The sequence below is a fragment of the Adiantum capillus-veneris genome, chromosome 28 (genome assembly GCF_014529385.1).
Source record: "Adiantum capillus-veneris isolate H3 chromosome 28, ASM1452938v2, whole genome shotgun sequence".
Lineage (NCBI taxonomy): Eukaryota > Viridiplantae > Streptophyta > Polypodiopsida > Polypodiales > Pteridaceae > Adiantum > Adiantum capillus-veneris.
Genome location: NC_140958.1, coordinates 98,635,400 through 98,707,488, shown reverse-complemented (window position 1 = coordinate 98,707,488; position 72,089 = coordinate 98,635,400). Strand labels below are relative to the sequence as shown.

Here is a 72,089-nt window from a genome sequence, read left to right as displayed (position 1 = left end):
CGTGAAACATCACCTTGTTTTAAATAGTAAAATGCTAGACTAAGGCTCTCCCACCCATTATACCTTCCATATGAAGAACTTCATTGTTACTAGTGGCCATTTGGAAATCCACATGTAATTCTCAAGCGCCACTCATCTTGCCTCCGGACATTGTTTCCCCCATTGCTTGTTAAGAGGGTCGCACCAATTTGACAAGACCATAATAGTGAAGTAGACATCCTTGATTTTCAGTTTACAAAAGTATTTGCTCTAGGATTGTTTGCATTTAGAACTGGTCTAGAACAATACATAATATCTTGCAATAAGTAAAGCCGAGGAGTAAGAGTGGTTTCTCTGTCAAGCAGATAACTTATAATATTTTGACCCTCAAAGCTCGATCTAAGCTCGAGGATTGGTGTATATTTTTGTTCTTGATACTATCCACTCACAATTGTGAGTTTTGCAAAAAAAAGAAGGGATTGTTTACATTTACAAGTAATTCTATTCTCTTTAACACTAGTCCTTTAAAAAGATAGCCACTTTTGTAAAAAAATAATTCAACAACTATTTAGATGTATGAACTGAAAACCCTCTTAGGGAAATACATCCAACAAATAGTATGAGTTTTGGCTTTAAGAGGCTTTTAAAAAAAAATAAAATCGACAACTATTTTGATGTCTAAACAAAAAGAGCCTCTTAGGGGAATATAGCCAACACATAGTATAAGTTGATTAAAAAATGTAGAGAAAATAAATCAAGGGATAAATTTGTCTTTGCATGGCCAGCTCTAAAGTCGTTGAGAGAATAGGCAGCCATTAATTTTGTATTGTGCTTTCCCTCGCTGGCTTCTTTGAAGTGCAGTAGGTGAAGGATAGCCTAGTGGCAACCAGTGGATCCTTGTTGAGATGCTTTCTATCCTAATGTTCTGTCGACATTGGTGTGATCGTGTTTCTATCTATCCTTGATTTGGTCTATGTCTTGCTTTAAGCAAGATTGCTCCACGACTATATGCATATTTGCGATAGTGTTATCTTATCATTATTACTACATACTGGGTCTATTCCAAAATTTTACATTAATTAGACGAGAAGATTCTCTAAAGGGAATTTAGTAAAGTGAAAGCCTGCCCGTTTGCTCTTGGTCCTGTGTATCTGTGTTTCCTCATGCCTGTGCTCTGATCTGCACTGCAATCGGCCTCGTCCCCCCCTCCCCTCTCTCCCCCCTTCTTCTCGCTTTTTGTCCTTTCAATACTGGGATCTACCTATCCTCAGATCGCCGCCTTTCGTTCTCTCTCGACTCTCCATTAATTTTCTCTCTGGAAACCACTCCCCGCCTACTACCCAAACCCCTCTTATTCGCAATGAGACCATCCCTAGGCGGCATCGACAACTCGTAGCCCTTCTACGCATCCAGCTTCAGGGATTCCCTTGATGTCATGTGCAAAGACGGCGGGGGTTACCTGCAGAGTCGCACCAACTTGGACGTCCAGCTTGAGATAGTTATAGCAGTGCATTGAATGGAGTTGGCAAGGGACACACAAGTAGAAACTGGCCGTTGCCAGCCTTGCAAGGGCACCACACTGGTCCAAGAAGATGGTCCATGGCCTGGAGAGCATCGACATGTAGAACCCTACACAACAGTGACAGAGAATGAGCAAGAGACCCTCGCTTGCATACCTTGCCACCTGCCCCCCATCCGATGTACGGCCAGGTCGCGACACGCAAAGAAAACTCATGTTTCTATTGCGACAACACAAAATCTCTCTCTCTCTCTCTCTCTCTCTCTCTCTCTCTCTCTCTCTCTCTCTCTCTCTCTCACACACACACACACACACACACACACACACACACACACACACACACACACACACACACACAATCACAATGAGAATGGCCTATCACAACCCCTAGGCCTTGCCATCACTATCTTGCTCTCCCTTGCCCTAGTCTGGCTCTATTGTTGGGCAGGACGATATCTCCCCACATTGTAACACTTTTCTGAGTTGCGCCATGGCACCATGTTATTCTCATGTCCCACTAGCATTGCAAAACCATCGAATGAGTCCCCACATTCTAATCCCCATCCAGATTTCCATTCTCTGAGCTGTGCCATGGCACTAGGTCCTAATCCCCATCCCCCATGCTGGGCACAACACCTTCGTCTATCTAACACATCTAGATGCCCTCTGGCACCACCTACTAAACACCCCCAAAAAGGACATATGACAAGAGAAACAGAAAAATCTCCGTTTCTCTCTCTCTCTCTCTCTCTCTCTCTCTCTCTCTCTCTCTCTCTCTCTCTCTCTCTCTCTCTCTCTCTCTCTCTCTCTCTCTCTCTCGTGTCAGCTCCTCCATTGAACCTTTGAGAGGATCTTTCCAGATTCTCGTTCGTTCACCTGCTTCTCAAAATTTGAGGGACATACCTGGATCTTGTTATTTTTTAGTATTGATTGTTTTGTATAAGGATTATTAAACTAGTATTGTTTATCTTTAGCAAGCTTTAGAGAATTTTACATTAATGAATTGATATTTTTATACAGCTCTTAATTATCTAGCTACTCTTAATTACCCCCTACTTGGTCTACTTTCACGTAAACCCATTAATCAACAACAAAGATTCCAAAGGAATCTCCAATTCGAAGTGAAAAAAGCAATCACGCGGGCCCTTCGCAGCAGCTCCCATGCCCCAGCCATGTTCAGAATCCCTCTGGAACTTCCCCGAGTTGCACCCAATGCCACCCTTCCTCCTCGGCCACCACAGGCGGGGCTGCTCCTGCGATGGGCACACAACTGCGTAAGAGGGTCAGGTTGCGCTGCACAAGGAAAAGAGGACAAACCTCTGCATCAGCTTCACCATGACCAAGAAGGCAACATATCCACTTTGAACTCTCTCCTCGCCTCTTCTTCCCCGGGCACACACTCCCAGTACTTACACCTACTGCATCGTTCGCCTGCACAACCACTCATCCCTCTCTCCCTCACCCTCATCTCTCCGCGTATGCTCCATTTCTTTGCCTCTCTGTCTGTCTCCATTGGACGCAACGGTCCTGGTTGACCTCATATCCGGCTCGGTTGCCCACATGGCCTTGCCTCCACGGACACCTGCACGCAGCTCCAACTCAGGGTCAGCTCTTCACTGCCAATCCATCTCCCCTACGCGCGTCCGTGGAAGTGCGTAGCTCCGCTATATTCCTACTCGAACAACGCCATCCAGACCTGCAGCACTACCGACAAGGAAAAAATATAAGGCTCTCTCTCTCTCTCTCTCCACGTGCCCCTTCTCCATCGCAAAATGGATCTTTGAAGATACCCATTAAACACCCTTTCCCAAAATTGGCTGGACCTACTCATCTCTTTGAGTGCACTCTTATTAAAATTTATAGGTGTTTTTGTAGCTTTTTAAACTTCATCGCAAAATGGATCTTTGAAGATACCCATTAAATACCCTTTCCCAAAATTGGCTCGACCTACTCTTCTCTTTGAGTGCACTCTTATTAAAATTTATAGGTGTTTTTGTAGCTTTTGGCTACTTTGATGCATAGTTTGTCTATGCATACGTTGATTAATATTTTGGATAGACTAAAAGGAGGTGTACAATTGTACTTTTCTTTAAACTCTAGTCTTTTATTTTGTGGTTTATCGTATGGAGATGTGGACCTTTTTCAATGGCCTCTCGTAAAACCATGTCTAATGCCTAGCTATTTAGATGCCTTCGTCCCTAGTGATTTTTTGTGTCCAAAAACCTTTGTAGCTAATGTTAGAGAGCACTTGGGGAGAAAAAAAGTTTCCATTATTAATAAGCACAAGGGGAGAGAGATATCTACTTACAATAAATTACTTAGGCATAAAAAAGGTGCATGTGTTGCTATCATTGATGAATGTATACCTTTAATAAATCCACTTCTAGAAGCTTTCAATGATTTTCCACAATTTTGTGATGACAAGTATTTAGAATTATTCAAGATTTTAAAGAGACGAGAGAGATTCTCAAAAATTGGCATACATTACACAGATCAAGGTTTTTTCACTACATCACATATAGATCCCTTGTGCACTTAGAGATGGATGGCTCTAGTTGAAGGGAAAAAGACAAGGTTCTTTTGGGATCCAAATGATGAAGCTACAATGCATTCTTAGAAAGAGTGCATGGCAAAGTCCAATTGTCCTTTACCACAACCACATGTAAGGTTTGTTGCCGAAGAAGGTTCTCTAGTATTCATACCTCCTGGATGGGCTCATGCTATCCACACAAGTGAATGCTCAGCTGGACTTTGTGGATCTTTGTTTACTATGGATTGGTCTTTGTCAATATATTCAGAAGATAATCTTCCTCTCTTCAAAGATGTTAAAGAACACATTACAAGAATTTTTAATTTTTCTATAGTTGATTTAATTTCATTATTAGAAATGGTTAGTCTCAAGCTTGACGAGTGCTCCAAATCTAATAACAGTCCTCAAAATGTGGGTAAAAAAAGAGGACGCAAGCCAGGCAGTCAAAAGATTCAACGTCCAAAGTCGAAAGTGACTTTTGGAAAATAGCATCGAGGTGATACACCGTGTGAAGGCCCATAGCATGATCCATTTAAAAGATCAAGTTGTGGGAATCTCCATAGATCTTATGTGTATGGATTTCTCATATATTCTGTTTGTGCAACGTGCTACCAGAGAAATCACACTCACAAATACTTTCGTGTACCCCAAGGCTACTTGTGAGATATTGTTTTCATGCTTCTCAAGATTATTGGTGTATCCCAAGAATTGTTATTTTTATTGTCAAACATGCTCTAGATCATTTTATTCTCAGTCATTTGAGACAAGGTTGTTATTTTGATTGTTAATTTCACTCACGTTCAAAAGTTCTGATTCTTTTTTTAAAGCACTTCCCTAAGTACAATTTCTTTATATGATGTGTATTTTGATTGTTAATTCAACTCACCTTCAAAAGTTGTGATTCTGCTTTTCTTAAGCACTTTCCTGTGTTTAATTTTTGTATATGATGTGTCACAAGGACAATTGCTTGCATGCACAATAATTTTACATATTGAGTACTCTAGTGTGCACATACATGGATGTGTTGGAATTGAATTAGTGTAAGACAAATTTTAAAGCATGATATAGCAAACATTTTTATAAACTAGATTGAGATACTAGAGGAATGATATGTAAACTGTAGTTTAAGAAGATCAATTTCTTGCCATAATTTTCTCATCTAGTATTATGGTCTCTACATATATGCGAGGTGAAGGTGGATTAGTGAGAAATCATTTAGAAGTGATGTTTTATATATAAATATTTAGTGTGTCACCGGCATGACATACTTGAGAGGGTCTTACAAAAAAAAATATGCATAGGTAGGAGGCCACTTATAGTCTTGGCGATTCACACATAAATATTGTCCTTCTCTGTGATTAGAAAGACACAAGTTCAATCATTATATGAGCGCATTAACAAAACAAATGAGGAAAATTTGTAAGGTATCATATATCAAATATTTTATTGAAAAGCAACAAAAAGTTAGTCCATGGACACACAAAATGTGGTTCAAGAAGGCCAATTACTTGTGTAATCAATTTTCATATAGCTAAAACAAGGTATCTAAAAGAGGCAGCCTATCTATAAATCTTTAGTGTGCCACGTGAGTGACCTACATCAAGAAAAAGATGTATGGATAGAGGCACACTCGTATATTGTCGTTGTAATTCATACCCATCTACGTGCCCTTTGTAAGCCATAACAAAGACACCAATTTTTAACTATCACATGTAGACATTAAAGAAACTAATGAAGACATTGTTTACATCAAGACGCAGCAAAAATTTAACGATTAAGGATAATCCCATTTACCCACAAAACATTGTATCAGTAGGTCCCGAAAACGATTTTTTCATTTGATCATTATCAAGAATCTATGGAGATTCTGTTGCTTGAGTAGGGAGAAAATGGGAAGGCGGAGCCAGGTGGCAGGCTTATGTGGAGAGGGGTGGGAGTGATGCCAAGTGTGAGCCAAGTAGGCCCGCTCAATTGGTCTGGATCGTAGTGCAGAAAGAGCGTACGTCGATGCAAATCGCGCAGCTGGGAGCCTGCTGCAAAAGGCGCAGTGAGGAAGGTGTTGACGCTTGTCTGCGGGCAAGAGGCGTAGACATTGTGTGGAGATGTGAGGTAGGTCCGCTGGTAAATTGCATGTGCAGCAGTGGCTTCTCTTGGGATCGAGAGAAGGCGCAAGAGCTTGCGGACGCCGCCTCCGTTGGTAAATTGCCTGTGCTGGGCAGCTGGGGAAAGGCAACAGTGGCTTCTCTTGGGATCCAGAGAAGGCGCAGGAGCTTGCGGCAGCAGTGGCTTCTCTTGGGATCCAGAGAAGGCACAAGAGCATGCCATAGCGATGGTGGGGGAGGAGGGCACCAGAGTCCCGATGGGAGTGATGGGGCGAAGTGTTGAGAGAAGGAGAGAACACAGAAGTAGAACCCCAAAGTGTGTAGAATACACACATGAGATGATGTATATATAGAGGGGACCTGGGTGCCATATATAGAGAAGCCATATATTGAGTAGCTTCACATATAAGCTCAACACCCCCACTCAAATAAGGGTCCCTAACTGTGGATGAAAAAACCCTTGGGGGATCAAGGGAAAAACCCACAGCTCTATATACACCCACCGTTATATTATAAAAATCATTGAATATACAAATGTTTACGAGGAGCTACATCACTCCTTTTACAATGAATGTTTTATGAAGAGTTACATTACTCCTATCCTATCAATACAATAATGAATACAAAGGTTCAATAAAGAGGTGTAAAAGCTATCGATTAGCTTGTAATCAAAAGTGTCTCCGTGAATCTGCTGTGTAGCTTGTCATCAATATCGCATCACCAAACATGTCTTCATGTTGTCATCAATATGGCATCACCAAACATATCTTCATAAATCTTTTATTGTCACCAAGTTTGTCTTCATAAAATCAATTCTTTGATCAATCCTACATAGATCATAGACTCCAAAAAAAACATGTCATGAAAATTATTAGCATCGTTAATGAAATAATTACGTTCACAATGCCATAAGAGATGGTTCGCGACGCCACTCTTTTGACGACATATATACGCACGACAACATATGGTACATAAAGTATAAACGTAAAAGTACAAAATGTGTGATTACGTGATACAAATGATATGTATATATACTACATAAAACAACATTTATCAATGTAGTGATCAATGAATACCATCAAAGTATTAACAAAATATCATCATTATATCAATAAAAATGAATAAATGATCATGGTATCAACGAAAAGCATCATGATATCACCGAGAATAATCATTGTATCAACGAAACAACATCATGGCATCACCGAGAATAACCATGGTATCAACGAAACATCATCATGGCATCACCGAGAATAACCATGGTATCAACGAAACAATATCATGGTATCACCGAGAATAACCATGGTATCAACAAAACATCATCATGGTATCAACAAAAATCACCATGGAATCAACGAAATATCATCATGGAATCACCGAGAATAACCATGGTATCAATGAAATATCATCATGGCACCACCGAGAATAACCATGGTATCAATGACATATCATCATGGTATCAACGAAAATCACCATGACCAAAGTATTAACAAAACATCATCATGGTACCATCAAAATCACTATGGTATCAATGAGAAATTATCAATAAAACGACGTAAACTATATCTCTAAAAGAATAATTATACGAGAATCAATGAACGAGTATATCATATAACAAAAGATCATGTACCAACAGTAGCTCGATAGAATTTGGACGATCATCAACGGCTCGACTGAATCGGAACGATGTGTAACTGGCTTCTGCAGCAAAGTTACGTCAGTAACAAATATATGATTGATGAAGAAAAATATAATTGAGAAGTTTTCAATTATGAGAAAAATCAAAAGCAAAAAGTAAAATTTTGATTTTCAAACATATTCGCAGTCCGAGACGATAACCCAAAATCGGTGCAGAATTTAGAGAAACTTTCTTCTGCAAAGTTATAGACCACATCGATTCCAATCCCCATCACGGGTAGTTTCTTCTGCAAAGTTGTAGAACACATCGATTCCGGTCTCTCACGCGGGTAGTTTCTGCAAAATCGTTTTCAATAAGCGGAAAAATAAAAAACAAAAAACGAAAATTGCTTTTTAGGTATGTACGCAGTCCGCGAACGATAACTCAAAATTGGTGCAGAATTTGAAAACACTTTCTTCTGCAAAGTTGTAGACCACATCGATTCCAGTCTCACAAGCGGGTAGTTTCTGCAAAATCGTTTTCAACAAGCAGAAAAATCAAAAACAAAAAACAAAAATTGCTTTTCAGGTATGTGCGCAGTCCGCGAACGATAACTCAAAATCGGTGCAGAATTTGAAAACACTTTCTTCTGCAAAGTTGTAGACCACATCGATTCCGGTCTCTCATGGGTAGTTTCTGCAAAATCGTTTTCAATTAGCAGAAAAATCAAAAAACAAAAAGCAAAAGTTGCTTTTCAGGTATATACACAGTCCGCGAACGATAACTCAAAATCCGTGCTGAATTTGAAAACACTTCCTTCTGCAAAATTGTAGACCACATCGATTCCAGTCTCTTTGGCAGGTAGTTTCTGCAAAATCGTTTCCAATTAGCACAAAAATAAAAAACAAAAAGCGAAAGTTGCTTTTCAGGTATGTACGCAGTCCGCGAACGATAACTCAAAATCGGTGCAGAATTTGAAAAAACTTCCTTCTGCAAAGTTGTAGACCACATCGATTCCGGTCTTTAGAGTGGGTAGTTTCTACAAAATCGTTTCCAATTAGCACAAAAATAAAAAACAAAACGCGAAAGCTGTTTTTAGGGTATGTACGCAGTCCGTGAACGATAACTCAAAATCGGTGCAGAATTTGAAAAAACTTCCTTCTGCAAAGTTGTAGACCACATCGATTCCGGTCTCTCTCGCGAGTAGTTTCTGCAAAATCGTTTTCAATTAGCACAAAAATCAAAAACAAAACGCGAAAGCTGTTTTTCAGGTATGTACGCAGTCCGTGAACGATAACTCAAAATCGGTGCAGAATTTGAAAAAACTTCCTTCTGCAAAGTTGTAGACTACATCGATTTCGATCCCTCGCGGCGGTAGTTTCTGCAAAATCGATTTTTATCAGGAGAAAAATCGAAAACAAAAACGTACTGCTCTGATACCATGTTGAGAGAAGGAGAGAACACAGAAGTAGAACCCCAAAGTGTGTAGAATACACACATGAGATGATGTATATATAGAGGGGACCTGGGTGCCATATATAGAGAAGCCATATATTGAGTAGCTTCACATATAAGCTCAACACGAAGGACAGGACCAAAGCATGCCATGGTGATGGTGGGGGAGGAGGGCACCAGAGTCCCAATGAAAGCGACGGGTCATCAGTCATGGTGTGTACGGGACACCGCGTAGGAAGGGACACCGCGCAGGAACCACGGACAATGGGAAGACTTAAGTTTTTGATATGTAGAAAAGGACATCTTGCCAATTAATTAATGGCTTGTTTCATCTTAGACCCAGTAGTATGTACCCGATCTAAGCATAAGGTCTATGGACATTATAAATACAACTTATACTAAAGACAATTTCTAAGCATAATATATCAACCATTTCATTAAAAGAAAGAGAGATGATTGCCACACAAAAAGTAGTTTCACAAGGCGAATTACTTGTGTCTCATTCATATTTGAGTTTCCTTATAGTGTTTTGTAGTGTGCATATATATATATATATATATATATATATATATATATATATATTGAATTTGTATTAGAGAAAGATAATGATTAAAACTTTATAAATTAAGATTTTATTCAAAGAAATAGAGAGATAGGCCCATTGATACATAGCATGTGATTCTACAAGGCCAGTTGTGTGTCTTGCATGTACATTGACTTTGCATATAGTGGGCTATCTTGTGCACTTATAGATATCTAATAAATTGATAGAGATAAGATGATATTTGCGGAGCTTCTTTGTTCTTTTAAAAGCGAAAGTGAATGGAAGAGCCAGATTGGATAGGGCAAGGGGGGGGGGGGGGGGGAGAGAGAGAGAGAGAGAGAGAGAGAGAGAGAGAGAGAGAGAGAAGGGGTAGCACGATCAGGTCGAGCTCAAGGAGCAAATGTTAGCGGGACAATCCTAGTTCATTTGTAGGGGATGAGATTACAAAGTGCTATACACGGTGTGTGCCTTGACATAGGGTGGTCTAGCTTGCAATTCTCTTTTGAGCTTAAAATACCCAATATGTAGAGAACTTTTAGTTCCTTGAAGGGGAGTGTTGCATATGATTGACATATGATGAGATTCCATTTAATGTAGTAAGGGTAGAGCAAAGTAGGTGTGTCATAGCTATGCTAAAAGTGACATAGATATAAGTACTTAGCATGAATTACATGTTGGTTTAAAAGATATGATAGACTCACAATATAAGTTTTGGCTACATCAATTTATATGTGGACTCAAAATGAAGGCTTAATGTTTAATGTACAAGTAATCCTTGCACGTGATCCTCACATGATAGGCAATCCTATTGTGATAAGAAGTTAGTTTTTACCTACTGTGTATAATTTGTTTATGTAGTTACCAAGTGAAGTTGAAACCGTGGAACGATACTTATACCTTAAACTTTTTTGTTATAAAATTAAAGGTTTCTTGATCAAATTTGAGCCTTTTACACATTTCAAATCTATAAATAGTGCACGATTATATAGAAAATCTATATGTTACTTCATTGGTCGTCAAATTATGATTATAATGCAAAATGTAGTATGGGTATCAAGTAAATATAGCTTGCTTATATTGTGCACATATATTTATCTAATACAATTGAGTGTAAACGTTCAGTCCATATGGATGTGACTAGTGAAAAAAATTGGGATAACGAACTGCTCGATTGCATAGTGAAAATTTAAACAACTTTAGATCACCATTGAGCATCAATAAAGCTACAAGATGATCTTTTTAAAGTTCTGTTTCATGGTGTGGGAAGCAAAAAGCGTGAAAGATCATCGTTAGGTGATGACAAAGAGAAGTGTTTGGCCGAACTTTTGTTAAAAAAGTCAACTAGCTGGGATGGAAAGATCCATGGAAATTTTGTACCATCAAATTTCTCTCAGCTAATGAGAACTTATAAAAGTAAAGGCATGGTGAATCCACAAGAGTGGGAGCTTTGTATGGATGATGAGGCTTCCTCTTATACCCCATACTTGCTTTTTCCAAGTCTTGAAGACGGTGAAGATAGTTTTTTCAAATGTACGTGCGCTCATGGAAATCGTCCAAGGCCCTTACAACGTGATTGAAAAATGTGTTTTGAAAAATGTAAGGAAAGAGATAATGTCTTTTCATTACATCTCTTTGATTGATCAATTGAAGGAGTTATGTCGAAGTGAAGCTTTTTGCCGTGATTTTTTTGGTATGTGGTGCTCAAGAAGTAACTAGTTGCACAAGGAGCATTCGAAGCTCTTGAGCATATCCATGAATTTTGAGACGGTGAGAAGACGAGATTATGTCAACAACATTGGGACCCTTGTGGAAAATGGGAAGCACTAGTTGTTTGTCACAACCAGTCCTTTAAGATGACTTACAAGGAATTTTGAAAAAAGCTTAAATGTCAAGAGATTCAACGAGGTTGGAACCAGGATTTGGACAAATACTTGCTCAATTGCACCTATTGTAAACAAGTAATTGATCAAGAGAAGAAGGAGATTTAGGTATTTTCTCACCAAGTATCTATTGGCCTAGGTTTATACATTTACAGACATTTCACTACCTCTAGATATATAAATATGCATACAAAACAATACACACACATTTACATAGACATATGAATGTTTAAATGTACTTGTGTCTAAATACATGTAATTAGAGCATGTTCAGGTGTGATCATGTACACACACATAGACATATGAATATTTATATGTATGTGTGTTTATATATATGTAATAGAGCATGTCCATGTGTAATCATGTATATGATTGTGAACTTTTAAATATGTTATGAATGCATGTATATATGTTTTTGTGAAATTTAAATTTGAGTATGTGTGTTATATACATGAACACAAACAACTAAACACATATTTTTTTGTCTTATTAAGGATTGATTGTTCTGATAGGGTGATCCTCAAACATTTGCATTAATGTTGCATTGGGATGGCTTCCAAGAAACTACAACCACAATAAAGGACAGTCTCGTGGTCGAAGTTGTTTCTTTGAATGGTGGAAATAAGTCTATTATAGGCTCTATACTTGTCCTTTTTTTGCCTCTGTCACACAAAGACCTAGAGAAAAAGCAAGGGGATATTCTTTCATTTTTCTTATATCCCTTGATTTTAGAGTTAGAAATCTCATTTATTGATGGTTTTGAGGTAGATTATAACTATCCATCCAATGATATTAGTGAGGAGCTCAATTTTGACTCAACTCACCTAAGAACTTTGCTTATGTTATGCACCAGAGATCATCCTACTCAATGCAAGTTAGATGAAGTAAAAGATAATGGGTCAAGCTTTTGTAGGAGAGATAAAGCTAAGGCAACGATCACAAAAGATTCCCATGGGAGGCGTTATGTTTATGATGATAACAGAAAACAAGGTAGATTTTCTCCAATGGAGAGACATGTCAAAGAGATGTGGGATGCAATTAGGCATTCACTTCGATGTACAACAAACGAGAGAAAAGAGGAGATTCTTAGAGAAGCTTGATTATCAGGTGAATCCATCTTATGGAGATGTACCATTTCTATGGCTTTGACATCTCAAAAGACCTTGTCTATGATGTGATGCATATTTTGCCCTTGAATTTGTTTCAAAAGTATGTTCAAAAGTCAATGGAGAATGCTTCTACGACCACAAAGAAGAAAATTGATGAAGCAATAAAAGACGTGTCCAAACCCATATCCAAGGATATATTAAATTCTGGGAGGTGGCCATATAATCCATCAAAGCACTATAAGATGTTCAAGATTGAGGAGTGTCAGAAGTTTGGTCAATGGTGCCTTCCCTATATTTTAAACGTGGTACCTAGTATTAGCACAAAACACACTCAATTGGGACTTTTGATCATTGATATTACACACATGTTCTTTGATCTAACAAGAGATCGTGGCTGGAGTGAAAATTATATACAAGTTTGTCGGTCCTTATTGACATCTTGGTGTATTTTATCTGAAGAATATGATGGTCCAAATTGCTCTCCCCTAGAGCATGTTGTAGGTTAGCATTCTACCTGTAGAATGTATCTTAAAATCTTATGTTAACATTATCCATTTGTTTATAATATGTTTAGATGCTTTATCAGGCAATGAAGAGATATTCAATGACATTTTCCATCATGGCTCACATGATTAATTTTGGTGCTTTTCCTTTGAAAGATGTGTTTCGGGATAGTTGAGGATACCAATAACAAGGTGAATGAAATTTCTTACACTCATTTTCATAGTCACCTTTTATTCATTAGTCTATGGCAACAATTACATCTCGAGTAAGATGGTATTCGTGCATGTGAAAGAAACAAGAATTTCATTCATTCTTGCTTGATGTTGCCAGAAGGAAATGCGGTTCACTGCTTTTCTCCAACATGCTATGAGTGGCATGAGAGATGCATTCTGCAAGTAAAATCTAAACCAAATGCACTTAACGTGTGGAATGCAAGAGCTCAACTTTCCCAATGTGGCTGCAAGATTTTAGCAATGGGAGAAGGAATTCTTGTGGGGATAAAGACTAGGAAAACATTCAAATTAAGTGACCTCGAGGAGTATCTAAGAAACTTTATAACGGATCTACGGTCAATGCCCTAGAGTACAAGGATGTTCAAGGTATTGCAAAATTACAAAGTGTTTGTGCATTAGAAGAAGTACCAGGTGGGTGATTATGTGATTCTTAAGGATTCACACCATAAAGGATGCATTAAGAAAATATTTGCATACGAGAAAAGCGGAGATATTGAGGTTTTTCTTGTGCTTGGATGTATACAGAATAGCTTTTAGAACTTGGACTTTATAACAGGTATGCCTCTTATCCCCAAAAGTGATAGGGAAAATTTGGTAGATACTATGATACCACATGCTAGCCTTAGCCAAAATTTCTTTTGGCTCCAATCAAAAGAAATGCAGATTACTTATGAAGTTTCAGGCCACAATGTTCGGTCGAGATTGTTGCATCCAAGACAACTGGGGTGCATTCCTCCATGGCCAATAGAGGAAGATCATGTGTTGGTTAGTCAAGGATCCCACAGAAAAGAGGCTAAGGTTATGAGGGTTAATATTCATGGCAAGAAGGCGCTTCTTCATTGCTTGCATTCCACAAATGAGCCTTCATGGGTGGATTGGAATGACATCTCAACTATATTTTCAATTACATCTTACAACTAGGTCTGTCTTATTTTCCATGTGCTTACTGCTATTATGCATGTAGAATGTTAAGAAAAAGTATTGCAATCATTTCTATATTGATAACTAGGATAGTGCTGCATTAGAACTTTTTGAGACAAATAGACGCATTTAGAGACAATTTTTTCCTTTCATAATATAATGTGTTTCCATCAAATAATGAAAATTTTTAGAACTTGAGGAACATATCAAGTGTTTGGCAAAGAGCTCATATGTTCATACATCCTAGTTATCATATCTATATTGATAACAAGGATAGTGTTGCATTAGAACTTTTTGACACGAATAGAAGCATTTAGAGACAATTTTTTCTTTGACAATATGATGTATTTCCATTTAAGAAAGATTTTTTAAGAACTTGAGGACCATATTAAGCGTTTGGCAAAGAGCTCAAATGCTCATACATAGGAATACTTAATTTGAATCATACACTACAAGACGTCGCAGGTACTGACGAAATGAAGTTACTTTTTCAACTAAAAAGCGTTGAAATAGGCCTCGAAAGAGACGCCGATATCGTAGCGTCGATATGACCATCGGTATAGCTGACGTCGGAATAAACCTTCAAAAACATGTCGAAATATGCAACATAATACACACCGGTATTTGTATAGTGTATTCCGACGCTCATACCATTGCCCCTACCGACGCTCATACCATTACCTGTATCGACAACCAAACCTGCAAAATATTTTTGGGCAGAAACGGCTGGGAACTAATGCAGCATGTACTGCAGCAAAAGAAAACACCCCTCTCGGCCCAAAGGAAGAGTGCACAAGCAACCGCACTCCACCTACAAGCTGACGCTAAAGAGCGATTGTATGGCAATTAGCAAAATTGTAAGAATAACATAACCTGTTAACATAATTAAAACATGAGTCGAAAATTGTAAAACCATAAACATAACCTGTTTGCCATACCATAACCATTACCATAACTTGCTTGGCATACCATAACCATAATAGCCATACCATCATTGCACAACCATAACCATAACCATCACATGATTGCTATACCATCATAGCAAAACCATAACCATCACCTGATTGCCATACCATCATTGCACAACCATAACCATAACCATCAGATGATTGTCATACCTTCATAACAAAACTATAATCTTAAGTTGATTGTCAAACCTTAACCATAACATATGTGCCATACCATACACATAACCATAAACCATAAACATAAGCACTACAGAACTATACATCTGCAAACAATCACTGAGTGAGAAGACCCTCATGGTAATGCCTTCCAATCGACGTCCTCTCCCTCCTCCTGCAGCAGCTGGGTCAAAAGGGCCACAAGTCCGTGCTTGTACCCATACTTCTCCTCTTGGCATGTCGGAAGGCGCTTTACGACAACTTCCTGCAAAATTATGGTTTAATCATTAGATAAATCTTCAAATAACATATATAATATCAATAATTTAAAGCATACGTATAATACTTACAAACTCATGTCGAAGCGTATCGTAGCCTCCACTCCCAAGATGTGACACTCCAGCAGACTCCAAACGTGCTTTGGCTGCATCTCTCTGCTGCTGAAATCTATCAGGATTGTCTTGTGTCTCTCGTGCAATCCTCGTCCACTCCTCTGCGTCCAACCATGCCAGCTTGGGACTGCCGTCATTGTACCTGTCTCTCGCCTCTGAACGACGGTGTGACATTGTGGACTTCGCCACGCTCAAAATCCAGTTTTTCAAGACTTGATCATACCCCTCTGCCGGCTTGTACTCTCTCTGAATGACGTCGACGATGTAATTCTTTCTCTCAACATCGAGGTTATCCCAAATCTTCATCACAGAGTGACCAAATTGAATCGTACAAAGTTGTCGAATCCTCTATCGCATGGCCTTTCCGACCCTCTCTGCCACAACAGCCCCATCCTTGCTCTTGTACACCTTGCTAGGATCATGCTCGTGTGATCCCCAAGGTGTACGTGGTGTGCCTATCAGTGAACTATCTACTGAAGAGAGTGGCGAACGCTCTCTCACTGGTGTGGACGCATCGGTACAACCGCTACCACAGCAACCACCACCTCTAGAACGATGCCTACGTCGTCTCGAGGATCAACCACCCGTCGGTGTAGGGGGCACATGAGTCCTAGGCGTAGGGGACACACTAGACTGAGGTGTGGGGCCGCTCGGTGTACGAACCACACTAGTCCCGGGCGTAGGGTCGGCCTAGTAGGTCTAGAGGGACTTGCATCCCAAAGGTGTTGTGCCATCGCGATCTGCTCTGGTGTGAACTGAGACAAAAACGAGCCCATCTGCTCGGGTGACATGCCGGCCGGAGTAACAAGAAAACTAAAACTAGGAGAGTATGGCTCATCGTCACCGGCCATGGCTAATCATACACAAACAACACCCACAAAATACATTAGTTTACGTAAGAAATGCTTCATCAATACAGATAACAAATCAACGAAACTGCTACATAAATGACAACATCTAAAGTGTATTGTAAACTAATAAAAAGAGCTTTACAAAAGGTTTTTTAGCAAAATTCATAAGTTAATCTCTCATCCTGTATGAGATTTGATGCATCAAAGATGTCTATCTCAATCTGTACTTCTGCATCTTCGTCATGGAACTCTACTTCTTCATCGCTCTCCGCATCAGCTTCACTATTTGACACCTCATCTCTAGGTTCAGACAATTGCTCAATGCTGACATACACCTCAAAATTTAAACTTAAAATTGGAGTCGGTCCTACGCTTTGTTCATGAATCACCTCTTTGAGATCAACATCCAATCCTTCACACGCTTGTTTGCTACGTGGAGCAACTTGAATGACATAGAGCCAGCAGGGTTTGGACAGATCATTCTCATCATTCTCTACTTCTTGAAATGCCGCTTCAGGTATTAGTTGTGAGGACTCAGTCGATGACTGCTCGTTTGAAAATCATCTTCTCTGGGATGAAGTTGGAGCAATATCTACTTGTAGACTTTGACCTTCAATCTCTAGACCATGAGATCGATAACGCAGGTCTTGTACTTGCTGTATCGGAAAGAGACCATGATTGTGTATGTGTGGTCGCATATTTTTTGTTTTCGAAAGATCTCGTGCTTGCAATGCGCACAAGGACATGCCATCCCGCCCATACTTTATCTACCAATGATGCAACAAATAATTAAAACACTCTAGTTGTTATAACTACACACTACTAAGTAGATGGAAAGCTTTAACAACCTCACATTCTCTAGCCAGGCCTGATCCCCGCACACCTCGATCTAGAGGTGCACGGAGATTAGGACCATAGGGTAATAATCTCGTCTTTATTGGTCAATGACTATATATTAAAGTTCTTGAAGTCTGTGTGCACTTTTGAAGTTCGATTGCGTTTTTTCAACTATTTTCTGCTAGCTCTAACAACCTCACATTCTCTAGCCAGGTCCGATCCCCGCACACCTCGGTCTAGAGGTGCACGGAGATTAGGACCACAGGGTAATAATCTCGTCTTTATTGGTCAATGATTAATAACTATATATTAGGGTTCTTGAAGTCTGTGTACACTTTTGAAGTCCAATTGCATTTTTTCTATTGTTAATTTGACGCTAGCTCTAACCTAACCTACAATCTAACCTAACCTATAATATAAATCTAACCTAACGTAATGTAATCTAACTTATAACTTAAATCTAACCTAACCGAATTCCGTTTGCATTTTTAGAAGTACATGAGTCATCTTTGAAGTCCGATTGCATTTTTTTATACTATTAATTTGACGATATCTCTAACCTAACCTTTAATCGTTATGCCTAACCTATAATATAACTTAACCTAAAACCTATACCTAACCTAACTTAATGTAACCTAACTTATAACCTAAACCTCACCTATAACCTAAACCTAACCGAAGTCCGTTTGCGTTTTTAAAAGTACACGAGTCATCTTCGAAGTCCGTTTGTATTTTTTTGACTATTATGCCGTCGATAGCTCTAACCTAACCTATAATCTCACCTAACCTAGCCTAACCTAACATAAAAACAACACAATGGTGAGGTGTTTAGCAAAACAAGAAGCCATACAACTTGCCCACAATGCATATGCAATGTAGGCAAGCTCTATAGCTTGCCATTTTGGCACCATTGTGTTGTTTTTAGAGTTGCGAAGCGATTTTATGGCCTGAAAACCGCTCGCAGATATATAGACAACACAATGGTGAGCCGTTGGCAATATGGCAAGCTATAGAGCTTACCCACAATGCATATGCCTTGTGGGTAAGCATTATAGCTTGCCGTATTGCCAAACGGATCGCCATTGTGTTGTTTTTAGGGGCACGAGGCAATTTTAGCGCTTCAAAATCACTCACAAACATATAGACAACACAATGGCCAGCCGTTGGCAATACAGCAATCCATAGAGCTTGCCCACAATGCATATCTCTATGGATTTCTGTTTTGCCAAACAGATCTCCATATTTGTGTTGTTTTTAGGGCTGCTTAGCTATTTTAGGGATTGAAAATCGCTTGCGGTCCTAAAAACAACACAATGGCAAGCCTTTTGGCAATACGAAAAGCCATAGAGCTTGCTCTCAATGCATATGCCTTGTGGGTAAGCTTTATGGCTTGCCGTATTGCCAAACGGATCGCCATTGTGTTGTTTTTAGGGACATGAAGCAATTTTAGCGCTTGAAAATCGCTCGCAAACATATAGACAACACCATGGCGAGCCGTTTGGCAATACGGCAAGCCATAAAGCTTGCCCACAGTGCATATGCATTGTAAGCAAGATCTATGGCTTGCGTATTGCCGAATGGCTCGCCATGGTGTTATTTTCAGGGCCACTTAGCTATTCTAGGACTTGAAAACCGCTGCGGACATATAAACAACACAACGGCAAGCCGTTGGCAATACGGAAAGCCATAGAGCTTTCCCACAATGCATATGTGTTGTGGGTAAGCTTTATGGCTTGCCGTATTGACGAACGGATCGCCATTGTGTTGTTTTTAATATGCGCTGTGGGTAAGCTCTATGGCTTAACGTATTGTCGATCGAATGTATCTTAACTTAACTTAACCTAATGTAGCTTAACTTAACATAGCCTAATATAACTTAACATAACGTATCTTAACTTAATCTAACCTAACGTATAAGATAACCTAACCTAATCTAACGTATAACTTAACCTAACAATGTAGCTTAACTTAATGTAACCTAACGTATAAGATAACTTAACTTAACCTAATCTAATTTAACTTATAACCTAAACTTAACCTAAAACATAAATCCCATCAATTGCATAATTTGAAAAACGGCATTATTGAATACAAAATTTCTTCAAAACAAGATTTTTTCATAACCTAAAACAATTTTTTTTCATAATTTAAAATGAAATTTCACAAAACAAACCATAATTTCTTTTAAAGCATTGAAAGTTTAAAGCATGAAATTTTATTTTCTTAATATACAAAGTAATTTAAATAAATTTAATATGCATTTAAAGGTTTGAGCACTCACATTCGTCCTATTTGAGCAATGAAAGTTGTTGTAAAAGTCTTGGAACCTGCAAAAATGCACACACAAACACAAAGTTAAACCCTAAATCTACAAGTAAACATGAAAACAATCTCACCTTAGTGTTATGCGCTAACCCACAAGCAAGATTAGCACTTCCGATGTCTTGTTTCGCAGCAAATCTGTGAGAGATGGGGAAGAGGAGAGCTTGAGAAAACGCGTAAGAACAAGAGAAATGCGTAGAGAAAGCTTGCGGTTTCGATTTTTGCAGGTGTCGTCGGTACACCTGTCGGAAGAGCCGTCGAAAGACGTGCCGATATGTCAATTTTCAATGTTGTCGGAATAGACGCCGGAAGACGCGTCGAAAATTTAAAAATCAAATTTTTTAAAAAACCTTAGCTTCCTCCATAAATACACACACATATACTGACGCCCGCTAGTGACGCCGGTAATGTGGCGCCGGAATTCAAGTGACCTCTTGTAGTGATATCATTTGTTTATGTATGCATTATTGGCCAATGAATGAAAAGGAAAAACAATAGAAGGTAATTGTAGTAGCAAATTAATGGTCATCATTTATCTTTAAATCATGATAAGTTGATTCAGGGATTGGTTAATAACTATTGTGTGTATATTTACTTGTCCACACGTTCATGCATGTGTATTCAATATCCTTTCAAAAATGTTCAAAATATGATGTGCTTTGCATTGTGTTCTCTTGGAAAAGTGTATATGAAAGATGCTATATGGATCACATGTATATTCACTTCAAGAAATTTATGTTGTATGTAGGTCAGAAAGTGTATATGAAAGATGTTATATGGATCACATGTATGTTTACTTCAAGAAATTTATGTGGTATGCAGGTCAGAAAGAGCTACTCTACAAGGATGATTGAAATGTAGAGGGGATATGGTCAAAATGTATGGTTTTAAGGAATTTTGATCTTGCTCAACTAGCAAGGTAGCATTAGTCATGGATGTTCTTATGAATTATGATCTAGAAGGATTTTGTTTGGTATACTAAACTTGGAATGATCATTGCAAACATTTAATGCAATGTAATGTAGCTACGTAAAGACACGCCATCTTATTGTTCAAGTTTTGTGGTTAAGTAGTCCATGAATGAGTTATTTTATCACTCGTGGACATTATGGACTAAGAAATCATCCCTCTAGGCGCTACTAATGCTGCTACACAAGTCAAATCTTTAGTATCCTTCTCCTCTTGGGATTTAGTTTTTGTATTTCGCATTGGATATGTCTTCTTTTCAATATAAAATATGATTCTATCAAAGTTAATTATCGACATGTGAAATAGGTGTTTCTAGGATACACTTTTACTAGATGAAAAGTATTGTTTCCTCATAGGTGTATATTGTGTGGAGAAAATTCTTATCGCATGAAGTTTTGAATGGGCCTTGGCACACTAGCATGATCGAGACATGTGATGGTGGACAATCATAATTATTAACTGCATGGTTTCAAATGGGTCTTGACGTACACACTAGTATTTCCTTAACATGTCATGATGTAAGTTTTTTTTTTTGTCCACCAAAGTTTAAGGAATACAAAATTAAAGCACATTCTCCTCTTTGGTATCCTTTTACATACACTGAGACGAGTGATTAAGGTAAAAATTGGTGGAATAACACTACAAGAGATACCTCACATTAGCGACGCTCGTAGTGTGACGCTCAAAACTGAAAATCCACGGTGTTGCTATTTTCTTTGTTGCATAGCGACGCCGACAGAGGTAAAAAATAAACCGAGAGCGCCAAAAACTTAGATCTCATATCTGAGTTTTGGTGCTCAAGCGAAAGAGGTAAACTCGCGCTCTCCCTCTCACTCTCTTTGTTCCCTTTCCCCCCCCCCCCCCCCCCCCCCCCCCCCCCCACACACACATACACACACACACATGAGGAGAGGAAGGAGAGCAAGGTATGCTCCTTCCCTCTCCTCTCTCTCATGTTCCCTTCCCCTCTTTCTCTCTCTCTCTCCCTCTCTTTCACACACACACACACACACACACACATTGTGTCTTTGAGAGAGAGAGAGAGAGAGAGAGAGAGAGAGAGAGAGAGAACACACATGTATTAAAAAAAAATATACATACACACACACACACATGCATAAATGAAGAATGCATAAACAGTACACACATTGAGAGAGAAAAAGAGAGAGAGAGAGAGAGAGAGAGAGAGAGAGAGAGAGAGAGGAGGAAACAATGAGAAAGAGAAAGAGGGAGAGAGAGAGAGAGGGGGGGGGGAGAAGACGAAAAGAGAGAGGTAAGGGGAGAAAACAAAGAGAGAGAGAGAGAGTAGAGAAAATATGAAATGAAATGTTATATTAAGATTTAGTGTTAGGTTAGATTTAAAATTACATTTAATTAAAATTAGGTTAGATTAAGGTCTAAGATTAAGTTAGATTACATTTAAATTATATTAAAATTTATGCTAAATTTAAAATTAGGTTAAGATTTAAATTAGATTTAAGATTATGTTAGATTACATTTAAATTTATGTTTATGTTGAGTTTAAGATTAGGTTAGATTTAAAATTAGGCCAAGATTTAAGATTAGCTAGGTTAGATTTAAGTTAGACTACGTTTAGGTTTAGGATTTAAGATTGGATTAGATTTAGGTTTATGTTGAGCTTAAGATTATATTAGATTTAGATTTAAGTTATATTACATTAAGGTTTAGGTTAGATTTAAGATTAGATTAGATTTAGGTTTATGTTGAGTTTAAGATTAGATTAGATTTAGATTTATGTTCGATTTAAGATTAGATTAGATTTAAGTTAGATTTATGTTAGATTTTAGGGCATGTCAGTAAAGGCTTTGTCCAAAGAGCAAACATAGTTACACAACAATATGTATATTCCCATCAGAATCTAACACCTATTAACTCACCAACTATCCATGTTCAAATAGCTCAGAATCACCATATGTTTAATTAGGTTAGATTTAAGATTAGATTTTGGATTTAGTTTTTATATTAAAGTCTACCTTCGGGATTACGGGAAATAAATTAGAGTTAGGCGAATGGTGATCTTCCTCTCTACGGATGCGACCTTAAGTTGGAAAGCTTTCAACGGCATGATACTCAAATTGGAGGCCAGCATGTAATATGCTAAGTAATCTCTCGAACAAAGATCTACTGTGAAGAGATGTTAAGATGCTGTGAATTGCTACAGCTAGAGAAGAGGCAAAGGGGTTTTGTCCACTACATGCATTATCATGTAGACGTGGGTGTGTAGATTTCTTGTACCCACAAATATAGGCATTGACTAATAAAGACGAGATTATAACCCGGTGGTTCTGATCTCTGTGGACCTTTAGACCGAGGTGTGCGGGGATCGGACATAACTAGAGAATGTGAGGTAGTTTACAATGTGAACAAAGAGAGAGAGAGAGAGAGAGAGAGAGAGAGAGAGAGAGAGAGAGAGAGAGAGAGAGATAAAAGACGGAGGATGCCAATAGAAGATTAAATTTATGTCCAAGTTATAAGGTTTTTACATTCATTATGAGTAGTGACGAGGATGTGGGGCCGTCCAACCGAAACACCTATCTCTCAACAAGGATCTTATGTCCTTGTAATCAATGCAAGCATGTTGTGCGACGGACAAGACACATTTCTTTGCAGCACGTTCGTGAATTCGGCGAGTTTGATCCATCTATTATACATCGAGTTGTTGCCAATTATAACTCGTTGAACTCTGACGCTGGTGAACGGGCAGCAATCTTGCAACCCAATAGACGTGTTCGCAGGCGCTTTGGTCAAGCAGCATACGTGAGGCCACAAGATGTAGCCTCTGACAGCTCGGAGGATGATCATGCACACCAGATTCCCAATGAGGCAATGTTTGAGCCTGAGATCGATGAAATGATCGAGACGATCATGGATTCAGAAAGGCTTATCTATGATGATATGAAAAGTGAAGCGGATATGCCATTGTATGATGGAGCACGCGTGTCTATATTGAAGGCGCTCCTGGTTCTTCGCAACATGCAGACAAAGTTTGGATGGAGTGAAACTAACATCACAACGCTTTTCAGGTGATCTATTACAATGTGTTTACTTCAATAAAAAACTCTAGATGTATAATGATCTGATAGATTACTTACACAAGTGTACCACATTTTTTTCGCTGTGTAGATTGCTCAAAGAGCACATACTTCCAGTTGATAATGTGATGTCAGATTCCAAAGAGGAAGCAAGAAAGATCTTGCAAAACTTGGGGATGGATTACAATTCGATTCACCCTTGTCCTAACGATTGCATTCTTTTCAGATGGGAATACATAGACATGGAGAAGTGTCCGAAATGTGATTCCGAGTAGATCTCCACGGGACAAAAATTCCACAAAAGGTTTTGCGACATTTTCCTCTGCTTCCTCGCATCAAGTATTTCTTTGAATGTAAGTCCATGGCCGCCCTAGAATTATGGCACGAGGAGAATAGATCTTCGGATGGTGTGCTACGGATTCTTGCAGATTGCGCAGCATGGAATCATATAGACGATACACTACCGGATTTTGCCAGGGAAGTTCAAAATTTGCACATAGGCCTGGCCATGGATGGCATAAATCTATTTGGTCAGAGATCGACATCTTACAGTGTATGGCCCGTTGTCATCGTCAACTACAACATTCCCATGTGGCTGATTACCAAGAAGGGACACCTGTGGCTAAGCTTGATCGTGCCGAGGCGGTATAAAGTGAAGAATATGGATGTGTATCTTTGTCCACTATTGGAAGAGCTACCACAATTTTGGACTGGCATAAAAGTGGTGGATATGAGCCGAAACACAGGTCGACGGAATGCTTTGATCAGAGGCATTCTAATGTGGACCATGCATGACTATCCCGGACTAACAGAATGCTCAGGTGATTTACACTCAAACTCAAATACTGTAAATCTTGGTTTTTCCAAGCTTATCTATTGTCATGTGTATACATACAGGGCTTCAAACAAACGGATACAGAGCATGTGTCACATGTGGACCTAGACTTAATGCACATCGGGCGCCCTCATTGAAGAAGCAAATCTACAAAGGTCATCAAGCGTATCTTCCAGAGAATCATGTGTTACACGATGGCTTTTTGGGAAGAGAGTCACCGAGGATGTCTGCACAAGCATGGTTAGAGCAGAAGGAGATGTGTGATGACGGTTTGTCACCAGGGATGAAGAGACTCTCTCTATGGTACGAGTACCATAATGGCCCAGACTCATGATCAATCACTTGCTCGATCCAATGCACATATTCAAGAATGTGGGTAATCGGCTATGGGACCATCTGACCGGTAAGAAAGATACTTTGGAAGCCAGGGTTGATCTTAGAAATGTGGATCGTATGGAGCAATATTGGCCGCAGACAGCATCTGATGGATCAATAAAACTCCCTAAATCGCCATGGATATTGATAGGAGCCCAAGAACAAAAAGTAAAAGAGACCATTTGATCTGTGCGGACCCCCACTAGCGTAATGTACTCGCTCCGAACATGTTTCACTAAAGAAGGAAAGCTTACTGGTTTGAAGTCACACGACTGGCATAAAATGTGTCAGGTATGTTTGAAGTGAATATATCATAGTGGGAATTGTGTAACATGGCAGAAGGTTGATTGGTATCAGAGTCCCTAGTTTACATTGGAGAGTGGCTAGACGAATTTGATATAAAGCCCGGGACCTGCTATGGCCCGAACCATAGATGATGAGCGCATATCTGGGATTGTCATGTGCAATCTCGGTGTTGAGAAGAAGATGACGAAAGATCTAGAGGCTAAAATCAACCGATTTTGCATGCTTCACAATCCAGTGATGCAAAACTGGATTTTTCACAATACGAGGATGCAAAGCAAGACCAACAAAGCGCACGAATCAAGTGGAGATGGGGAAGACGACCACCAATGCATTATCCGGTGGGTCTAGAGAGCCTACCAACATTCATGAGCTTAAGATGGTTGCACAACCAATTGAAAAGCGCACAACAGAGCGGTGAAAAAGTGATTGAGGAGGAGTGGGAGTACTCTCAGGGTTGCGCGACCAAGGTAAGTTTGCATGTACGACAAGAGACTTTCTAGATGTTTGAACGGCCACTCATAATCTTTGCTGGTTGTAGTATAAGTCATGCACAAAAGCATGGTGTAAAGGTCGACATTTTAGGGTGGAATAGATTCACAAAAAGCGTTTTACTCAAGATCGTGGAATCATGGCAAAATTTGAACAGTCTAGTCGACGACGGTCCTTTGATGCAGATCCTATGGTGGTAGAACTCACTTACTTCGGCACGCTACAAGAGATTTTGAGGATCGATTATAGAGGATTTTTTGTTGGTTTGTGGGGATGCTGCCACTGATGCTTTGGCGGTTGCTATGGGGATGCTACCGTTGATGCCTCGACACCGCCTCGTGTTCGACGAGGCTCCTTACCTTCCCCTTCTTTGCCCGCCCCCACACCAGCCACGACATTGCCATATATGCCAGGTTTTGCGCGGCTATCGGCCTATCCTGGATACACACCACTAGCTAATCCTCTGGGAGTCACCCCAGTCGACACTCCTCGCTTCGGGGCCTAGACTCTAGTGGATACACCTGACGTTCGTACCCCCATCGAGACGCCACTAGAGACCCCTGACGAGACACCCAGGTTCACGCGTCACAGGCGAGAGGGCTTGCCGTACTCGATCGAGTACATCGGCGGCGGCATCATCTTGGATGACGAGGGCAAGAAGGTGATCTGACGCATATGCGGTTTTTGCTCTCAGGTGTTTAGACACTACCTACTAAATAGCTAGAGTGAAGTGCCAAGTGAATTAAAAGACAGAGTCATCAGCATGCTGCATGACGAGTTTCTCGTGTCAAGTCAGGATGAGCGCTTCAATGAAGACCCGATGAAGGTTCAAATGTACGAATACTGCAAGCACAAGCGTTCTGAAGTACAAAAAGCAATAAAGCATGGGTGGAACAGACCAGATTGGCTGGCCAAAGAATATTGGAAGAATGTGAAGCGAGTAGTGCGCGAGAATCCTGACAAGTGGAAGCAACAAAAGGAGGCAACCAAAGCGCGAGTAGAGGCAGGGAGCTCGAACCACTTGGGGAGCGACGGGTGAGTATCATTTGAGACCGATTTTGTAAGTGTTTTTGCATCGCTCTTTAGGTTTAGTAGTTACGTCTATTTGTACTTTTAAATTCTAACATAATGGACAGTGGTCGATGACTAGACGTGATCCCACACCGTACAAGCACGAGTACACAGGCAGAAAGGGCTTAAACGCCTTGATGGCATTCTGAGTTCTCGCGGCGGCATGGTTAGTATTTCACTTTACTCTTTTACATTTGTTGTATTTTAATGATAAGCTAAGAAAATAGATTGTTTTATAAATTATATATTTATACTTACAGAAAGTCTTATTGTTTTTTTCTGTAGAATCCGACAAATATGCCGCTTGAACGTGCTGAGACATCTGATTAGACGACATCAGTCTAGCCGTAGCCAGATAGCATTAGTTTCCTTTTGTTATAGCATGTATAATGAGATGACGTGTATACGTCTTTTTGTAACGATTGAAAAACCATGTATACTCTCAATAATGACAATGGTGTTGTAACTATTACATTTGCAAAGCTTAACAATCAAGTGATTTTGCCTATGATGTATACATTTGTCATTGATTTACTTTTGTCAATTTACCTTTGTCAATCTTGTATCTTTATCTGCAAAAAATATTGTGTATGATAGAGTTAATGGTTATATTGTCTTGTGGGTAACTACTCTGGGTCTATACCTTGCACTTTATTTCAAAGGTGAATCTGGGCTTATCTTGGATTCATTTAGGTTTACTCTATTATTGAAACATTCAATATGGTTGATGGGTTGAATGCTCTGCCACCCAAAAAATTTTACTCTCGGATGTCACTATATAAAGCTCTGCAACGTCGCTATCTGCATCGCTATAGAAGGCCTGTAATCGTTGCTATCTGCATTGCTATATAGCGACGCTATTAGCGATCGTCTTAGCGACGTCGAGAAATATAAAAACCCAATGTATTTCCGTCGCTAAAAACGTCACAAGTACACACAACGTATTGTAGTGCAGATCACCTCAAAAAGATATGTCTCATACAACTCGTAATTGTATTTGGTAAGGGTAATGAGTCGTTTTATTGGTAAGGGTAATGAGTCGTTTTATTGTTTATGTTGCAAGCATCTCACAAAAATATGTATCATTTCACACCCTTGCCAACGATTTTTTTTTTTTTTTTTTTGTGTAGTGATTAAAGTGGTGGTGGGAGAGATATATAATGTTAGATATTTCATATTTGACAAATAAGAATCCCAACAGTTCTTTCACTTACACCAACTTCGGTGATTGCATGCCAAATGTTCCATAGAATAGTTTGGCTTTATTGGGTTTCTAAGGATTCTAGTGTGTAACAAAATATCAAATTTTGTGTGTAGAGAAACGCTAGAACGATTAAGAGAAGCTTACATTATGAAGAATAGCCTTGCTCTCTGTGCTAAGAGCAGGGGAAAGCAAGCTAGGTTTTCAGGAGGGGACGCCAGCCTTGGCGGGATCGCATTGGGTTGAGGGGCCCTACTGGCGGAACGTCCAGGAGCTGTCCGGTTGGTGGGCTGCACAGTGCCTTGATCTCCTTGGGTAGCGGGACTCTGCGTTGGTGGACAGGGGCGATCTTGGGTACATACAGTCTGGTTGTCCTTGCTAGTCTTGGAGATCACTTGCCTTTTTAGCTGGAGGCCGTATTTTTTCCTTGGAGGGTCTGGCGACGACCCTGTTCCTACCTGCAGCGAAATAGCCTACCATGTTGGGTGCAGATCTTGGTGTACCGGGTGCTCACTGTTGGGGAGGCTTGGTTACGGGGTCTCGGATCTACTTGCGTTTGTGTTGGTTTGGGTTTTATGTCGATTCCACTAGGAGTAGTCTTCTATTCTGGGGTGGACTATTGTTCCTGTGTCTTCTTGGTTCGGGTAATGAGTAACACCTTTGCTTTCTCAAGACTTCAAGCTTGATGTCTCTTTTTGTCTCGGCTTGGTTGAAACTCACCTGAGCCATGAAGATGGCAGTGGCATGGTCATCGACATGGTGGCATCTCGATCAACCTGATAATGATGGGGATGATGGGCCCCGCCCTTTTGGCGATATACATGGTATGTTGGTTTTATTTGTTTTTCTTGTGGGTTTGGAGGACTTGGTGGGCTTGGGTGATAGACCGCCCGCCATGGTGGCATCCACCTGGCCTTTTGTCTGTTGTATCGACAGCAAGGGTTGTTTGTAGTTATGATGCTTGTAAGGTTGAGGCTCCTTGTAAAAGCTTGTACATTTGTCTGTTGTGGTAGGTTTTTTGGGCCATGGTGCAGGTGTATTGGTTCCTAAAAAAAATAAAAGGTGATTCCTCTCAACAACCAGAAAAACGATGCGTTACTTTATAGCACATAACAATAGGCAATGACAAAGCACATATATTTGCAACAATATTAGCTCGAAAGGACCGATACAACATTGCGAGAGAGAAAGAGAGAGAGAGAGAGAGAGAGAGAGAGAAAAGTTAAAGAGAAGAGAAGAAAACACTAAAGGAAACATGAAAAAAAAGAAAAACACCTGTTTATATTTATATTTATATGGGCACAAAAAGTCTTTTGACTTTTCAAATTCATTTGTCTTTTGACTTTCCACTTTCATCTTCTTTTCATTTCCTAAACTCACCCTAGTTTTGAACGAATCTTTATTTTTCCTGAGATTAGGGAGACCTAATTGGTTCCTTTCTATTAATATAATCTCTCACATAATGTGAGATTTGAAAAAAAAGAAGCTTACCTTAACAATTTTTATTGAGTATTTAATTAGTTCAACTTGGGTGACAAAATGGTGAGAACAATGAAAAAGAGCCATATTGAGTATATGTCCAATCTATGACGACAATTTTATAGGCTCTATCACTGTGAGTGAATTATATTGATCATCCCAAAAAATTACTTGCCATGCTCGTGTTGACCCATGATATCATCCAGGGACCACAATTACATCGGCTATATGGGCAACCATCCCTTACGAACTGCCTCTCTATCCTTGATACACAAGGTCAATTATCATGTCCTTTCTATCCTTGATACAGAAGGTCAATTATCATGTCCTTTTGAGATCTTCTATTTACCATTGGCCAAGGTTCTTTGAATCTTAAAGGATGGTAGATAAGGTGTGAAGGAAGTGTTTTGCAAGGTCTTATTAGGGTCAAGGACACGTAAATGAGCCATTCGATCAATAGGAGGTCATGTTGAAGACGTTCAAATGAAAGCATGCGAGCATAGTGGGAAAATTGGGAATCCCATTATTATTTTCACATATCATGAATCCCACTTTATACAAGGGAATGTTTTATTTCCACATCGCAACTAGCGTCCCAAGTGGCGTCTATTTTCCTATATTTTTGTTCCAAGTGGGTTTCTACAAATACCACAAGGAATAATCAATTTCATCACGGTGATATTGAAAATAGGAGCCGAATCACAGAGATCCCGCGACCTTTTCGGGCGTCGAAGCAGGCAGGAGAGGGCGAGCAGGTGCATGAGGCGACGATGCTCGAGGGCGATGGGCAGAGGAGCGTGCGCGTGCGATCCGCTTGCTGTGATGATTGTTTCTTAATTAGTATGCTAGTCAACTGCAGCAGCATCGCGTGGAAGGCCGGTCCAAGGACTATCAATTGGTAAGGCAGGCTTATCCTCACTATTTCCTATCGAGTTATTCTATGCTAAAAAACCCAAGATGGGATGTGCTTTGCAAATCCTCAAACTGTCCATCCTCCGTTAGTTGGCATCGGACACTTTTTGAAGTTTCTTTGTAGCTAGCGCTGCTGATTAAGCACTGTAATACACTCATTTTACATAGCTCAATGCCACAATTGGTTTGTATTGTAGGAAGCTTTGCCGTCAACAAGAAAGCTCGCACCCCATAAGCATATATCATTGCTGGAGTCCATTCAATGCAAAACAGCAGTTTACCTGTGCCAACATGCCTGGCATGACGATTGTAATGTTGCCTTCCCAATCCGGGGCAAACAACTTTGAGACTTCATGCATGGGAAAGCCCAACGCTAATGCTTGCTTGCATCTGTGCTTGAATTCCAACTCTACTAGATGAGATAGCTGAAAGGAAATTACATAAAAAATAAGAAGGCTTATATATATCACAAGAGAACATTGCCGATTTCCCAAGTATTCTTCTCAACTGGAATTGGTTTTTCACTCGTTCCACCTACTACCCTCTATTTTATGCATTTCTCGAGGAGATTCCCCGAATCCGGCTATGGTTAAATATTGGCCTGGCTGTATACGTGCTGCTGGAGGTGACTACCATAGCAAGTCGCTGCGCTTTTTGGGAGGGCACCAGTTCTTCTCAGCATAAGAAGGGCAGGCCTACCATTCCTCACAAGTGCACGCATGTAGCGTAGTGGTAGTGCAACGCGTCCAGCTCCAGACTCGCAGGTTCAACCACAACGTGTGCATACCGTGCTTTTGGTTAAAGGCTTCCAGCCCGTTGCTTTTGACTGGCAACAGGGAAGGCTTGCCTTGCCACGAGGGCAAGCAGGCAAATATTTAACGAAAAACCCCGAATCCTTGCCTTTAGCAGCTATCAGCAGCTGCTTGGATAGCTTTGATTAGGAAGTGACTGCCACCGAAATAATTTTGATTCGTTGCTTCTCCGGGAAATCTGTGACAAGCAAGATCTGAGTCGGTTGCAAGCAATATGGTTGGGAAACAATTCATTAAGTTCCGTAGTATTGTACCCCTTTGAATCTGAATCCGCAGATTTAGTCGATCTCCGGAGGGACGGATCGGCATTTCCCTCTAAGCAAGAAGTCTTTTCCAACTTGTATTCGTTTACGTCTCATAAGAAAACAATATTGTTTCGCAACCCTATATTTGGATTAGATTATGGAGAAGATGAGGGAGGCTTTCCCGTTCTACATGCTTATTCACAAGTTAGAAATCAATCAATAAACCGACTCACCAACTTCCTTTCGATAATTAGGAAAAAGCTGACGGTCCTTTCAGGCGATCTCCGTTTGCCAACAAGCTCATTGTAATGATGGGATTTGATAACGTTGCTACAATTATGAGGGCAAAGAAAACAAGGTAGGCACAGATGTGGAGTCAAAAGGGCCTCAATCACAAGTATTTTGTCTTCATGGATTCAACACATATATACTGGGAAGATGGGAGCAGATGAGATGCCATTTGGAGTAAGGTTTCGTGATGTTCTATATAGCCTCAAGAACCATGGTCAAGCGCACACTGGAAGTGTGATATTTGCATGATTTGTGTAGGCCTCTGCATGGAAAAGCTCTGATGGGGCGGAGCTGTGTATCTACTTGCCTTTATGGTCTTGCACGATACTATGCCCTTCAGTTATGGGTGAGTAAAAGCTTCGACCCTTAGTTGCCTGCTGTTAGGATTGATGGATATGGCCAAGTGAAGGCCATCCTTTTTCTCTTTCCCTAAGGATCAAATGTCATGGATTTCCGAGTGGCTCTCACCAAGAATTTCCATGCAGAGCTAAGAGAGTACCCATGTGCTCTGGGGTTCGAGGAGCTGGCAATGCATTTTCGTTACAATCAGAAACTTATAGGGCTCATCCAAGCTCCTTTAGAGCCATTCCCACAACCCTACTAGACCTTGAAAACCATCTCAGAACGCAGTGAGTCGCAGACCTTGCATGATCCAGTGGTTCCACTTTTTGAAGGACTCCACTTAAAGAAGGAACCCTTTGAAAGGTGTCAATATTAGGCCTGTTTGACTTTTTAAACCAAAACTACTTTTTATTTATGTGTGTTTGGGTGCATGGGTTCATTAAGGTTCGCCCTTTATGCATTCTATGGGGACCCATAGGCAGCCAACCAATATCCTCATGGAATCAAGTAAGAGCCAATCTAGCTCAAGCCAATCTTGGTCGCATGTATAAGCATCTATGTTCACAAGAGGGCTCTTACAGCAGACTGTTATGGTGAGGGAACACTTCTATATCTTCGTATCTGAGCAAATTTCTAGAGATATTCCAATAGATGCACACTCAGTTCTCAAGCATTTTAGATTCAGAAAGTTTTCTATGGGCTATGGATTTCACCTTTCCCCTTGTGTTTGCAACACATTTTTCAGCCTAAATTGTGGGAAAAAAAAAAATCCCCCTCCATTTTTCATAATGTTATTGGCAACAACATACCACCTTGGGACCCATTTTATTTAAAGTGCTATCTGATTAGATTTAGTAGTTCTCCACATATTTGTATGATTCTAAGGATATACCTGATATGATCTTTAAGCAAAAGGATGAGTTTTGACATCTCTGTGCAATCAAGGACTCATATGCCTTGCAAACTGGATGTGAACCCAAGGGTCAAAAGCAATGGCATTGTGATCAATTTTGCCTACTTATAAAAACTTGCTTGCGCTTATTGACAAACTTTGCAACTGTGAGTTTCGCCAAAAAAAAGATTTAGCAGGTTTGACAATCAAGCATGAAGATTACACAGAAATAGACTGTAACCGTTTCTCGCAAGTTGTGTAATATTGCAATTGATTCTTCTTGCTTCCGGTTGGTTGGGCGCTGTGCACCGGTAGTGGACACATTGTGAGGCACAATCTTGAAAAACTTGTCGAGCCAGATTCAGCAGCAATGCTGAAATTACGAGGTATACACATTGCATGGTCGTTTTTGGCACAAGAAAGGTGGAGTTTCAGTACTCAAAGTAGTTAGTGCTGATATTACGAGTTCACATTGCATGGTCGTTTTGACAGAGAAAAGGTGGAGTACTCTTAAGTAGTTTTGGAACGATATGCGATTGTCATCATTCGTGCGTTCTGAGAATACGAGGAAAAACACCGACTTAGATGATGTTTTGGCAGAAAAAGAAGTGGTTTGTTGCTGTTTTTGCAGCTCAGGTTTCATATCTAAATGTGACTCTATGGAGATGAGTCACGTTGAGATGCCTCTATGGTTCTGGTCTCCTTCCTTCGTGTTGCGGTTCTCGTCTGAGATATTCTCTCAATACTCAACCAGGTTACTTGCCTTGTACTCCACCCCTGGGGGATGCACCGTATCTTTGTACAAACTATCGGTAGATGACCCTTGCACTGCTTACTATATTACTTGCCAAAAAGCTTACTATGTTACTTGAAAATGAATGCCTGCGAACATCTGACTCTCCTTCACATTGCACCATTTTTGGTACACAATTATTACCATGTCCAGTCGATGCTTTTGAGTCTTGAAATGTTTTTTCTGATCGAGAATAGGTACGCATGTCACGGTGAAAGCAACATGAAACCTCAAAAAAGTTATTTGAAAGGCATAACAAAATCCCTTCTATGCCTACTGTGAATTCTCTTGCTGGGACTGTACTGCAAACAAAAATCACTCATTGCATCTACTACACAAGTGCCTGCCGAGATGACATTGTCTGCTGTTAGTCTGCCACAGCTTGCTGGACTGGAATTGCAAAACTTATACAAGCCAAATCAGACTGCTTGAAGCTTTCCTCCCATCTTCAACAGCTGGGTTCGATAACTCATCTGGAAAGGCTACCATTGCGCATCATTGAAACAAACTGAGCATAATCAATTTGGCCACCCTGCAAATAGATCATGAAAGACTGGTCACACAAAACAGCACCTTCCTTCGAAAACTGTGTCACTGTCATGCATACTCACAGTAGTCTTCTCAATCTCTTCCACTAGTTTTTGAATTTCTGCTTCCTCCATCTCATTCTCAAGACAGGTCTGTTTTAACTCGTCCATTGTTATAAGCCCACTGCCATCCTTGTCGAAATAAGCAAACGCAGCTTCTAGATTCTTTTCTTTGTACAGCTTACTGAGATGCAAAGTTGCTGCCATGAAGTTCCTTTTGCTAATGCTGCCCCTTCTGCTGATGTCCACCTATTTGATCCATCTCAAGTTCAATGAAGAAGAAAAGGCAACATTCTCAAAGCTAAAGAGTTCTTTTCGCCTGGAGAAACCATGCCCTTATACGGCTATACAAGGCTCTTACCGCTTCCATGATCTTCTGAATTTCATTATCAGGAACAACAGAGCCCATCTCCTCCAGTTGCTGCTTCATTGCGTCAAATGTTATTGCACCGTTTCCATCAGCATCTATCCTGTTGAAAATCTCCTCAAATCCAGCAGTCTCCTCTTCATTGAGCCTACGTGCAAGAAACTGGCAGAAAGGCCGGCAGGCCATTACGATGTCGTATCCTTAAAAAGCAAGAAATCTCATAAATCATGAAGAGGATGTGCAATCAGTACATGCATTGCTATCTTCTTCATCTTATTTATTGTCATGAAGTGTTTCATCCGAGTCAGCACAGCAGGATCTAGAGGGCGATCTGGAGCCACTCCATCTTCACATATCCAGGGATGAGCTGTTGCATGCAAGTCCAAGAAATCAAAAACTCAAAACAGATCAGTCGAAAAGAGTGAATTCGGGGCTTGGGAAGAGAGAGAGAGAGAGAGAGAGAGAGAGAGAGAGCAAATGAAATCCCTTCTTGTATTAATGTCTGAGATGTGATACCACGCTTGAGAAAAAACATCCTAGCACCCAGGAATAACCTTTGAGGGGTAACAACCTCTGAGAGAGAGAGAGAGAGAGAGAGAGAGAGGTTCTGACAAAGGACTTGGTGTGCAGTAAAACGTTCTTCTGGATCTCGATTAAGCATGTTTCTGATTAGATCCTTTGCGCTGTTAGATATCTGAGGCCAAGGATCCGAAACCAAATCCAAGACTCCATGAAGCACGTCATCTTCCTCTGCATATATAAGTCAGAATTATTGTAACTTGTAAGGCATTCTCCACTGTATGTAACTTGTGAGAAGCAGAAAATCTATGGGACAGATCAGATTTAATTGACTTAAAAACTAGAAGGCATGATCGCCATCTCTCTCTCTCTCTCTTTGTGAGAAGAGGAGAAGAAGAAGAAGAAGAAGGAGAGAGAGAGAGAGAGAGAGAGAGAGAGAGAGCGCTCACAGCTGAGTTCACAAACAAACCCAAGGGACTGAACCGGACTTCCCTCGCCATCGGAAGCTATCAACCTTTGAATTTTAATTTTATCATCCAATGCTATATATGTTCCTAATCATCTAAGTCATGCTTGAAGGCTGATTAGCCCCCACATAATGTATGCTTCCCTCCATAGCAGCTTTGACGTTCCTGGTTAACCAAATGATCTACGATAGCATTTGCTGATTGTAAGTCAAGAATTAGACACTGCAAAGTCCTTTATGGAAACTGAAAGTTCCCAAATGTAAAGAAGAACTTAGAAAATCTGACGTATATATGAAAAAGCAGTGTCCGTCCCAACCAGGTGTACAGTTATGCTCTCTCTCTCTCTCTCTCTCTCTCTCTCTCTCTCTCTCAGCTAATGGTAGAAAGGCGGGCAAATGACTTAGCTTGCTGTAAGCGTGACAAAATTCTTAAAATTATGCTCATTTTTTCCATTCAGCTTACTGTAAGCGTGACTAAATTCCTAATAACATGCTTCATTGCCCCATAGAGCTACGAATCAGCAAATATGCATAAATTCTTAACCTGCATAAATCCTGCCTTGCAACTTTTAAATTCATTGACTGAAGGCATGCACCAATTTACATGCCTGCCTGGGAGATGATGTCATAGAGTCAACTCATAACACAGAAGCCGTAGGAGTGCTGCAAGTAAAGCATTAAGGAGCTGTTTCATTAATTACCTGACGTAAAAGGCATGTATCCGCTGAGGAGAACGTACAAAATAACTCCAGCACTCCAAATGTCTGCCCTTTTATCATAAGACTTAAGTAGCACTTCTGGGGCCACATAGTGGGGACTTCCCGCTATCTGTTGCAGGATTTCACCTACAAAATACAACGTGGTTAAGCTCCATCTTGGGGCAGCTTTGAGACATCTTTCAAAAGTCACACAAGCACGCGCGATGCTAAGAAACGGACAACGCAATATTCTGCTCATAACAACATTTAGCAACGGAGTTTGAGACGGAGTTAACTCTCTCGTATAAAAACCATGCCACGATTTAGCTGCGAGCTGGCAACAGCTATGCATGCTTGCTAAGGCTTTACGATGTTTAATTTGAAGAGCTTAATGGCATTACAGATAGATAAAATTCGTCTGCTGTATGGAAAGAATTACGAGTAGAAGAACAACACAGAATACGACAAATACTTCGTAGCGAAAGATCTCCTAATGCCTAGACGCCATATTTCTTTACTCAAGCGTAGAACTACTGCATCTCTCTCTCTCTTTCTCTCTCTCTCTCTCTCTCTCTCTCTCTCTCTCTCTCAAAGACACACACACACACACATACACATTAGACTATGGCCGCTCAGGTTGTAAAGGCACCTGGATGGAACAACACAGAGTATCCGAAATCAACGGCTTTGAGAGGGGAGTCTTCCTGGTGATTGAGGAAAAGGAAGTTCTCTGGTTTGAGATCACGGTGCATGACGTTAAGCGAATGACAATATTCGACAACCTGAAGGATGACTCGCATGAGCTGAGCAGCTTCGCGTTCACTTAAATATTCACGATCCTTGACGCGACGAAAGAGCTCACCACCTGTGCAAAGCTCCATGACGATGTAAACTAAGGAAGAGTCTTCAAAAGTGTCATGAATGGAGACAATGTTAGGATGTCCTGAGAGATGGTGCATGATGCCGATCTCGTTGCGAACGTCTTCGACATGCAGAGGGGAAAGCTTGGACTTCTCATAGCATTTGCATGCAAACTCCAGGCGGGAAGTGCGGTGAACGCAGAGGTAGGTAGTCCCGAACTGGCCTTTTCCCAGCACGTTGCCGAGCTCAAAGAGCTTTTCGAAGTCTTCTGAGGGGCGCTGCAGGATGGAATCAGAAAGGAGAGAAGAATGGTCGACCTCGACGTTGGGAAGATCTTCGACATCTAGCTGTCTTCGTGATGGAGCTATTGCTGCTGCGTGTATGGCTGGGAGGAGGGCCTGTACGTCGAGTCGAGGGGGCAGTTGAATGCCAAAACAGCTGAGAGGGAGGCAGTTCCCAATGGCGGAGCAGCTGATGACGAGGCAGTTCCCCATGGTTGTACGAAAGCCTCGACGGGCAGGCAGCCAGTTGTTATTGATATGTACACGTCCCGCCGCCGTGCCAGGAACTATAAAGGAGGGGGGGGGGGAGAGAGAGAGAGAGAACCGGGCCGGGGATCGGGCCGGGGATCGAAAGGGGCGGACTCCAGAGGGAGAGGGGATCACTAGGCAATTTAAGCCATCGGATGTAGGGTAAAGGGGCCAATATTAAGGTCACCTAAGGAAGGCAAAGAATTGCACTCAGTATACGGAACAGTTTTCAGCTTGGGAGGGCGCGATCAAAAGCTCAACACAAGGGCTATCTAGGATAGTAAGGCCAACTTGAATGGTGCTACACAGTTCGAAATTCCATGTGTAACAAAAACGACCATGGAAAGGGAGACGTCGTGGGGTGTATATAGTGCATTGTGGCCAACTCCTTACACAGCCCTTTGGTGCAGGGAGTGAAGTCGACGGCTCGTGCCTGCTTGAGTGAAGTCGACGGCCCGTGCTTGCTTGAGTGAAGTCGACGGCCCGTACGCGGAGTGTCTATCAAAGCACGGGCCGTCGACTTCACTCCCTGCACCAAAGGGCTGTGTAAGGAATTGGTTAAATTACTAATTAGCAGAGCCGTTTGTGGTCAAAACGGCTCCAAATTTGTCCGTTTTGTTCATTTAAAGCATATCTACGCAATCTAAAGCGTATCTAGGTATATATCTCTAAATATTCAAAAAGATATCATTTTCTTCACATTCTTTTGTGGTTCACTTCGAAATTTGTTTTCATTTACTTCACTTGGCGGCAAATAGTTGTTTCCACTTTTGAATCTCTCTTTTTTCTCTCACCTTTCGCGAGCGTTTTCTCTTCTTCTCTGATGCACCTTCTTCTCTGCTGCTACGTTATTTTCATTATACTTTCTGCTCCTTCATTACTTACAATGACTAATACATCTTTCACTAGTGATAACCGCAAGTTTCATTTGAACATTAAGCTAAGCCAGGAATATGCTACTACGCGGAGTGTCTATCAAAGACCAGTTACAACTGCAAATGAAGCACAAGAACTTCGCAACGAAGGAAAGAAACACATTGATATATGGACAGATGGGAGCTTGTATCCACCGGATCCTAGCACTGGAAGGTATCCATCTTTTAACACTCCTCATGATTTGATGAGATTTGTTGGTGATGGGGTTGATGGCTTACTAGGATATAGTTTTAGGTTATCTCATTTACACATTGATCATACACATTACATTCAATATCTCAAAACTGTTTTGTCTTCAAATGCAGTAAGAATTTTAGAACTTGAAAACCAAATAGCATCTCTAAAACAAGAAAATCACCAACTTCGGACTTTAAAAGAAACTCCAATAGGATTAAGAGCACGAGTAAAACGAATGAGAGATGTAGTAAACTTAACAAAAGGTTCTGGACAAAGAAAAAAAAGATTAAAGATTACTAGAGAACATGTGACTAGTCTTTTAGGATTTGATATGTCCAATGGTCAAGAAAGGGTGAGATTTTTGAATGAGGTAATGAACAAAAGTGATATAATTCTTAAACTTTTGAAACTTTCTAAAAATCAAACTCAGAAAAAATTGGTATTTCAAAGTTTACTTAAAGATATGGGTTTACTGGTCCAACCTTCTCAAATGCAAGAAGTTTGTGACACAGTGGGGGTGAGTAGAAGGGGTTATAGGGCCATCTCTAAAACCTGGTTTCAGGTTTTAAAGTATTACAAGATTAAAGCTTTTGGGTTGCCTAGGCCTCATAATGTTGGGAAAGTTAGGACTCTATTAAACGAAGAAATACCCGAACATTTTGGAGAGTACTATCATATAGAAGGAACGATGCCATATGAAAAACAGAAAAAAAAATCTTCTTTTGAGTATAATGTTTTTAATAACATTTGGATAAGTATAAAAAATGTTCAATCTGCTATGGTGAGATACTATAATATGCAAGAAGTAGATTGTGAAGGAAAACTTATATTTGTTCTGAAATTGGATGAAGCTCAAATTCAAAAATGTCAAAAAATGGAAAGAATATCCATATCCCTTATGAATAGAGCATTGGACTATAGCCAGGGTAAGCTTGATTCCCCATACCACAAAACTCAATCAGAAATGGAACTTTGGTGGATCGGAGCAGCTCAAATACCAGTAGAAAATCATGATACATTGAAATGGCTGTTTTTGCAGACCGATATCCTTTCTATTATACAGGACCAAAATGCAGGTGAAAAACTCTGTGTAGATGGCATGGGTGACTTTTTTGTAGAATGGCACTTGAGTGCCAACCTAAAAGCATTAAAGTGCATGTTTGGTGTATGTGGAGGTGCCAATACCAAGTATCCATGTCTATATTGCATGGCAAGCACTGGAACAAAAGGATGGCTTGCAGAACACGAGGTTGAAAAAGCACCATCGAGGAATAGTGTTAACGTCATCGACTACCCATCGTCTTCTATGATTTGGGATCCAATTCTAACAATAGATTTAAAAAATGTACATATATGCACAATGCATGTAGAGATTAGAATCTTGGACAAATTGCTTCGACTCCATCTTGACTATGCATATTCTATTAAGCCAACTAAACTTGCAGACGAGTGCATAGAAAAATGCGAGTCTTTGCTCTCTCAAATGGGTTTTCATGGTGGTCAAGTGCATCTAAAAAAAGATCCCACTCTTTCAAAAGGAACGGGTGATGTTTTGCAAGATGTTTCAATGGGTGGAGCAAAAGCCAAAAGATTTTTGAGTAACCATGACAACAAACAAGTTGATGCTATGTGGAACTGCTGGAAGGATCTTTGTGTTATAACAACCAATGTCAAAAGTAGACCAGATGTAGCCAACAAACGCATGGAAAGTGTGGAAGAAGCTCGACATTTTTTTGAAAGTTTTGAGACAACAAGTTAGCTCTGCTACTTATGCAGATGACTTTAAAAAGACAATAAAGCTTTTAATAACTGCTATTACAGATGCTTGGGGAGCAAAAGACATCACATATTACTTGGTGAGTATTCAATTACTTTCTAAAGTCTGGATAGTATTTTACTTTGCATCCTATTGAGTTCAACTAACTTTTTTTAAATTTTTAGCATATTCTGTACCTGCATGGACCATATTTTTCAAAACAAGGACCCCTTGCAACATGGAATACTCAGGGAATGGAAAAATCTCACTATCAAGTGAGGACTTCTTTTTTCAAATGTACGAGAAAGGGAGGTGGACAAAGAAGGAGCAATGCACTAAAGGAATTATTCAATTGGTTCTATAGGAGGCAATTACAACGGATGAGATCAAACAACCATGCTGCTCAACCACAGATCTGAGATTAATGCTTCACTTTGAAACATTGTACTTCTTTCTAAAGAGATCCAAATTCAAAAAATTGTCAAATTTACATCAGTTTTTGATTTTTTTTTATATCTCCAGGCATGTCACCCCTATATCTCAAAAACTTTCTTCTTTTATAGCCCCCAAGAAGGTTGACATTTGTCTCCTCAACTGCTGCTTCATAGCTAGAGTAGCAAAGAAAGTATCCTACTCTTGAGGCATTGAATCCTGCAGCATATCCAAACATTCGAAGTGCTGCTTCTCTCTCAAGTAGCATAATCTTGTTTGCATTGATTTGAAGGGGAGTGTATCCTAAAAACCGTGACAATATCTTCAGTGCAAACATTGGCAACTCAGGATCTTCAGAATACTGCATGTGGAAAGCACAGAAGGTGGCACTATCCAATGTAGGCATGTAGTGCATGAGAGAGGAGGCATCCCTTCTTGAAGAGCCCTCTATTGCTTTCCCTCTAGAGCCTTTAGCTCTCCCAAGAAAATTGTCTTTGTCAAGGAGTTCAATCTGCAAAACAAGACAATGAGTAATTAAAACTAACTTGGAAAAAAAGAAAGATTTCAGTAGGGAGATCACCTTTTGCAATTCATCTTCGGCAATGACTTTTTCTTGAAGGAGACTGCATGATCCGGTCATCTCTCTTATGTCAACTTCCTTTCCAAATTTTTTCAGCTTAAAGTCTCTGCCAAAAGATTGGATGCCAAGCTCAACAAGCCTCTTCTCAAAATCCTCATCTTTGAGGGAAGGTTTTTCCTCTTCCCCTCTTCTCATGCATAGAGCAAGTGCATCAGGAGCAGGCAAAAAATCTTTATTGGATGTATGAAGATCAAGTGCCAAAAACTCCTCTTTTGACTCTTCTTCTGTGTCAATAAAATCTTTGGCCACCTCAGAAGCTTCAGAAATGGTTGCAATACAATAGTCCTCCCTCATATTAAGCAAACACTGGATATGATGGAGAGGAATATACTCTTTTCCATTGATAAAGAAGTAGGGAAGGTTTGGAATAGTAAGGGAAGCTTCAGATACCTCTACCTCATCTGTTGGCTCATCAATGACAGTACTAGCTCTAAATTGAGCAACATCAAAATTTGCACTCTCCTGCTCCTCAACTGTAACATCAACCTCCTCCTCTTTTAGAATTTCACTTTTCTCAAGCTGCAAAACTGTGGAAATATTTTTATTTGTTGCCTCATCTGTATCTTTCACTTCATCAGCTTTGCCTTGCATGTCAACTTTAAGGAACAAAAAGAAAAGAAAAGCAACTTCTTTTGGAACAAGGTTACAAGGTTTCAAATGTAATTGACAACAAATGGTAGGTGGACAAACAAAGGAAGTCTTCTTAGAAAATCTTCCAAACCTCCTTGTTACTTTGCTCTTTTCAATTGAGTTTGTAGTATATTCGGTTAGATGACAATACGCCTTCCCATCTAAAACCAAACACTTGCCTTCAACTACTTCTTCAAACTCTTTGAATTCTTCTGCCAAGAAGTCTTTCAAATGGTCTAACAAAGCTCCAAGATCAAACATAGGATTAAATATTTCATATGCTTTGGTGTACACCTCCATGTCACCACCATCCATCACAACCACCAATAGTTTTTCACTTGGACTCTCCTCCAAAATCTCCTCTCGGCCTTCCATCATAGTAGAGGAAAAGTCGACAGGTGAAGCTAGGTACAAGTGCCAATGTACCACACCAAAACGAAACCGGACCACGCGATAGGCGCTTGATCCAAGCTCCGAAAATGCCTCCCTACGCGTCGTGCGGGACAAAACCACACAAACACCAAATGTACCAAACGACGCGATAGACGTTGGACCTGGCCTTTGGAATTGCTTCCCTACGCGTCGTGCGGGACAAAGCCAACCAAAACCGTAAAACAACACCAAACGATGCGATAGGCATTCGACCCAACCTTTGGAACTTCTTCCCTGCGCGTCGTACGTGACAACGCAAACAAAAAGCGATAGCCTCCACCAATGTGCAAATTGCAAAGATAAGATTGTGCGAGGCGAAAGGACTACACAAAAATAGATAATATCTCGCGTCGTATGCGACAAGTGAATGTGGAACATTTTTAAAATTCGAAACCAAGCTATATATATATCCGATATATGACCGTTAGTGACACGTGTTAGCCATGCACACGTGCCACGTGGCATGCGTACAACGGTCATCGTACGGACGGTTTTATGTATATAAACACTTGTCACGTGCTCATTTTGTGCTTTCTCCTATAGTCGACATTCGCGTCGTGTCGTCCTCAACTACCCGTACACTTGTCATCCGTCCACTAAGCCAAACCAAGTTTCCTCTCATCGACGCGACCGGAACTGTTGGGCATGTGGGCGCACTTTCTACTTTCTACCGCTTCCTAAGCGTCCCTTACTACGCGATTGGCGCAAGTCCCAGAGTCTCGGTGAACCCCTCATCGCGTCATGCGGGAGGTCGACACTTCATAAAAATTTGACCTCGCATACGATGCTCTATACCATTTCCAACGCTGTTTGTGTGCCTTCTACAGCGTTGTGGTAGTCTCTACCTCCAAATATTCATGGCTTCCCATACGACGCGATAAGCGTATGTTGCAACTTCTGGGTGGGGCTCTCATCGTGTCGTGCGGGGCTTCTCGGCTTAAAGATTTCACCTCATATACGGGGCGCTATACGGCAATGTTCTAGGGTGTGGTTGCGCCCTCTATCGCGTCGTACAGGAAGTTCTGTGATATTCTTTTCGCACGTTCCGATGGTCACATACGACGCTTTCCACAGCTTTTGTCAGCCTTCTATCACGTCGTGTTATCCTTCTCATCACACACGGCACGATAGAAACATCTTGAAGGTTGTGGCCTACCCCTCTATCGCGTGGTGTGTTCTTGTACCCAAATGGCCAGGACTAAGCAAACTGCAAGGAAGGTCTACCAAGCCCCAACCGATCCAGAAGTAGGTAATGCTGAGAAAGATGCAGAGAAAGCACCCCCTCCACAACCTCGTCAGAGGGCCAATGCCAGAAAGAGATTGAATTATCAGGTGAAGTCCCTAAGAGAAATAAGGAAGGCACAAAAGTCTACTTGTCTACTAATTCCAAAGCTCTCTTTCATGAGGGTTGTGAAAGAGATATCTGATAGACTTGTAAGCATGATGAATATCAAAACTTTTGTCTCGGTGAGGTGGCAGTTTCAAGATGTGATGTGCCTTCAGGAAGCTGCTGAGGACTTTCTCATAGACTTTATGAATGATAGCTACATTTTCTCACAGGGTCACACTTATGAGCAAAGATTTTGTGCTTGTGTCAAGGATAAGGTACAAGTTTGATAAGGCTCTTGAGCTCATTCCTAGTGAGGATCTTAGAGCCTTCCAAATTTTAAACATCCCTCCATCCAGGCAGCAGAAAGATTCTGGGGTTGTCATTGAGGATGTTACACATGAATACGAAACAAGAAAGTCTCAGGATATTAAATCAGTTAAGGAAGTTGAGAGGGAGCAAGACATAATATCTGAGGACGCTATCCTTAAAGAGCAAGCTGAAATTTTAAGAGCATCCAAATCTCTTCTTTATGAAAAAGTCACATGCCAAATGGTGGTGGATGTTTCCTTGTTTGGAGATACTGAGGCATATTTGGACATATTCCCTCAAGACACAAGTATGCTTGTAAATCCCAACATTGAGCTTGGTGACACTGTGCTCTATATCTCTCTCAGGTGTGTTGCTTTGCTAATTATTATAATGTGCATGTGCATGGCAGACAGGCACAAGGGGCTCATTGTGGCTTGTGTTTCCTTTTCCAAGTGTCTTATGAGGGATCTTCCAGAGGCTCTAGCTATGCAAATTGCCATACTTGACCCTCTAGTGACAGAGTGCCTTTTCAACAAGCAAGGAACCCTTTCAAGTTTTTTTGATGATTTTAACATGCTGACCTGCAATTACATATTATACCCCTATGTTGAAGGGTAATTCTTAACTCCTTACATGTTATTTTTAACATTTTGTGGTATTCTTAGCTAATTTGTTTTTTATTTTGTAGAGGACATTGGAGTCTTATTATCTTCAATCTTTTGGAGAAAGATATTATATTTATGAATTCATTGTCAAGTATCCATGGGAAAAGTAAACTGTAAGTATGAAGCATAATCTATGCTTGATGATGGCCCATTGTTTTCTATTAGTAGCTTTTTGATTCAATGTCTTCTTGCAGTGCTGCCAAACTTATTGTTGGTCACCTGAGTACCACAAACAAGGATTACAATATAGAAGCTTTCAAGTACTACAATCAAATAGTGCCTTTACAGACAGACTCAACATCTTGTGGATGGAGGGTGCTTGCAAATGCATGGAGATATCTTGAGTCAAGGTGCCGGATGACTACACTCACTGTAAGTGTGGTTCATGTATTTATTTTGATGTATTATGTATGTATGTCATGTCCTTTAGTTCCTTTTTCTATTTTTTTCAGTTGCATGACTATCCAGAGTCTTGGGTCATGTGGGTGAGAGAGAAGGCTGTTTCTATGGTTTTGGAAAGATCAATAAATCCAAATGATGCAGATTCTCCTTTGCCACCAAAGAAAGGTAGAGCCACCAAAGGTTTGGATGCAAAGAAAATGGATCAAAAGAAGAAAAGTCCTGCAAAGATCCATACAAAGAAAAAGGATCACAAGAAGAGTCCTACCAAGGTGAAGAGTCCCAAGAAGAAGATCCCTGCCAAGGGGAAGAGTGCTACCAAAAAGAAGATCCCTGCCAAGGGGAAGAGTCCCACTAAGAAGACTGCCAAGGGGAAGAGTCCCACTGAGAGCCCTGCAAAAAAAAGAGCAGATACAAAGGGCCATCCATTCCACTCACCATTGAAATTCAAGGTTCAAAAGAGTCGTACACTTAAGAACAATAAGGGGGAGGCACCTAGCTCACCTTTCAAGCTACCATTTATGTTGTCAAAGAAAACTGCCAAATCACCCAAGACAGCTAGTCCTAAGGAGCCCAAAGCACCAACCCCTGCCAAGCCACCCGTGCCAAGCCCTAAGGGGTCCAAAGCACCAACCCCTGCCAAGTCACCACCACCACCCACTCTTGAACTTTCACCCCCTTCTGAACACAAAAGGAAAAGGGTCTCTGAGGATGCAGAATCCTCTCAGGCAAAAAGAAAAGTAGAATTTCATGATTGAATAGTCCACAAAAGCTATGTACACTTTTGTTCATTTTGTCCATATGAACATATATATATACCCTTTGGTGATTCATAATTTTGTACTTCAAATACTTAATACCAACTGTCGATTCTTAAATGTGAATCATGATGTCATGTAAGTTTAAAACAACATAAGTAGAGAAAAGATAAATATATTTGCAAAATGATTACAATATTGAACTTGTTTTTTCAAGTCCTTGCAAGTGGCTCAAATAGAACTCTTTTTGGGGGAAGGCATGTGATGCAAGAGGTTGAATTCTCCATCCTTGTGCTCACCACAATTTCATCCACTTTGAATCTATACTCGGGAGATGTTTCATCAAGAAACTCAAGAGATTCTCTAACATCATTTAGTCTCCAATTTGTTGTTACTTTCAGGCTTCTATACTCCGTGTGTGGATGTACTGTGACCTTTAGTTCAAACTCTAGACAATTTTCCTCAGAGTCGAGAGAAACCCAGCTACCTAATTTGCTTCTCCATCTCCTATAGTCGTAGCCCAGAACTAATGATTGACGACATAGTTGATATGAGTTAGACATAGAATTTGGGCTTACTCTACAACTAATATTGTCACCAATATGGAAAGTTTCTTTGGTGCTCCATCCGTCTCCAAGAACATTATCAAGTTCAGTCATAGAAAGTCTTCTATTAAGCCCCATCGTCTTTGTCCTCTGCAAATCCATTGTTTTGAAACATACCACAAAGACATGTATAGGCAAGAACCATTGAACTTTAATCCTTCTTGATATCCTGCCCGGAGACATAGCTTTAAGGATGTCTTCTTTGATCTTGGATTTGAAGCTTGATATAGTACATGCATCAGGAGCTTCCCAATCAAGTGAACTTATGGTGGGAACGGGTAACTGATGTAGTTCTCCATATGCACCTTCTCGTGATGGAACTTTGTATTCTACAAAATAGACAAACAAATCCATTGTTTTGTAAAAGGAAGGTGGCTTGTTAGCATACATAGCATCTGCAATCCCTTTATGCATTGCTTTGAACGTCCCACTCAAACTCTCCACAGGCTGCCATTCCACAGCTATTGAAGGAAATATATCTGGAATGGAATCAGAAAATGAGAAAAACAATGGGATAATGAAAAAAATTCACTGTATCAAATAGTTTTTTTTTGTACTTACAATAAGAATGCAGTGTGGGATGTTCTTCCCAGTCTAACACCATATCCTTGGCCATGTACACATGTTGAACCTTAGCTAGCCAGCCATTGTCGGTCACTTTGAAAGCAAGCTAAGGTTTTTTACTTTATCGCGTTTAGTTCTCTTCACTCTGTGTACACCTTTGCATGAAGGAAGCATTGTTACCCAGTCATTCACACGAAAAGATATGGACTTCCAAAGACCATCCTCTCTAGCGTTATGAAAGTCACAAGAAGTTATGTTATGTGAAGGGCGACGTGCAAAAGATGCCATGGAAACTCAGAGATTAGAGAAGAAAGAAAGTATAGACGGAAACTAGAGAAACTAAAACCTCTCACAAACTAGAGAGCGAGAAAGGTATATGTTTGAAAAAAGTAGGTGATTTATCATTAATGCTCTTGTTTTGAAAGCCTTCTGACATAGATTTCGTATCTTTTGACAACGCTTTTGTGAAATATAAAATAGAATAAAAGACGAGACTTCATTGCTTTGAGCCGCAAATTTAATGAGCTCTCTCGCCGAAAGCACCTAAATATAGCAGTTTCAGCCTTGTGATCAAGACATTTAGCGGTTCTCCGTCAAAATAGGACCACCAAAACCCACAATAGAGGAGACAAGAGCGCCATACTTTTGTATACGTGTCAAATAACTATTGGACTATTCCTTAATCCTTAGATTAACAAACAGCCCTTTTTGAGTCGTTTTTGCCCCTAATGTCATGCACTGTCATGCGATATTGTACTGTGGCTAAGTGATCGCCTGGTGCGTGTTTTGATTCTTCCATGCACTGTCATGCGATACTATATTGTGGCTAAGTGACAGCCTGATGTGGTGGTGGTGTTATGTCCTCCTACGTTTACTGTCTGATGCTCCGTCTCTGTTTGATAATGTCTGGTGAGTTGTCTATGTTGGGAGGCTCGCAGGTCGGGGTGCTTGGCTTGTTCATTGAGATAGCAATGAATGGTTTAAGGTGGTTGAAGATGTTTATGCCTTTCCATGAAAGATGTGGAGATTCTTTGCCGTTTCATGGGGACTGGCAGTGGCGAAACTCCTATGTTATCTGTAGATGAACTGTGTGCTCTTCCTTGAGTCCATTAAACATGAGACCCACAGGCCCATGACACTTTGCCCAGACACACCATCCAATAGTTAGGATGCCGCATAAAAGGCCAACAACACCAAGGGCTATAAGCACAATGAGCCCTTTGCTCAATCTATTTCTTGTGATGGGCTTTTGTGTGACCCGTCTTGTTCTTGTTGTATGGACTGTTGTGTTGTTTACTGCATTCCATGAGGAAACTTTTGCATTCAAAAAGGTGTTGCTTGTTTGCATGGTGAGCTACGACATACAAGTCACCCAAAGATGCAGATTTTGGCTGTGGGCTTTAAAGGTAGCCAGTAGTACTGTTCAACTCTCCCACAATGGAGGAACCTTTGTCGGGTGGACGACCATCTATTGGTGAATCGCCCGCACCATAGCCCTGTAAGAATAACCCACAAAACTGAGCGGACAACTGAACAGTAGCATCGTTAGAAAGTGAATCATTGGCCCGAAGGAGACAGGTTGACATGAAGGTTTTGTTAAACTAAAGTTTAAAAGTTAGATCGTTTTTGTATCTTTACATCAGTTCCATAGCATTTTTACCCATGTTTTAAAAAATATCTGTGTGCCACACTTTGATGGAACCTGGGAGCTTTCATGCTTACCATCAAACAAGGTACCTTGCTTTTTCAGGTAGGTGGTAACCATGATCGATTGGAACCAGCTTTAACACCTTTTCTCTCCCTTTGCACACTAGGATATTGCCTCCGTTTCTATCTGTATTTGCTAGCCTCAAATCGAGAACACTGATTTTATGAACCTCATCTGCTGGAAACATCGAGGATCCCATGTCCTCACAACTGCTGATGGCGTGCACAAATTGCTGCAATCATCCTATCTTTGTTTTGCGCAGCTTTTGCTCATCAGACCCATTATGAAATGCCTCGTGATAGCATCTCACCAATGTAGTGGGTGGAACCCCTGCAAACTCTCCTGCTTCCCTCTTTGCAAGCTCCTCTTTTGTCCTCCTCTTCGCACTCCCAGCTGGATGGTCGAGGACAGAGGCAGCCACCTCTTTGAGAGCTCCTTCACCACTTCTTGCCCCCTTTCTCAAGCCCTCCCCATGACTAGTTCTGGATAACCCTCTAGGATTGTTAACTGACATGGGCTCTTCGTCCATACGCTTGAACACTGCTACATTGTGCATGCCATATTCATCCTTCAATGGATACACCCCCCAGAGCCTTCTGTCGTTGGAGATGAATTTGTGCAAATCTTTGGAGTCCTCGGCTGCCAAACCTTATACACAAAGGAATTCCCATCGACAGTCCTTAAGGTTAGTGACATGAGGTTAGGTATTAGCAGCACAAGGTGTAACACATTTCCATTTTGTACGCCATGATCCTGTAATAGACATTCATCTCGCGTGAGCTCTTTGTCTGCATACACCAAGCTCTGCTGGTCTGCAACAAACCCCTTGTCTGCCTGCATACACCAACCTGTGCTGGTCTGCAAGAAACCCCTTTTTCTGTTTTTTTTTTAATTTGAAGCATGGTCAAAGATTTGTAGATAGCAGGAATATGTTCTTTTTCTCATGATCAGGTGCATTCATTTGTACAAATGCATGAAAATCTTTTACACAGAAAGATGCATACAATGCTTGTATATTTATGTGCATAGATATTCAATTATGAAAGGATCATTGTGATTCCATGCTATTGATTGCGTTTTGAAATTTTTTTGAAGCATGCTTCAAGATTTATAGACGGCACGAACGTGCCTTTTTGCTGCGCATTTTAATAAGGACATTGCGGACATCTTGACTTTGGTTTGTTGTGATGCTAGTGCTTCTTGTGTCCACTACTTCGGTAAATGAATTCTCGTGTGCACGTGGTCCATCTCGACTTTTGAGAATGCTTGTTTCGTTTGTTGTAGTATTTGGAGTGGTTTTTTGTTGCTGATGGTTGTGCCGTTAGGTTTTATTGTGTCTCACGTTATCACTTGCATATGTTGCTTGTCACCATCGACAGTTTAGTGAGAAAGGGATCTAAAGGCGGATCGGTTGAGATACGTAGCAATTGTGAATTCAAGGCCTTTTGATCATCTCTTTTCTTTTGCAGGACAATGTTTATTATGTGTTTGGTTGGCCTATGTCCCTTCACTTGTGCGTGTTCTTTTGAGTGTGCAATGCTTTGTCTTTGTCGTTTAAGGGACTGAGAGTGAGGTTTCGTTATGTACGCTATGTGTGAACATGCTTAGCTCACGTCGAGCACTCCGTTCTCCCCTTTTCTTTCTGCTTATCCCTCTTCTTTTCTTTTTTTCTGTCTTTAAAAAGAAAAGTTCACGTTTTTAAAATGTTGACTCGTCGTGTGTCGCGAGCCTCCTGAGGCATTCCCAGTGTCGATCACCCATTCCCCGCCTTCTCCTTCCCCTCTCTCTCTCTCAAAATATTCTCTCCTCTGACTCGGTGCCCTTAGCATTGCAACCTTACGTCTTACGCTGGTCTCTCTCTCTCTCTCTCTGTGTGTGTGTGTGTGTGTGTGTGTGTGTGTGTGTGTGTGTGTGTGTGTGTGTGTGTGTGTGTTAACTCCGTTCAAGCTTAAAGGAATGTAAATTGTGCATCATTTGTTTGCTTTATAGTCTCATGATTTATGGTGGGTTGGTGGTTCAATATAGCTCGTCACTGCTAAAAAAGAAACAACATTTGCTTTCCTTGCTCTCCCCACTGCTATTTGTCTTGTGTGGCATTACTCTATGTTGGATTGGTGATGCAATAAAGTTTATTATTGCTTCAGAACGCCATTGAATCCCTCCCCCTCCCCGTTTTCTGATCCCCTTTTCCTTGTAAATTTTGTTTGGATGATAGATGAAAGAATCATAGTTGCAAAGCGTTCTTAGTCTTTATATTTGTTCGTGTCATGTAGACAAAGCAGACAAGCGTGCTGAAATATGGCCTATAGTCATGGTGGTGTAAAAAGCATGGAGATTGACGGTATGGAGTATGGGTGTTATGGTGTTCCTCGTGCTTTTGGTGTTTTTGCTTAGACATGTTCGTTTCGTAGAGCCAAGAAAAAATGCAAGTCTTGCACGTACTGTGCATCCAAAAAGTGAAATTTCCAAACATGAATGTGTACGGATTGATGTGAGTGAGTCATCTGCGAGCACTCCGACAACTTCTCACAAGCGTAGTGTGTACAGTGAACCGAACTTCGTTATCCAACCATCTCCCTGGAAAGGCAAAGGGCAAGCTTGCAGTACGTTTGATTCTACCTTCTTTTGAAGAAAGCGCATGCAAGATTGGTTTACCTTTTGTATTTTGAAATGTCCCATCTTTTACATTAGGTGCACAAGTTGGATGCTCGAAAGCGCAAAAAGCGAAGATGGCTATTGTTAAGATCGAGAGGCACGATATATATTAAACCAAAAACATTGACTATACACCTCTACCTTTCGATGTGAATAGATTTTCATGTTCTTATATATTGTTTTGTAGATGCTTTAATTGATATTGAAGACGATGAAGTGAAAGTCAACCCTTTTCTGCAGCAAGAACCTCGTACTGAAGAACATGATGTGCCTTTTTTTCATATAACAGGCCTCTTTGACATCACTCCTAGATTGAAGGTTGTGTGCTGAACAATTATGGTACATACAAGGTTTTCGATCCCAAAATTGTGAATTTTTTCAAGGTTGATCTTGTGGATTGGCATAACTCCAACACAGTCACTGTCGTCATTGGTTCATCTCTAATAAGTCAATTCGCTTCCTTTCTGAGTGTTGGTAGTTTTGTGCGGATAGAGGGTTCCTCAATCAAAACAAAGAACAAGGCAGACGGTGGAACATCGCCTTTCTCTCTTTACGTGGATGCTACCTCAATCGTCACTTGCATTGGTTCATTTCCAATTCACTTGAGCTTTTACCCGGAAACGAAGATAAGATTTTTCTTGGATGAGGCAACAAGTGTGGGTCTAGGTGGTGCAAAAAGTTACTTGGGTACACTTGCTTTTGTTGTTATTAAGAGTGAGAATTTTGAAATCTACACCAACTCCACACGTGGAGAGCTATTGGTGGCTAACGGTTCTACTTCCAAAGATCAGGCGACTGTAAGTCTCGCATATTGAGATCCTTTGCAGTTTTTAAGGCAAAAAAAAATTCGTGACTTTTGACGTGTGCTTTTTTTTTTCAGGTGAGTTTTGTCAATGATCGCAAAGAAGAGTATAACTCTATCAAAAGGGATGGTGACAATGGAGAAGTGAAAACTTTTGTTGCAAGGAATGTCGGGGCTTTCTTAGGCCGTGAGAATACGCTGTCTGTCTTGGATCTTACAATCTTGGTGCATGTCCACAGCAAGCATCTGCAATATGATCTCTTACAAACTTACAAGACACAGGTTGAGAGTCTTGGTTATGGGAAGCAGGTAATGTTGGGTAACTTAGTTGCTTGGAAACTATGTCGTTGACTTCCTTTGTGTTTCTTAATTCTCACTTTTGACCTGCAGTTGTTCGACGTCTTGCGTTTCTCTAACATAAATGGTGTTCTCTTGGAGACATTGTGTGCCATTTGCAAATCGAATAAGGTTCATAAAACCACATAGGGTTTATTCTGTATCACTTGCCAAAAGACGACTACAAGCTACGAGATTCCCAGGTGTCAAGTGAAGATCAAGCCAAGCGAAGGCCCTGTCATTTTTGCACAACTAGTTGGTCTTATTGTTGATGAGGTCTTGGCTTTGGGCAAGACTTTTCAAAGCTTGTATTCTAAAAATCCACTAGTTGCAAGAGAGCTCTTGGCATCAACAACACGCACCGGGTCACATTCAAAGTCAATCTTGCAGGAAATCTAACCGCTTTTTACCCGGGGTAAAGGTCTTGGAAGCATAATAGGGGTCTACCATTGTATATAAATAATACTGGTAAATCTCTTGAAGAGTCATGAGCTGGTTTTCCTGGTTTGCGTAGAGTGGTCTTCAATGCATCAAAACAGCCTTGTAATAAAACCTTGTAATAAAAAACCTCTGTAAAAACACTTGCAACTGCGTTATAAGGTTTTAAGGGTTTCCTTCTTGCATTGCTCTCTCTCTCTCTCTCTCTCTCTCTCTCTCTCTCTCTCTCTCTTCACTCGTTTCCCTCGTGTCGTTAGTGATTCAGTTGTCTTTTCTTCTCTCTCTCTCTCTCTCTCTCTCTCTCTCTCTCTCTCTCTCTCTCTCTCTCTCTCTAAAATATGGTTGTATAAAGGGTCTCGTTATCTCCAACAATTGGTGTCTCTCTCTCTCTCTCTCTCTCTCTCTCTCTCTCTTTGAATATTGTCCATAAAGATGTCCTTGCTTGTGTTTGTCAATTTTAGTAAAAATCCACTAGTTGCAAGAGAGATCTTGGCATCGACAACACGCACTAGCACATTCAAAATCAATCTTGCAGGACATATGACCGCTTTTTACTCGGGGTAAAGTTCTTGGAAGCATATAGGGGTCTACCATTGTATATAAATAATACTAGCAAAGCTCTTGAAGAGTCATGAGCTGGTTTTCCTGGTTTGCGTATAGTGGTCTTCAATGTATCAAAACAGCCTTGTAAAAAAATCCTTGTAATAAAAAACCTCTGTACAAACACTTGCAACTGAGTTGTAAGGTTTTAAGGGTTTCCTTCTCGTATTGCTCTCTCTCTCTCTCTCTCTCTCTCTCTCTCTCTTTGTTCACTCATTTCCCTCGTGTCGTTAGTGATTCAGTTGTCTTTTCTTTTCTCCTCTCTCTCTCTCTCTCTCTCTCTCTCTCTCTCTCTCTCTCTCTCTCTCTCTCTTTGATTATTTTCTGTAAAGAAGCCCTTGCTTGTGTTTGTCAGTTTCAGTATTGCACATAGAGCTTCAGTATTTTCGGTTGTCCGCATCTTTCTCCCGCTATCCTTTTTCCTGGCTACCATCGGATAAGAAACTCGTTTTTTATTAGCTGGATTGATCTCTCTTCCCCCCCCCCCCCCCCCCCCCCCCCCTGTTTCGTCCATCCTCCTTGCGCGCACACACACAACACTCTCTCTCTCTCTCTCATCTGCTGTTTTCCATAGAGCTCTATTGTTTCCAACGGTTCCTCCCTCTCTCTCTCTTCTCTCCACTCATTGTACTCTTCTTCTTTGAGCTCCCGTGCCTCGAATATACTTGTATTCTTATTTCTTTCTCTCGGCCCCTCCCCTACTCCCACTATCTATTTCTCTCGCATCAACAGTGTACATAAACCTTTGTTATTCTAGTGGCCTCTCTCTCTCTCTCTCTCTCTCTCTCTCTCTCTCTCTCTCCCCCCCCTTTCCAAGAGTCTGGAAAAAAAAATTCTTTGGTTTTCCTCTCTGTTGCCCTCCTTGTGCCAATCACATTGTTGTACAGAGAGCTTCCCTATTTTGAATTTCTCTCTCTCTCTCTCTCTCTCTCTCTCTCTCTCTCTCTCTCTCTCTCTCTGCCCATTCAATTCACTCGAAGAATGGATGCTTCCATTGTTGACAATTTAAAAAATCTTGGTGTCGATGAATATTTCTTACGTACATACGGTTTAGATGTTGATATATTCACTGTTTTTCAATATATTACAGAAACAACACTTCCACCAACAGATCTTTCAACAAACTTAGCTGCTTATACCTTGTTTCAAATGGGACTACAAGCCACATCGACAAACGTGATTAACACTCTCTTATGAAATAACATTGACGCGAACGAGACAACTTATGATAGAGTCTACAGGTTGCTAAAAACCTCTCTCAATTCATTGGAGTTAACTATTCAGCTGATCAAGCTTTTTTGTAAAGCGAACCACCTGTGCATCGAGGTGACTTTACAAAGCGAACAGTGCAAGAAGCAAAAGAAATTCATTGTCGGTGCATACAACAATGTTGATACGAAACAGCGAATACTGATCAGAGACATTGATGGAACTTTATACGTGTTTCCTATGCACAAATCTACATCAAACTCGAAAAGATTTGAAATTTGGACACCTTCGGAGGTTTCAAAACTTCACAGACTACTGATTTTGTATCCTAATGATAGCAACAAATGTGTTGCCAAAGAGTATTTGTGTCAAGAAACCAACACAGTTTGTACAGAAATAGCGATAACAACAAAAATAAAACGCTTAAGGAAGTCCCATCAAAATATTCCTCCTCGGGAAAACGAATCATGCTCGAGAAAGAGACTACGTTCCAATGATGCACCTATAGAAATATATTTAAAGGAAATACAGGATACTCCTTCAATCTTGTGCGAGCATTGTAATAGACTGCTTTTTAGGTACCAAATAACGTTGACAAGAAAAAAGAAAGCTAGCGACACTGTTATGCAAATTTGTGAACCTTGCAAAAGAAAGAGAAGAAAACCAGCAGTGACTTACAAATCTTTACAAGAAATCGGATTGAATGACAAAATCGAAACTGTACAAAAACTAAACAAGATAGAAGAAAGACTGATCGCACCTCGAATATTGTTCTCAAAAATACGAGAGTTGACATACGATGGACAATATGGTTTACGTGGAAGCATTCTGAATGTACTGACGAACGTTATCGAAACACAAAGAAGCTTGCCATGATTCATCAATGAGGAAAACTCAATTCTTATGAGAAAACTAGAATACAACCATTGCTATTTGAACGGATTAGTACATCCACTACTCACTCTTGAAGCGCTGAAAGAGCTTTTGCATTCTCATTTTTACGCAAACGAGAGTATAAGTTTAAATGAGGATTGGTTGCGACATATCACCCTTTTGCGAAAGACACATTCTATTCATCTTGCAGTGTGCAATGACAACGATGAAGACGATGACAGTTATCACGATATTCTCGTTCATCAGTTCACGTCAGCACAACAAATCATTGATTACAATGATAAGATCCTACACGTTGCACCTTGTGAAGGAAATCATCCACTTGGTTTATTAAAAGACACATTCTACGAAGAAGTCGGTTTTCCAAGAATATTCTTTGGCGAACCACGTAAGTATCACGATCTAGCAGTTAAAAAATACCATAAAATTGCAAAATGGGAATTGCTTCACGGTGAAAGAAAATTTGCATTGGATATAGAAAAATTATTCTTTAAAGCAGTGAAAATAATGACCCAACAAATTATTTCATCTATATGGGTTTGTCTACGAAAGGTCAAGCTGAAGGGACCATTCTTTACGCGGGAGATGTGTTGCATGATACAAACATTGACAGAGTTATTCGATCAAAGATAGGTTACAGAGACTACGAATCTTTGAGAACTTCTCCTGATTATAAACAAAAAATTAAGAAAAATATCTTCGCAATGATAAGACGGCTAGGTCCTTCTACCTTCTTTGTCACTTTCTCGGCTGCTGCAGAGAGATGCTGGACAAAACTAATCAACTGTTTGGAAAAACTCACTTCTATAACCAAAGATGACAATGAAATAGAAAATTCTTACATTAGACAATAACACGTTCCAAATATTATTTACATAGATTTCGAAGCTTGAAAAAACTACTTAGCAAAGACAACAACATTCTAGGAGGAAAAGCGAAAGACTACTTTTTCGTGATCAAATTCCAAAGTCGTGGTAGTCAACACGATCATGGTCTAATATGGATTGAAAATGCACCCCAGCTAACTGATACAGAAGAAACTAGCATGACGACATTCATTGACAAATGCATTAGTACTGACAAGAAACTTCTCCGGGAAGATTTGATAGACGTTCAACAACACTCACATCGAAAAACTTGCTTGAAAAAAGGAAAGAGATGTCGCTTTGATTTCCCTCGATACCCGATGTCGTGTACCTGTATACTTAAATCATTGCAAGAAGAAGAAACAAATATTAAACAACACAAAAGAAATCTAAAGAAAATCAAAGAATTCCTCGAAACAACCAAAACTGAAGAATTACCAACTAATTTTAAGGATTGGCTGAAAAAATTAGATCTTTCTTTTGACATTACATATTGGCAATTCGATCGAAAATTATGACACCGATTGTGCTGATGAGAAGAAGACCAGAGGACATTTCCACAAATAGTTTCAATCCAAAAATTTCAGAATTATGGAACGCTAATACCGACATCCAATACATATGAACGCGTACGGAGCTGCTGCATATTGCTCATCGTACATAACAAAAATGGATAACACATTAATAACAACTATTAAAGCTGAGATCGATATTTGTATGCCAATAATTCCAACACTGTCGAAAGATTACAACCATTGGAAACACAATTCTGAATATGTAGCAACTAAGTGCACAACAAGCTGCTTATATTGTTTTGTCTTCACCTTTGCACAGTTCTACTAGAGAATTTATTTTCATCAACATAAATCCTCTAGACCAACGTTCACTCATTTTGAAAAGAGAAGAAACACTCAAACAATGAGATCCAGACAGTAGAGACATATTTTTTGTAAACATCGTCGACAAATATAGCAAAAGACCAACTTACTTATACAATATCTACTTGGCAGAATTTTGCTCATGCTACAAGCATTATGGACGTAGAATTGTTTCATTGAGAGAGAACCGAATCATTCGTTATGTCCGATACGACAAGCATAAAGATCCTGACAAATTTTATCGAGAACAATGCCTGTTATATTTACCCTGGTACAATGACGAGAACCAGCATCTTCATTGCTTTGAGACGTGGCAAGATACATATAAACGTCATCTAGATCTTGTGTCTTACAACGATAAAAAATTCAACAAAGACATTGTAGATGAAAATAGTATCTCACAAACTGCAACAACATCGACATCATGTTCCTTTGTTTCTTCACATGAAAACATGCAAGAGAACATTGCTTCCAATCTTCCAGACTTGAATACTGCCAACAATAGGAAACTAGCAATAACAAAGCTGATCGTGATTTCAAATAAACAATTTCATGAAGACTTACGAATGCTAAATACCCAGCAATGTCTTCTATTTGATGATACCATGCTGAAAAAATGAACAAATCCAGACAAACCAATACACATGTTTCTTACTGGAGGTGCTAGAACTGGTAAAACATTTCTGCTGCTGCTATTGGTTCAAGGCTTGCTACGACACTACAATTTTAAATTGCCTACAAACATTGAATTTGCTAAAATTTTATTGATGGCGTACATTGGAAAAGCAGCATTCAATATTGGTGGAACCACGATACATTCTGCTCTCCGTCTCCCACTACTAGCGAGCAACCAAACCTCGTTGAGTGCAGAAAAATTAGATGAACTATCTTCACAATATACGAATTTACAATTAGTGGTTATCGATGAGATCTCCCTCATTGGACGAAGTCTTTTCCAACAAATTGATGCACGACTTTGCCCTATAAAAAGAATACATGATAAACCATTTGTAGGCATGGACGTTATTCTCTGCGGAGATCTTTGTCAAGCGAGTCCTGTTAGTGACAACTGGATCTTCTTATACCACAGAATATATTCGACACATTGCTAGTTTCATTTTGGCACTCACATATCAAACGTTACGAACTAACACAGCCAATGCGACAAGAAAATATAAGATTCATTGAAATTTTAAATCGAATACGTCAAAGTCAGCACACAGAGGAAGATATCAAACACTTGAACAATTCTTATTGCCGTGAACCACCTCCATTGAATAACTATTCTTATTTATTTTATGATAATAAAAGCAAAGACGCATACAACAAGTACATATTCGAAATTACACCAGGAAAACCGGATATATTTGAAGCTACCAACATAAAATCCAAAAGTTATCACAAACATATAAAGATTCTAGAAGATTTGAAGCAATGCGGAGGCTTGCAAAAAACCTTGCATTTGAAGCCAAACTTAGTTGTGGAACTATGCGCCGGAAACTTGAACATTACAGATAGACTTGTAAATGGAGCTGATGGACTTTACAAAAGTCATTCACAGACATCAACAAACGAAATAATAATTTGGATTGCATTTTACGACGTCAGAGTAGGTCAACGTACAAGATTTGAGAACCAGCATCTCTTTGTAGAATCTATATCGAGAAAATGGACTCCCATAAGAAAAATCACAAGAGAGTTTCAAGTCGGAAAAAATATGTTGAATGTCGTATCAAGAACACAATATCCTGTCCAACATGCATCGGCTCAAACTATTCATAGATCTCAAGGATTGACACTTCACACATTGGTCTTCGACCCTTCAAGAATAAAAAGCCATGGATTGATATATACAGTGTTGTCACGAATAAAAAAATCCCCAAAACCTGTTTCTCCTCTCTAGAATTGATCCAAAGCAAATAAAAACAGATAAGATAGTGCTACAAGAAATAGAACGCCAGAAGCAAGAAGCAACATGGAAAACTCTAAACAAAAACTTGACAGACTTTGCAGGGAACAATATCATCATTCAATCCATAAACACAGTGTCCTTATCTACACATTGCTCTGACATTATGAAAGACACTAGCCTTATGTCATCCGACATTCTGTGCATCCAAGAAAAGCACACAGAAAAAACAAGAAACGCATTTCTTGGATTTGGTTATAGATCCTCTGAAGGACCAGCAGGTGTTCTTATACTGCACAAAGGTAAGTGGGTGAAAGCATGTTAACCTGTCGCGCTTTTTGTGCTAGTTAGCAGTTTCAAGTTAGCACATCTTCGAAAAGTTGGGCGTCCGGTAAATTTTTTACAAATAATATCAAAATTTGTCGGAGGTTGTACATTTGGATTCCTCATGTCTATTGAGAGAAACAAGAAATTAAACATTGTTTCATTGTGCAGACATCCTTTGTCGAAACTGTCGTCCCTTTATGAAGCACTAGAGAAAACTTTGCATACATTAGACATGGCCACGAAAACCATTATTGCAGGAGATTTCAACATAGACGCAAGCAGTAGCAATGGTTGCTTTATCTTTCTACAACATTACATGACACTATATGGATTCAGACAGATAATCAAAGAACCAACAACAATAAATTACTCAACGTTGGATCACATTTGGGTCAACTCAAGTGTAAAGGAATCCTCATGCGGGACAAACTATTGCTATTGGTCTGATCATTCCATCACTTACATAATCTTGCCAATGACACATGGCAGGCCCTTGTGAAGTTGAACTTCACTTCTCAGCTTGTTGTATTGCAAATATTACCGTGGTTATATCTGTAGGTATTACCACATTTATTATCATTGCTTTTATCACAATTATTACAGAACCCAGATTAGGCGCTTAAACATACAAATTTTGGTGTTTTTCCCTATTTTCTTGTGATTGTTTCTTTAAAGAATGATATCAAAACATGAAACAATAGCTATGTGGATAAACATGAAACTACTAAGAGCGTGGACTATCCTAAAGTTATGCACATGCCTCCATGTAAAGCAAGCACTATCAGAGATGAGAAGCCAAACATGGATGACATCTTTTGCCGAGGCATGGGGATGATAAAGTGAAGTGTGCTCAGATTTACCAAATTGCAGCACCTATGTTAATTTCTTGAAGCACTATCTCGCAGCAATGACGTCCTTGAAACGAAGCATGGACCACCACATCTTTTGTCGAACATGGACGACATCTTTTGTCAAGGCACAGGGATGATAGAGTGAAGTGTGTCCACATTTTACCAGATGGTAGCACCTATTATAGTTTCTTGAAGCTCTTCTTTCAAAGCACTCTCGCTCTTTGCACAACACAAAATGTTAGCTCCACTTGAAAAAAATTATAAATAATGGAATTTGGGCATTTGAATTTCTTGATTGTATGTTACAACAGGCTATGGAATATCTTGCTTTGCAAGCTATAGTCCAAACACAGCTACAAATAAGGAATCCTATTTTCCCTGCTCCTAAAGAGGATTCTCTTCTGAAGTCTCAAAAGAGACTTCAAAAGGAAGAAATGATATCGAGTGGAAGAAGCACTTATCTGCCACAAGAAGAGGAAGAAGCCCTCAATGTGAGGCAAAGGAAAAGAAGAAATACAAAAACAAAAGAGATAAATCTCATGTGAATGAAGAAGATAGTCATGTGGCTTCTGATTCAGATGTACATCCTAGGAGATGTTGAAGAATTCCCTCACAATCACCTCCCTTTGGAGGGAGAAGATCTTCAAGCACATTCTTCTCGTTGTTCTGGGGAGATCCAGAAGAAGCCTAAAAAGAAACGAAGAAAGAAGAAACCATCCAGGTATTTGTCATCATCAAGCTCTAAGAGTTTCTTTTACTCAGACATCAATTCTTCCAAAGCACACAAAAAGAGAGGCCATCAACGCTCGCATGCTTCCTAGAAGAGAGCATCTCACCTAAGAAATCTCAAGGAAGAAGGTAAAAGCATAACCTTCCTCTTGTTTGATGGAACTTTTGACAATGTGGACAAAATTTTAAGCTTCATCCAGCAGTTTGATGCAGGATTTGGGGATAATTTTTTTCAGGAGTCATCCAAAGTTCGAGATGTCACTATGCATCTCCAAAAATTGACCTGTTAATTGTGGGGAAGCCTACACTCCAATGGAGAAGCTCTAAATACTTGAAAAACATGCCAAGTTGCTATCATGAAGCAGTCCTTATCTATTGGAGCTTCTGACCAAGCACTTACAGCATGTCAAAGTCTAATAATCTGACCTCTATGGTAGATGAGTATGCTACTAAACTAGATTTTTGAGATGTTATGTCTGCCATAGCACTAGGGAAGATGCAATAACCATATGTGTCTCAAGATGGCTATCTTCTCTATGGCTCTTGGATATGTCTTACTAAAAGTTTAATAGATAAAGTCATGTATGAACTGTATGCCCCACCATATGTTGGGCATAGAGGGATTCAAGCAGCAATGAATTCAATTGAGACAGATTTCTTTTGGCCTACAATGAAAAAGGACATACAAGAATATGTAACGCGATGCATTACTTACCAAAAAATCAAGTATGACCGTGGGAAACAACCTGGTTTTCTCCAATCACTCCCAATTCTTGATTCTCCATGGGCGAGTATCGCTATGGATTTTATCTTTGGCTTACCAAAATCTATCCATGGGAATATATGGATATGGACAATATTAGATAGGTTTAGTAAGCAAGCTCATTGTATACCTGTCAAAAATAATATTAAGGCTCCACATATGGCACAACTATTCATCTCTCAAATATTTAAGTATAATGGTTTCAAACAAGTTTTTTTTAAATAGAGATCCTAGAATACTCTTTAAGAATCTTGGAATAAAGCTCAATTTCTCATCAAACTATCATGCTCAAACGGATGGGCAAAGTGAATTTATGAACTCCATTGTGCTTGATCTACTCAAAGCCTATGTAACAAAAGTAGACCAATGCAACCAATGGGACGAATATCTAACTTTAATAGAATATGCATACAACAATGCTATGCATTCTTCTATGGGTAAAGCACCTTTTGTAGTAATCGAAGGAAGGTCAAAAGTTCCCCCCATTTTTAAGATACATGGGAAGATCTTTGAGTATACTCGTGACTTACGCGATGCTTTTGCTAGATCAAAGAAGTTATCTCTATCGCACAACAAAAGCACAAGGCTAGAGCTCACAAGCATAGAAGAACTCTTCAGTTTGAAGAGAATGATTAGATTCTCTTGAAGCTTCCCACTTAAGGCACACTACGAGCAAAAGCTGGCATGGAGAACTCATAGGTCATCAAAAGTACTATGCAAAACTAGCATGCAGGTATTATGGCCATTCCACATTTTACGACCTATCAATGAAACGGATTATCAACTTAAGTTACTCTCTCATTGGCCAATCCATAATGCATTCCATGTAAGTCTACTAAAGGGCTACAACACTGACCCACAAGAGCCAATAGCGAAAGATCCTCCAAAATTTGAAGGGACTAAAGAGACATTGCAACTCGAGCATATCATCTGCATAAAGACAAGGTACTACTCAATGGTAAGGTACTTCGCACGTACCTCATTAAACTTAAAAACTATCCTTTTAAAGATGCTAAATGGATGCCAAATAGTATGTCACTTGTAGCCACCTACAATGAATTGTATGCAAAGCCCTAATGTTTTTATATCGATGTATTTAACGAAGTTAAACATGATTCTTGCTTTTGAACTCGGTTGTCTAAAGTTCTTTGTTAATATTTAAATGTATTGTGCATTCATACCAATACTGCATACTTGTGGTAGAGTTTCTGACAAGTACCAAGTAGACTTGAAATCTACTTTGCAAAGGTGCTAGTGCTAATAGGGTAGAAATACTTGCGGCAGATTTTCTCCAAGTGAAAAGTAAATTGGTCATCTACTTAAAACGATGTTGAATGCACTAAAAGTGGATCCTGAGCAAAAAGCCAATGGACCAAAGATACCTCTCTTGAATAGAATCATATTCAAGGACAAGTATGCTTCTAAGGATGGGATAATGTCATCAAATTTCATTTTTGGTCTACTTAGATAAATTTTTCTCACTAAAATTGGCCATTCTAGTGAGAGAAAATAAAAATAGAAGAAGGGCCAATTATGTGATCCAAACAAGAGCTATCACGATGGCAACATGGCAGATGTGGAGTGGGAGTGGGCAATGCAAGAAAAGAGCGATCGAGTTGTAGGAGGCTCATCCTATAGACAACAACGCAAAGACTGGGCAAGACAGACTCCCACGCACTATGGATTGGGCGGCAAAGCACCATGGGAGGACAAATATGCAAGATTGATTAAATTACAACCTAAATTGGTGATTAGAAAGATTTTAGTTAATGATTTGTTGTTGTTATTGCTAACTTAGAAAAATATCACTCTTAGTCATCCAACCAGAGAGATGGTCAAGTTTTGTGAGCGGCATTCTGAATTAGAAATTGGCGATGGTTGTTGGAGAACAACCACATTTCTTGCAAGGAATTCGACTCAGTAGTTGGATCACCACAAGCGGTAAGCTTAAACAAATAATATTGTATTAATTGTTTTGAGCTAATGATTTGTTTCATTGGTTTGGGTTAATGTAGAGTAAGGGCGATCAAACGTACACGCTTGTGGTCGACAATGAGGAGGTGGAGGATTAAATAGAAAATTATTTGTCTAAACTCTCATAAAGCCAATGTGGCACAATCTATATACAACTATTTTCATTTTATTTGTACCTTTTTTTAAATAGTTGATCTTCTACACATCAAATTGTCAAGGTAAAGTATATTCAATTTCATTTTTTTGTATTTTCTCTATACTCTTTCAAAAACAATTGATGTTTCATATGTTTTATGCAGGTCAAAAATAAAGGTGCTCATTATTTTGGGGGGCCCAAATGAGCACCTTTATTTTTGAATAGGTCTGTAGTGGTAATAGCTGCGGTAATAGTTACAGCAATGCACGCGGTAATAGTTGCGGATATATTTCCACGTCTATTGTTGTTAAACCATTTCCGCGTCAGTTATCGTTGTTATTGCCGCACACACAATCTTTTCTCTTTATATTTCCCTTAGTTAGCCCACGACAATGCTAGCAGTTTTGTAATTGTTCTCTTATAATGTTTGTTCATGTAATTCTCAAGCTACTAACTGGTCAAGATCCTTGATCATATGCTTAGTTGGAATACCCATAAGCTCCATCTCTGACCTGTAGCATGCAAGATATCCATCACCATCGTAGCCATCAAATGTATCTCTTTCAGCATAAAACCTATATATTCAATGCTTCTTCCACTTTTGCTTGCTCCATCTTAGCTTCATCAAATTGAGCAAAACCTCACAATAAATCTGATTGACACAAACCAAATTACTCATAATAAGTAACTTGTTGTTGTTGCATGAAAGCATCAAATAAAAACATTATTTCTACTTGAGATGTCGTCGTCATCCTCTCTGCCAAAATTTCCCACTTTGGCTTATTTCGCACCGTGTTCGCCAAAGATGTCCAGGAAAAATAGGTGCGGTTAGTGAGCCGGGATCAACATGGGGCTGCTTGCTGTTGGAAATGGTGAGAGAGAGAGATGCTCAAGACAAGAGAATATAATACAAAAGACACCTTGGAAACCTTAAATTGATATTCTTAATAAACTTGAAATCTGAATACAAAACAACTTGATTGCAATAGGCACCATGCGCTGTTGAACCCGCCGATACTATGAGCAGAAGTACGAATGCTGAAGCTTTTGACTAAGGGAGCATGAGTGAAGGTGCACTTCCTTTCTCTCGTCTTTGCTCTTCCCCTTTATTTACCTGCTTCCATTTCGTTTCCTTGCTCTTCTCGACCACCTTCACGAGCACAAGCTACTCCTTCTTTGCTTTATACTGTTGCTATTGATCTCTTCTTGTGATGCTTTTTCTTTAACTGCTCTATCTCTCTTTTCTACTAAAAAAAACATCAAAAGCTATGGCTCTTTTTATTTGCCAGCTGATCTGAGATCCAACGTGGGAATCATCTTTTTCTTTACTCTTAAAGTAAATAAAATAATCTTTTGGTTTTTCAAAAACAGAAAATAATCGTGTATGTTGCCTTCATCTGTAGAAGCCTTTGCAGACGGCTCTCTCTATCCACCAACTTGCACTGGGGTCATCATCGTCCCTTGACAACTTTCCCATCAAATCCTTGCCTCTCGCTCGCCATTGGTTGGTGGTTCTCAAAAAAATACCCGCTGCTTCTTCCTTTGGGACCTCCTTGCTTGCCAAGTCTGTTCACATCCTCAACGTTGCTGCTGTCTAGCTGCTCAGCTCGTCGGCTTCAACTCCTCTTTTCCTGAATCTCATCTTGGCCTTTCCTTTCCAAAACTAGTGCAACCTACATTGCATCATCAGCCTCCCAAAAGCTTGCTCGACTTGATGCACTCCTCTCTATGCTTCTTGCTCCTCGTCCGTTTTATTGCACTGCCTTTTGAATAGATCTGTTATTATTGCACCTCGTCAAACTTTGAAGATTAGGTCTTGTTATAGGCTCCATTGACACGCCTGCAAAGGCTGTCAAGGTGAAAACATAGCTGATGGCATAGGAGACAATCTTTCCTTTTCCTCATGCTTTCATGTTGCAAGCATATTCCTCAACCAAGCCAAATACAGTCTTGATGGTCCTCATCCATAACAAGTGATGCTGAGGTTGTTAGTTTCCTTGGATCTAGATATCCAAGTCACAAAGTCTCCCATGATCAATCTAGAGCCTTTCAGATAACATGTCTCCATACGGCCCTTAGCTTGTTCTCTAATAAGGGATTCACCAATAACTCCACATCTTTGAGCACAATCAATTTCACCATCAATGCCATGTTTACCCTTGTTGATATCATGATAATCCATCTGAGGGATGATAATACCCAAAATTGTGTGTCTTGGCTGAGATTCTCCTAGTGGATGCAAAGTATCACCACATCCACCCCCCTCTAAACCTGCACAGCCTCCGTTTGTGCCAACCTATATCATATTCTTCATTATCAAAGGGAAAACACAAAAACTTCCTATTGAATAAAGTGTAACCATCCAAAAACCCATAAATTTGTTGCATCATTGTAAAGCCTGTAAATCTTCTGTCGTAACCTATAAGCAACACATACTCCACCAAAATCATATGGCTTATGGGTCAACTTCCATAGAGTAATGTGCATATAACCTTGTCCTCTTGGATCAAATGGCATAAGAATATATTTCCCAAGCACTAGAACTTCATAAAATCCACATGAGCATACATTATTGGTCTCGACCGACATCAAACAACCTTGGTGTAAGCTTGCTATTCTTGGATCAAGTAGTAACCAACGACATTGCACCCACAATAACCCAGCCATATTCCACCTGCTACTTAAGGACCTCAAAATCTCTTAGGTCAAATGTCATTGCAAGCACATAGAATCTACGAGGGTCCCAATAAAGTAAAACTTCCCTTGAATCATTATGCAACACCCAAATCTTGTAAAAATTTGAAAGCTTTTGCTCAACAAGCATATAGGAACACTGCATTCCTTTTACCAAAAACCATAATAGCACTGACATAAGCATTAGTAGAAAGAGTATACAAAACCAACTGTTGTGAGTACCTCGAAGAAGCATGTGCATCTTTTGCCTTATCCATAGTAATTTAGCATCATCACTCCCTTTGACTTCATAGTTATCACAAAACTTTGAATATCTTGGATTAATATTAGAGACATCATTACTTGGAACTCCAGCCTGACCATGAAAAAGAATTGTGACTTGTAAATTTTCATCCACTTTTGGATCAGTAGAACACTGACTATCCTCATCATCTATCAAAGAATTATGGGTTGGTTCCTCTTGCAGCTCATGAGAAATAACACAAGGAGAAACTTCATGGGTATCATGTACTTCAGTCATGTAAAAAATGTTAGGCACACAAAGAACATCATCAAAGCAATCTTCATAAATCTCTTCATCATGTTCTACTTTACACGCTTCTATGGTAGCTGAAAATTCATCGATACCCTGTGAGGATTCTTCATGAACCGCCTCTGAATAGGTACCAACATCAAGAAAACCATCCATAACATGCTGCTCATACATACCACAGTCAGCTAAGAAAACATCAATAGTGGCATCTTCTTCTCTCAACCATGGCAAAGAAGCTTTACTAATAGCATCTTTGTCTCGCTCTATCATATGAGCACCTATAAATGTATTGTCAATAGAATTCATAGATTCATGTATATCCTCATGCACCTCATGGGTTGGCTCTATGATCTCATGTAATTTATTAGTGTAAATGATTTTATCTATAGAATCATCTTCAACAAACTTGTTTGTCTCCTTGGTCTCACATACTTCCATATTGTGCTGAAAAGATCGTTAGTATCTTTGTAAGATCCCCAACCCGCCAATACCAAGGTCGGGATGGGATCCTTGACAAGTCTCTAGGTCTGATAAAAATCAGAGTCTCTAGACCAGAAAAGTCCAAGGAATAAACCTTTGCCATTGACAATGGCTTGGGTCTATAGCCTTAGAAGCAGACCTAGTCCTGTCTCGTAGCGAAAACGGGATAACATATTAACAATCCCAAAAGTCTTTCAGCCCTATAACTTCCACATATTGGGCTAAGGTATCCCCAACCAACGCTTTTTTCCCTCTAACAGATGTGAGGGCACAGCCGTTGGTGGACTCCTCTCCAAGTGAAGAAGTTTTCTAAACGTTTTAGCGCGCAGGGATGGATAGTTACTTGACTAATCAGGTCCACCCGTCCATGATTGACAACCTTAGTCAATCCCCACTTACCACCCTGTACTCACACACAAGATTCATTTATCTTATTATCACATTGTTTTAACATTTAAAATAACGGTTTCTTTTAACGTTCCATCACGGTAATTCCTTGAAGACATCATTGAAAGCATTCTTTTAGCAAACAGACATCTTTAAACTTAAGACAGGGTACTGTCAATCAAAACATTATCCATAATAACCATGACCAGTACTCGTCTTGTCTCAAGACCACCTAAGGGTGAAAAATGGCACCCATTCCTTATTCAAATCCGGAGTGGATAAACCCCCACCCAAGGTTTCGGGTGCCCATACACCAAACCAGTTGCCCATACAACCGAGCGGCTCCCCTAGGAAAAAAACGGTATACTAACTTATGTAGAAACATCAAGACATGACGCGGAGTAGAAACTCATCGTTCATGGGGGTAACCGACTTATCCGTGGCTATAAAGCCAATCATTATCATCAAAATATTCCAAGGAGTCGGAAGTGTCTTGAGACAAGCTGTCTTAAGGATGATCAAACATATCTTTCCTAATTCAACCAGTTTTAACCCAAACAATTCTTTCCTACATTATAAACAAATGCACGTTGGAAGTTACCTTCCGTTTTCAGCCAGTTTATCCTTCTTACGTATGCAATGCTAACTTATAAAAGAACTTAAACTAATTAAAGACTTAATTGAATAATGGGAAACCCACTTGGGACTGATTGGCCATCTGTTGTTGCGCTGGCGCCTGAAGACTCTCCTCCGTAGGCCTACTACTAGGCCCGGCTTCGTCATCATGCGATGCTCTAGTTCGTTTTGGAGCTACGTCCTCATTATCAGATGTAGGATTTGCTCGGGTCCTTTTTGGTATCATAACTTCTTATCTTTATAAAAAGGATGTCTAATTATTAGGTAAATAGTTCAAAATCTAAACTTAACCTTTGTATTCAACCGTAACCCCAACCGTAACCCATCCAAGGTTAAATTTATAGTCTTCATTGGTAAATTCTTGACCTAGTAGTTTCTTATTTGTCTATATAGGTATGATAACTTTTTCCACCGCTTCCCTAAGGGTTTTCTAAGCTCTCCTAATTTTATTATAATTTTCTATATCTTTTTCTCTAATTTTTCCATTGATTTTTAAGCTAATAATCTACTTATTTTGGGCTTAATATTTATTGTAATTAATTTCTGTTAAAGATTTCATTTCCTCAACTTGATATCGTAGGTTTACACTTACTATAATTTTCCTAAAAACTTTTGACCTCAAATTCTATTTATTTTAATTAATCATTCGCTATAAATGGGACTTTTGGTCAATTATAATTTTCTAACCTCACCAATTAACTAAGATATAATTATCACAAGTAGATAAGGATATTTTTGACCTTTGGTAATTATATTATTTTTTTCTAACTTAATTTTATAATTTCCATCTTCAATTTTCAGCTAGAATTAGGATAATTTGACTTAGATAAATATCTATACTACTTTTCTATCCTTGACATCATTATCACAGCCTCTTTACCCTATAATATAGCTCTGATAAATAGGATGTAATCATATAGAATGATTTACTAATTTCCCTCTTTCGATTTTAGCTAAAAATAGTGTAACTTGACTTAGATAAATATCTATACTACGTTTTTAACCTTGACATAATTATCACAGCCTCTTTACCCTATAATATAGCTATGACAAATAGCATGTAATCATATAGCATGATTTACTAATTTCCCTCTTTAGCTTTTAGTTAAAAATAGTATAATTTGACTTAGATAAATATCTATACTACTTTTCTAACCTTGGCATAATTATCACAACCTGTTTACCCTATAATATAGCTCTAATCAATAGGATGTAATCATATAGAATGATTTACTAATTTCCCTCTTTAGTTTTTAGCTAAGAATAGTGTAATTTGACTTTGATAAATATCTATACTACTTTTCTAACCTTGACATAATTATCATGACCTCTTTACCCTATAATATAGCTCGAATAAATAGGATGTAATCATATAGCATGATTTACTAATTTCCCTCTTTAGTTTTTAGCTAAAAATAGTGTAATTTGACTTAGATAAATACCTATACTACTTTTCTAACCTTGACATAATTATCACCGTCTCTTTACTCTATAATATAGCTCTGATAAATAGCATGTAATTATAGCACATAATGTTCTAGTTTTTCTCTTTAATTTACCCCTAAAAACAATGTAATTTCACTAAGATAATTAGTTAAACTAATTATCTGAGATTAGAATAATTATAAAGATTTTTCTAACATCTAATTAACCTCTAACAAATAACTCAATTTAATTTGAACCTATTTGATAATTTCTCCGATTTAAATTGTCCAAAAAACAGAGTATTTCTTCTAAAGTAATTAGCTAGATTAATTATATGAGCTTCTCCTAATTATCACGGGTTTCTTAACACCTAATTAACTACTGATAAATATATCACGGCATACGAAATCAAGTTACTAATTTCCCCTATTTAAATTGATAAAAAAATAGAGTATTTCCGCTAAAGTAAGTAGCTAGATTAGATTTCTAACGGTCTCCTAATTATCATGGGTTGCTTAACACATAATTAACCACTCATAAATATATCATGGAATTTGAAATCAATTTACTAATTTTCCCTATTTAAATTGCTCAAAAAACAGAGTATTTCTACTAAAGTATTGAGCTAGATTAATTATCTGAGCATATTCTAATTATCACCGGTTTCTTAGCACCTAATTGACTACTGATAAATATATCATGGAATTTAAGATGAATTTACTAATTTCCTCTATTTAAATTGCTAAAAAAAATAGTATTTATGCTAAAGTAATTAGCTAGATTAAGTTTCTGACCTTCTCCTAATGATCACGGGTTCTTTAACGCCTAATTAACCACTAATAAATATATCATGGCATTTGAAATAAAGTTACTAATTTTCACGATTTAAATTGCTCAAAAAGCAGAGTATTTCTGCTAAAGTAATTAGCTAGATTAATTTTTTGACCTTGTACTAATTATCACGGGTTTATTAACACCTAATGAACCACTGATAAATATATCACATCATTTGAAATCAATTTATTAAATTTCCCTATTTAATTTGCTAAAAAATAGAGGAATTCAGCCTAATTAATTAGGAAAATTACTCAAAAAATTATAGGATATTTTTTCTAGTTTAATGATTATCTAATGCAACTCTGATAATTACCTCAACTTAATCTAAGCTTAATTAATATATTTACCATTAATACATGGTTAATTTGGCTAATTTC

General features: G+C 39.5%; 2 protein-coding genes and 2 pseudogenes across 2 annotated transcripts; 2 read left to right on the top strand and 2 right to left on the bottom strand.

Annotated features, from left to right (window-relative positions):
• Positions 1–4,043: 4,043 nt before the first annotated feature.
• LOC147420961 (uncharacterized) lies at positions 4,044–6,413 on the top strand (annotated as a pseudogene).
• A 27,658-nt stretch (positions 6,414–34,071) lies between these two features.
• On the bottom strand, positions 34,072–38,032 carry LOC147420960 (calcium-dependent protein kinase 26-like). Its single transcript, XM_086504821.1, has 7 exons — positions 37,272–38,032; positions 36,626–36,769; positions 35,552–35,689; positions 35,191–35,306; positions 34,934–35,101; positions 34,597–34,821; positions 34,072–34,517 (listed from the first exon to the last, which is right to left on the bottom strand). Exons 1-7 carry the CDS (start codon positions 37,975–37,977, stop codon positions 34,455–34,457), a joined length of 1,560 nt encoding a protein of 519 aa, XP_086360947.1. The 5' UTR covers positions 37,978–38,032; the 3' UTR covers positions 34,072–34,454.
• An 11,103-nt stretch (positions 38,033–49,135) lies between these two features.
• On the bottom strand, positions 49,136–50,772 carry LOC147420959 (phosphatidylinositol 4-kinase gamma 4 pseudogene; annotated as a pseudogene).
• LOC147420958 (uncharacterized) lies at positions 49,901–53,758 on the top strand. Its single transcript, XM_086504895.1, has 8 exons — positions 49,901–50,039; positions 51,628–51,695; positions 51,902–51,957; positions 52,046–52,106; positions 52,197–52,327; positions 52,393–52,806; positions 52,890–53,120; positions 53,202–53,758. The coding sequence occupies exons 2-8, from the start codon at positions 51,653–51,655 to the stop codon at positions 53,295–53,297; spliced, it is 1,032 nt and encodes a 343-aa protein (XP_086361021.1). The 5' UTR covers positions 49,901–50,039; positions 51,628–51,652; the 3' UTR covers positions 53,298–53,758.
• The last annotated feature ends 18,331 nt before the right edge of the window (positions 53,759–72,089 follow it).

Excerpts from the sequence above, each read along its gene's own strand:
- LOC147420960 (XM_086504821.1), bottom strand. The coding sequence starts at position 37,977 with ATGGGGAACTGCCTCGTCATCAGCTGCTCCGCCATTGGGAACTGCCTC. Across the intron at positions 35,690-36,625 it reads ATACATGCCTTTTACGTCAG|AGGAAGATGACGTGCTTCAT; the intron begins GTAATTAATGAA and ends TTATATATGCAG. Across the intron at positions 34,822-34,933 it reads TTCAGAAGATCATGGAAGCG|GTGGACATCAGCAGAAGGGG; the intron begins GTAAGAGCCTTG and ends TGGATCAAATAG.
- LOC147420958 (XM_086504895.1), top strand. The coding sequence starts at position 51,653 with ATGGCCTATAGTCATGGTGGTGTAAAAAGCATGGAGATTGACG. Across the intron at positions 51,958-52,045 it reads AGGCAAAGGGCAAGCTTGCA|GTGCACAAGTTGGATGCTCG; the intron begins GTACGTTTGATT and ends CTTTTACATTAG. Across the intron at positions 53,121-53,201 it reads GTCTTGGTTATGGGAAGCAG|TTGTTCGACGTCTTGCGTTT; the intron begins GTAATGTTGGGT and ends TTTGACCTGCAG.